At 32.7% G+C, this 72,089-nt stretch overlaps 2 pseudogenes; both read right to left on the bottom strand.

The window, feature by feature from the left end:
• Positions 1–45,907: 45,907 nt before the first annotated feature.
• Positions 45,908–47,107, bottom strand: LOC114102100 (N-acetyllactosaminide beta-1,3-N-acetylglucosaminyltransferase 2-like; annotated as a pseudogene).
• Positions 47,108–53,166: 6,059 nt separating this feature from the next.
• Positions 53,167–54,808, bottom strand: LOC114102083 (sterol O-acyltransferase 1-like; annotated as a pseudogene).
• Between the last annotated feature and the right edge of the window lie 17,281 nt (positions 54,809–72,089).

Raw genomic sequence — 72,089 nt, 5'->3', positions numbered from 1 at the left:
ATTCTTATTCAAGTAGAAGTGTGCAGGTACATTTCAATTGGGAACTGTAGCTGTTATTCACTCCTAGTCTGTCTACATTCAAAGTCAGTGATGATTGAAACATGAAAATAAGTATGCTTTGAAGGGCTGACACACCTTCATGATCAAACAAACTAAACTAGGCCTAATAGAATGCATGTTGTGCTAGCTCATGGCAAGTTCCCAATTCTCCATATGCTAAGCTGAGGTTTCTTGGAAACAAACTCAGAGAGAGAAAGATTTGCATACAGGAAGTTTATGGAAGGGTGCACTTAACAATAAAACCAGTGTAAGTTTGAAGGAAATAGAATGGAACTGAGAGACCTGTTGAATTTTGATGTATTTATAAATACACTTTAGACAATTCCCCAGGGAAATTAGCAGCTAGATCTTTCAGATTTATCCCAATTAAGTCTAGAAAATGAAGCTTCTATAAGTTCTCATCAGCAATCACTGGACTATAATTTTCCCAAAGTGTCATGCTTGTGAGAGGCTGTCTGATTAAGATTCCGGAATGAAAAGTAACTTTTTTGTCCTTAGCAACCAATACTACAGTGACAAATGCCTTAGTCCTTGGAAGGGGATCTGGGAGACCCATAGACAAATCAAATTATGTTTGACAAAATAAAGTTTGAAACAGGTTTCTCAGAAAATATCCCAAATTTCAGTGTGTATGAAAACATCTAATAACAAGTCTCCAATGGTATATCAACAAAGCATAATTATGGTATTAAGAATGTCAAAAATTATGCTATTAAATGTATCCATCACTTTTTCTAGATACAGTTTGACACTATATGACATGGTATCTTGTGTTCACCTTGAACATATTATGTTTTTTCATATAATTTAAATGTTTATTTTTCCTGAATATATTCATCTTTCAGAATAAGAAGAGGCTAAATAAAATAAGTATTTCCTTTTATCTTCACCTCAGATTTAATCAAATATTTATTTTTCTACTCAATTCACTAAGGTGGTCTTAGCTAAAAAATTTTCAGCCATTCATTGAAACCACTTAAATGAACCATAGTATCTGAACCTGTGTGAAAAGATGACCAGTTTCATGAAATTAAACTCCAAAAAGTTTCTCATTCATTAAACATTTTCATTAACTTTTTATGTTGATGTTAAAAGATGTTGATACTTCCTGTTCCTGGAAAGATAATTTTCCACCACAAAATACAATTACCGAGAGGTGTGGTTACAAATCAATTATAAAAATTGGTATCTAAAGGTAAAGCCTTTGAGTGAAAAGGTCCAGACTCTTCTAGACAATACTTGCTCCAGAATTCCCCACTGGTATTATTTACGTTTTACAAGGTTGGGCTTACATAATTTAAAGCATTCATCACTGTGAAATCTTAAGTTCTCAACATTTACAGATATTCACCTCTAAAAAACATCTCCCACTTCAAATTGTCAGAATTTGTCAGAATCAATATCTGGAGGATTCAACATACAACACTATTTATGTTCATATACATTTGTATGTGTCTGTCTCTGTATATTTTCTTGTACCTATAATATACAGGTATACAATAAGATGGGTAGATAAATAAAATGATAAATGGATTCATATGTGTGAGTGCATGTGTGTGTGTGTGTGTGTGTGTGTGTGTGTGTGCCTAGAAAGAGAAACAGAGAAATAAAAAAGAGAGAAATACTGCTGTAAAAAAGAGTACTAATATTTATGCAGAATTAGTGATGCAGGTAGCAAAGTTCTAATTCCATTTTCTCTTCTTCCATATTCCTGATGCAGATGCCCTATATAATTTTTATTCCCTTTGAGAGTGATGAAACCTATGCATATGAGATATGACCCCCAGTGTTAGGTCCTAAATAAGTTGATTTATAATCAAAAGTGTGAGCTATATCTAATCAGGTAATTTCTGAAAGTGGACAAGGATTTTCCTGCAGGAAGACTTTAAACATAAGAAAAATTCTGTTGCTAGCCCTGAAGACATAAGTTGCCATGTTGTGAGAAGGGCTATGGAGGAGGCTGCATGGTAAAAATTTGAGAATAGACTCTAGCAACAGGACACAGTTGACAGCTAACAAGACCAAGGAGACATTTGTTCTACAGCTTCAAGGAGGTAAATTCTGCCAACAACCTGAGGAAGCATAACATGAATATTTCCACAGTTAAGTTTCCAGACTGGGATTCAATCAAGTGATACCTTGATTTTGGCCTGTGAGACTGTTTTGTAATTCTTCATGAGATAGTCAGTCATATGTGGCCACAAGAGGGCAGAGATGATTGGCTTAGAAAAAATAAAAAGGGCTAAAATGAACTATATTCATATGTCTTGAAGATGGTCACAGAGAACCTCGACAAAGAAGCAAAGGGTTGGGGCTAAAAAAACCATGGACTGAAATGCTTGAAATCATGATCCAACATAAATCCTTTCTTTTTAAATGGATGTTCCCAAGTATTTTGTCACAGCAATTGAGAGCTGACTAATTCAATTTGTTACATAGGATAGAAAATTAATACAAAAGAAATTGGGCGGTTCCTAGTTTTTTAATCCATATTCTTATGATTTTAATTTTTCAAATAAATCTTATATTTTGGATTTAAGTATATAACTAATCATAAATATATTTCAAACTAAATTAATTATGTTGAATTGTAGCCAGCCCTCTAGGAAAAAAATATTTTATTAATGCCCATGATGGAAGTTTTTTTATTATCAACTAACTGTCCTAAGATTTTATAAATATCTCATGATGAATAAATTCCCATGTAAAATTAATACAAAAATATTAGAGAAAGTAATAACATACAGTAGACTAATATTTACAGCCTGAACCTTATAAAATCACTTTCAGGTTCCTCCCTTATAATTTCTAAATGTAAATGAGGCATTATAATTTAGAAAGTTTCATTATTGTATAACCATCCTCTGGGTAAAATTTTGCAATGTAAATATGTTATAAATATGATTGAGGAAATAGATGAAAGACTTTTTGTTTGGAACCCTGTTTATATTTTAACCTTTACCTGTTGTGTTTGCTTTATCTCCATCACAAACTTTGATGAAGCTCACATGACCATCTTATGTGCTCTCCACATATCAAGCTTTTGATTATAACATGAAAAAGTAAGTTAGTGAAGACTGAATCTTCTTCCTCTAGTGAACTTAGAAAAATTTTATTTAATCCTTTAAAGACTTTTTATGAATCAATTGAATTATTAGCTCTGTTACTTAATTTTGTTATTGACTTGTGTCTTAACAATATACTTTTATACAGAATAAACAATCCTTCAAAGTAAGGAATGTAGATTTGTAAATTTCTTTATAGAAGGTAGGCCTCATAACTGTTTTCTGAATAAAAGGGCCCAATTATTTGTGTGCTAAATTTTTATTTACAAAGAGCACTCTTGTTTTATGAAGTATATTAACTTCTATTAAATATATATTAATTATTCCTAAGATAGCATTCTATATCATTTGGGCTTTTGAAATATTTCATTGTTATTATTTTTATTATGTTGTAGTTATTTTATTAATATTGTTGTTTTATTTTTGATATTTCAACATCTTCAATATTCTATATTAACCCATCTAGGTTACTGTTGGAGCATTTATGTTTTATGTTGAATATTTTTCATTAAATTCTGCCTTAAAGACTCTAAGAAGAATCTTAAAAAAAAAAACAAAAACAGAATTCATTATTCTTACAATGTCAGTTTTGTTAACTCTTTGGTAAATATTTTGACAACAAATTTAAGAAGTTCAGAATTGTGATACACAGATTTATAGAATAGTCTATATTATCCAGTATCAAGATTTTTGAAATAACTTGGTTCTAGACAAATTCAGTCCAAAATAAAACCTGCTTCCATGTCTATCAATGATGAAGTAGAATGCCTTATCCTAGAAATGCATTTTTACTATGTAAATTAGTCATGATAAAGGGAACATTCCATTATCTTCCCAGCAACCAAAGAATATCTGTGTGGGCTCTCTCTCTCATTCAGCAAGGAGGTCCACGGAACAGGGTAGAGGAGATTTGCTATTCAAGACCTCCGGAGACCAAGCAGGAAGCAGGTCTGATTTTATTGCACAGTTACCATGTGTATATACTCAGGCAGTAGATAAGAAGATTACAAGCAGCCACCAATACAATGTCTGTCCAACTGTCCCTGCTGCAACCAATTGAAGAGTGGACCATGGAGGAAACACTGGGACCACCACACACAGCCTCACTCCCAAGGCTGAGCCTATAGGATAAGGGGTTTGCCACTCACTTGCCTAGCATGGGGGGGAGTGGTTTGCCACTCAGACATCCTTAATGTATGCCATGTATGCAGTACTCCATGCTCTTGTCCCCCAAAATATCTATTAAGTAAATTAGAGAAGACATATGTAGAAACTATACCAAAATAAGAAGCTATACCATGAAAATGGGGGAGAAGGAATCCCATGAAAACAGAAGAGAGATCTGTGGATTAGGAATTGGACAAGGTGAAGGGATGACAGAAAAAGGGAAGAACAGTGGAATGAATCTGGCCAAACTTTCCTCTGTGCATATATAAATATACCACCTTTGTGAATATATAAATATACACCTTTATGTGTATCCATAATGTACTACTTTAGAAAACTATCAATAAATAGAATGATCAGTAGAGTAGAAGGAAAGTAAAAAGGGAATGGAGGTTATAAGGAAAAGGGGAAGTACTGGGAACAGAATTGAAGCAAATTATATTTCATGCTTGTATTATGTCAAAATTAAATTAAATTAAATCCTACTGTTATGTAAAAGTATAATAAAATTTTAAAATAGAGAAGACTAGGAGTGATTCAAGAAGAGTAAAAGAAGAAAACTGTGGTTTTCTATAAAAGCCAATGTTAGAGAAAATATTTAATAATACCTATTAAAACATGGCAAGTAAGAATTTAATCAGGGTCTTTGCAGGACCATTGCAATTAGATTTTGCAGTAAAGAATTGAAACTGGGCTCAACTCCAGATATAATATGGACAAATGAGAAATTATAGCCAAATAGTAGGGTAGAAGTCAAAGAATTAAGTTATTAAGAAGAAACCTCATTATCAAGAAGAATTTGGGCTTACCTGATTCTTGAAAAACTACTATATAGCTCTGATTACTGATATCACTGATCACCAGAGGATTTGTGGAGGATGAGGAACCTGGGATGGGGAGCCTGTTATGAAGGTGAGATTTTTCCAAAATTGACTCAGCAGTGTTCTTTGTTAAAACTGGATTTTACATGGAAGTGCACTGATGAACCTAGGGGAAATTTCAGAAATCTTACTAAAGTTTAGCTAAGCAAAGATTCTTTATCCTGGAGCTGGGGTTTTGGTCAGCGGTAGAGCATTTGTCTAGTATGTGCGAGGCACTGGGTTCAATCCTCAGAACCACATAAAAATAAATAAATAAATAAATAAATAAATAAATAAATAAATAAATGTATATATATATATACACACACACACAAATATATGTATATATACAACTTATATGTGTATATATAATATATATACATACACACACATATATATAATATATACATACACACACACATGTATAATATAATATATATAATTCTTCATCCTACTAGCAATATTTAGAAAATAACCAAAATATTTTTAATTCAAAATTCTGACTTTGAACTATATTGCAAGGTTATTTTTTGTTCAATTAAAAAAGTGATTAAATTGAGATAGTGTTTTCTGTGGCATTTAACTTGTTCTAATCTCTTTTCCACTGTCAGTAGTAACCCCGAAAGGCAACAGCTTCAAAACTAAAATAGTTGTTTAAAGTAACAACTTAGCGATCACTAGAATGAACAAAATGAGTTTTTAGCACCCAAAGAATCCATCCCTAGCGAATTCCCATATTTGCCTGAAATTTCGCTGAAGAACTCCCTTCCCAGAAGTTATGGTTATTTGACCTGATTCAGAGTCAATAGGTGTCAATAACCCTATCCCTAGGGCATTTGTTGAAAAATGTTTGTGGCATTTGTTTAACATCAAGATTTTAAAGTTAGGACTAAGAAGATAACTAATAAAGTTGAAAGATAATATTCAAGAATGGGATATACTTAAGGGGCTTTAAAAGCTACAACATATTGTAGGAGATCTAGAAGATGCCATATTTGGGCTTGCAGACCTATCTTTTATCTCTAAGTGATCTTGAAGTTCTTTACAAGGATAAAGTGAAAAGTAAGGCATAGTTGAAAATAACTTGCTGTAGAACATTGTGTCCTAATACACATGCAGATCTTTGACAAAGGCTGACAGTTTTAGTGGTAAAAGAAATTTAAGCAAATATCTTTCCAAACCAGGGGGTAGTGTTGTTGGTAAGGGATCCAATTTCAAGGGTTGTCACAATATGTTATTTAAATTAAAAATGTTCAGCAAAAATGTACCAGATGTGAAAAGAAAATACAGCAAATAAACAAGTAAAACTGAAAAATAATTAATAGAATCTGTCTTTAAGAAGATCATGTTATAATTGTTAGATAGTCTCTCAATAAGTTATCATAAATATGTTTTAAAAGTCAAACAAGCCATGCCTGACGAATAAACAAAAACACAAGAATAATGTCTCACTGAATAGATGATATCGACAAAGAAACAAGTTATAAAAAGAAAAGAAAAGAAAATACTGCAAGTGGAAGAATAAAATAACTGAAATGAAAAACTCAATAGAGAGTTGAATAGCAGATTTCAGCTACGAGCAGAAACAATCCGTACATTTGAAGATGGATCCAGTGAGCTTACTCAGTATATAAGACAGCATGAATAAAAAGTAAAGAAAAATGAAATCCTAAGATCTTCAGTATACCACCAGGAGTTCCAGTGTAGGTAAAATGAGAATTCAAAAAGAATCCAAACACAATGAGAGACAAAGAATATTTTTAAAAGTAAGGATGAATCTTCACAAATTTCATGAAAACTATAATCAATAAATTAAAAAAGCTTAAGAAACTCTAACTTGGTTCAATAGATTGATCCATATGTAAGTAGATCATAATCATCATTTAAAAACCAAGACAAATAGAAAGTTTACAGGAAGAAAAAAATGGTGAATGAAAGGTGTACTGAATGAGATTTAGAGTTTATTTATTCTTAGAATCCACAGAAGTCAAGATTTTAATACAGAAGTAATATATTCTTTATATTAAAAATAGACTATCAACCAACAATTCTATATCCATAAATGCATCCTTTAAAAATGAAAGAGATATTGAAAAATCCTCCCATAAACATGAAGACATGTTCTATAAGAAATGGTAAAAGACATTTAAACTAAAAAAAAAAAGAAAATCTTTCTAAAATGAAAGAGAATTGGGGAATAACTCAAACCGAATATAAGAATGTAAAAAAAAAAAAAATTGATAGGTACAACTACAAATATTTATTAAAGACCACAAAAATGTATTTTTGTTTTTGACTTATGAAAGGACACTTGCAAAATCCAAGGACCACACCACACACCAGAATCTCACACAAGAGTGTTATTGTCAGTAGCAAACTAACAAGGCTGTCACTCCAAGGAGAGCAGCAGCAGGTTGGCACTCACAGAGCAACTTTATAGCCCACAAGAGAAATTTCACAAGCATGCTTAGGGTTAAGCCATGGGCTGGGGTGGGAGTGTCCCTTTAGCAGGTAAGTGTTCTTACAAGAGGCTAAGCAGCATTGCCTCAGAATCTCTAAATAAAATGGCTCCTAAATCAAAACTTAGGAGTCTCTAGATAAAATGTCATCTGACCTAAGATCTAATGCCAATATTGATCTGATGCCAATATCTTATTTTTCTTCCTATTTGCATTGAAGAATAACTTGTAAAATCAGGTTTAAGGCCTCATAAAGCATTAATGTATAATCTAAATAGTAAAAAAGTGAGGGGATTGAACTATATAATAGCAAAGTTTTTTATTTTTTTTTAAAGAGAGAGTGAGAGATGGAGAGAGAGAGAGAGAATTTTTTTAATATTTATTTTTTTAGTTTTCGGCGGACACAACATCTTTGTTTGTATGTGGTGCTGAGGATCGAACCCGGGCCACAAGCATGCCAGGCGAGCGCACTACTGCTTGAGTCACATCCCCAGCCCATAGCAAAGTTTTTTTAAGCTTCTGAAGTTAGCTTGGTTTTTATCAAAATATTTAAGTTGTTAATTATAATTATTGGGAAAACCACTAATAAAACAACAGCATGATAAAAAGAAAATAAGGAAATTAATATGATATATTAGAAAACATCTAACTTACACACACACACACACACACACACAAAATAAAAACAAAATAGAAGAATAAAAAACAACATTAAAAAACCATATAACATATGAAAATGAAGAGCAAGATGACAGGTATAATCCTTCCTTAATAATCACATATAAATGGTCTAAACATTCCAATCAAAAATCAGGGATTGAAAGAATTGGGAAAAAAATTAAAACATTAATCAAGTATGTTTTGTATTAGAGAGACAACTTACATTCAAAGGCACAAAGAGATTCAAAGTAAAAGGATTAGAAATAAATATTCCATGCAACCAAACAAAAATTACTGAAATAGTGAAGATAATATAACAGAAATAAACAAATATTTAAGAAAAATATTTACTAGCGAATAAGAAGAAAATTTAAAATTAAAAAAGTGTAAATCAACCAGTAACATAGAACAATTATGAGCTTTTAAGCAATGAATAATAGAAATCCCAAATAAATGAAATAACAATTGAAAGAATTGATTTGATAAATAATTCCAGAGTAATAATTGGAGACTTCAGTTATCCAGTTTTATAGTAGATAAAACTACTGAGAAGGTTTTTTTAAAACGAAATATTTTAAAGACAATAAACACATGTGAAGGGAAAGTGAGAAATGAGAGACAGGTAAGTGAGAAATGAAAGACGGAGACCAGGTAGAGATACACAGGAGAGTTTATTTGTAACAGCTGACAAATAAATGCACATCTCTCCAAAGACAGAGAAAGGCAGCACAGGATTGAGTACTGGGATTTTTCTAGGGCAGGCTCAGGGATTAGAGCCCCACTAGTCCTAATGAGGGCGGTTAAGGATGGAGTTGGTATGAGGGAGTGGTGAGCCTTTCTTGAAATGCCCCTGGGTGAGAAAGTGAAACTTATAACATGTTATTAGATTTAGTATGAAATTTCAGACAATAAAAGAAGAATACAAATTCTCTTGAGGGCACAAGAAATTTTCTCCATAAACCATATGTAGACCATATGAAAGGGTCTCAAAGCACTTAAAATTTTAAAGGATTAAAATTATACAAAATGTATTTTTGCACTACAGCAAAATGAAATTATACATAAAAGAAATTTAGTAAATTTACAAAGATGTGCAAATTACCATCCTATCAAGTAACAACAAATTGGTCGGAGAATAATTTAAAAGTGAAATTAAAAAATTTTTGAAATGACTAATAGCAAAATCACAATACTAAATCATATAGGATATGTCTAAGGAAGAAATTTATAGTTGTAAACACTTATAATTCAAAGGAAGAAATGATTTACGATCTATAACCTCATCTTTCAGTGTGAGAAACTAGAACAACCAGAATAAGCATATCCCAAAACACGAAGGAAAAAATAGTAAATTATTAGAATAATCATGGAAATAAATAAGAAGGATTAAAAATACAATAAAGAAGATCATTCAAACGAAGTGATTGGTCTTTGGAGAGTTCAAGGAAGTTTATAAAGGGTTAGCTAGCCTGACCAAGAAAAAGAGAAGACCCAAACTTTTAAGATCAAGATTAAAACAAGGGACATCACAACTAACCTTATAGATATGAAGACGGTAGTAAGATTATTTTATGAACAATTTCATGCTAACAAATGAGGCGGCAAAAATAAAATGAACAAAAATTCTACAAAGGTACCCAATACTAAAACTAAAAACTCAATAAGTTGAATTTTAATTTTATTCCATTCTTCTATGTATATGTTTTCTAATGTAAGAATATACTTTCTTGATTAGTGCAGTTATGGTGTAAATTTTGAAATTGGTGAAGCCAGAATTAGGCAGACTGTCAGTTTAGATAGGTAAATCGAGTCCTGTCAGATCAACAAGGCCAATTGAGTGAGTCTGGGAAGTAAGAGACTGCACCCTGAGGGATTGAAATGTCCTTAGAGCCCTTATTCCACCTTATCAAGATAATCTTCCCTAGCTCTAACCTGTTGCTAAGGTTACCTGTCCCAGGAATTGCCCCTCCCTACACTGAGTTGTAAAACTTGTTAATTAATTTGTTTTGGGATGCTCCATCCTGTCCTTCCCCCTTTAGCCCACCAGTTTCCCACCTTTTGGGCATCCCACCTAGGATTTCCTGGGCTTAGTCACCTACTCAGGCAGGAGAAAGATAAGGGGAAGAGAACAGGAGAACAAAGGAAGCCTAAGACATACATACAGAAAGGTGGAACACATCACTTCTGGGGATACCAGGATACCTTCTATGGAACCCTTCTCCCTCCTGGGAGAAGTCTATGTTACCCCTTTTTAAATAATCCCTGCTTTATAGGCTTGCCTCAGCATGTTTCTCTTATGTTATACTTCAGCAGTGAGGGAGCAGAATTCATCACCAATAACCGGTGATGTCATGGAGAAATGTGAGTCCTTCCCATTTCTTTTATTTTTTTTAATGATTATTTACATGATTCTTGATAGTTATTGTTTCTTGCATTCCCTAACTTTCTGATAAACTTGTTAATTTTTGCCCCAAACAAATCATATGCCAGGCATGATGGTGCACACCTGTAATCCCAGAGGCTCAGGAGGCTGAGGCAGCAGTCTGAGGCAGGAAGATGGTGAGTTCAAAGCCAGTTCCTTGGCAAAAGCAAGGTGCTAAGTAACTTAATGAGACCCTATCTCTAAATAAAATACAAAATAGGGCTAGATGTGGCTCTGTGGTTGAGTGCCTCCAAATTCAATCCTTGGTATCCACCCACCAAAATTAAAAGGCATCTAAGATTTTGATCATCATATTTTTGACTTTCTAATGTCATCTTAGCATTAATTTTATTTTCAAACCACAGACATGAAATGCATTTCCATTTAAATAATGTCATTGATTTATTTCTATGATAAATTTTATAGTTGTCAGAGTACAAGTATTGTTATACAAAGGATACTCAGGCAATTTGTTATCTGCAAAGAATAATCTGAAATCTATATTACACACACACACACACACAAACACAAAAATTAAATTACCTTAAAGTATATAAAGAAATGAATGAATTTATCACAATAAAACCTATTAGAGTCTCCAGACTGAGACTTCAAAATAAAAAATAAATATTTTTACCTTTTATTTCCTCCACCAGCTTGAAAGGAATACTACATATAAATGTGTATATATGTGTCATATATATATATATATTTCCACCTATACCTCCTTCTACCTACCCTTTCTTTTTTTTATTCATGCTGGGGATTGAACCCTGGGCCTTGTGCATGCAAGGAAAGCAATCTACAACTGAGCTATACCCTCAGGCCCATCTGACTCTCCTTTAATTATCTCCTCTTAATCGAATTCAAGAAATTTTGTGGAATAAAAACAATGCCATACACAGGAATGTCCAACTCTGTATAGATGCATAAATACAACATAAACATAGACATGTCAAACAAAATTAATAATAATTTTCAAGTTTAATAAATTTAAAAAACCAATAGCTGTAAAATAACATTTCACTAATTACATGAATTGCATAAATACAGTATTGCACATATTCTAATCTTGACTTGAATTATAATCTTGACTTCATGAATTTTTTAAGAACATTTGCTTCCTTGGTAAATTATAGTGCTTTGAATTACATCTTCTCTATAATTTTTTTAAAGATATTAGGCCTTTTTCTCTCTTTTTTTTATTTTTGGTGCTGGGATTGAATCCAGGGCCTCATACATGCTAGACAACTGCTCTACAATTGAGCCACATTTCCTAGGCCTTGTTCTTAAAATGAAAGGAATAATATTTAGGGTCTAATACTTTCCTCTTCCCTTAGCATTACAACAAGCAACCTTTCTTCCATCCTTCTTTTTGTTTTTCCTGTTTTATTTAATGAAATTGGTGATTGAACCAAGGTCATTCTAACACTGATTTACATCCCCTGCCTTTTTCATTCTTTATTTTTTAAAATTTTGAGACAGGGTCTTGTTAAGTTGCCAAGTCTGGTATCATCTTGTTATTCCTGATTCAGCCTCTAGAGTCACTGGTATTACAGGTGCACACCCTCATAACTAGCAAAAAAAGCTTATATATATATATATATATATATATATATATATATATATATATATATGCACACATATGTGAATATATATAAATAATATATATACACACAAAAATTATATGTTTGTATAATTAATTATACATAATTAATTATATTAACATAATTATCATGTAGTTAATATACAGATATATTTATAATGTTTTTTTCCAAAATAATTAAAAAAATTAGGATGTAAAAAAGTCATGAATCTTATTGAGTGAATCCCAAGGTTTAAGGCATTTTCCTTTTTCAAAAATTTAAATGTGACCAAAATCAAACATATTTGAAATATAAATTTAGTGTAGGTTATATTAGGCATCATATTTTAATACTCAGCACAATTTATAATATTCCACCTAGGAAATTTTTTTCCATTTTTTTTCTTTTTTTAAGCACCAGAGATTAAACTCAGGAGCACTCAACCACTGAGGCACATCCCCACTCTTTTTTTGTATTTTATTTGGAGACAGGGTCTCACTGAATTGCTTAGCACCTTGCGTTTGCTGAGGATGGCTTTTGAACTCATGATCCTCCTGCCTTAGCCTCTTGAGCTGCTGGGATTACAGGTATACAATTTTTAAATTTATTTATTTATTTAACTTTATGTATTTTTATAAGAAAAATCAAATACCCTAAATCCAAAATGTTATCTATTCAGTCCATTTCCTATTTCTTATTGGTACTTTTTAGTTATATGTGATAGTAGAATCCATTTTGTTAAAATTATACAAGCATAAAATATTGAATATATCTAATTGGGACTCCGTTCTTGTGGGTGTACACAATGGTGGGATTCACTTAGGTATTTTCATATATGTACATAGGAAAATTATGCTAGATTAATTCTGTCTTTTCTAATCCTATTCCCCCTTCCTTTACTTCATTCCCCTTTGTCTAATCTATTAAACTTCTCTTCTCCCTGACCCCTTTATTGTGGTTTGGTTTCTACATATGAGCAAAAATATTTGCTATTTGGATTTTTGGGATTAGCTTATTTCACATAATTCACCAAATACATAAAACCTTTAGAATTGTATGAGAATGTGGTATAATTGGAAGGTAATAAAACAATTCAAACTATAAATGAGGAAGTGTAGTTATATTTTTAGTAAAATAAGTACATTTGATAAAGTTGAAAGTCAACTGCTTATTCTTTATTCTCTTAGCAGCTGTGAATGAGGCAGAACACATTAAGAAAAGAATAAACCTTAGTGTTATTATGCAGACATGAAAGAGAACAAGTAGTCAAAACAGAAAGAATTAAAGTGCTATTGGCAAAGATTATATTGATATGAATTTATGATTGAGTTTCTCAGATTATTTCATGTTAATACAAAAGGAGGAAGGAAAAAACAACCCAAGTCCTTGTGCTCTGCAAGGTGTACATGGGCCAACAAAAAGAGAAGTGAAGATTGGCATAAGTAGTAAAAAGACTTGCCCAAGTTTTGATGACCTCAGTGGTGATAATTCCTTCATTTTTCTTTAAGAGGTTTGTTTGTTTGTTTTAGCTGATGATTTAGCATTTTTCTCGGAGTGGTGCTCTGGATTTAAAACAGCACTTTGAACATGACTAGTGAAGGCTTCATGGCCAAGATAAACCCCCAACCCAGGGCACATCATAAAGATAATTAGCTTACTAAAAGCCCCTCATATAACAAATTATAGAAACAGACATCCCAATATGAGGGAAAAAAGCATAAAAACACAGAGAACATGAGAAAATGAAATAATAAAACACCAAAAAATTTTTTTAAAACCTCCCAACAACAGAATTCATAGATATTGAAGTGAAAAAAATACCAAAGAATTTTAAAAATTGATGGTCAAATTAATCAATGAATTAAAAATGACCTAAGAATGAACTAAGGAAGATAATATAGGTTGTAAAAGAGCATTTCAATTAAGAGATAAAGATTCTGAAAAGAACCAGTTATAAGTCTTGGCAAGGAAAGGCACAATAAATCAAATTAAAAAAGTCTTTTCAATAAACTAGGTCAAACAGAAGAAAGTATATCAGAGCTCAAAGACAGGAGGGATGTGCTAGAATATTCTGACAGTAATAAATAAAACATAAGAAACTATAACAGAATATATAAGAAAGTTCTGTGACAACACTAAAAGATCAAATTTAAGTCTCACAGTCCTTAAAGAAGAAATAGCTTACAGACTTAGCAGAAAATATCTCTTAATCTTGAAAATGAGTTAGACTTGCTATTAAGGGAGTTATTTAGAACTCTTATTGACATGAGCAAAAAGAGCCTCTTCATGGCACATTATGGTGCAAATGCTAAAAAATCAGAATTTAGGAAATATTGAAAATTCTATAATGGTGAAGTAACAAGTCATTTACAAAGATAAACCTATCATCATATTTCTCAGAAGAAACTCAAAAGGCCAGGAGGGCATGGAATAATGCAATTCAAGAACTGAATTAAAGTAACTATGAACCTAGATTATTATAGCCAGCAAATCTATCTTTAGAATCAAAGAGAAAATAGAAACATTTCAATATAATCATAAACTAAAGGATCTCATAACTACAAAACCAGCATTTCAAAAGGAATTACTAAAACCAATCCTTTACACTGAAGAACATAAAAAATGATCAAAGAGCATGAAAAAGAATAAATCTCAGAGGAAAAAATAAGCAAATTAAAAATAAGAAATGAATGAAACTTTAGAAATAAAATGACAGAGAAATACATACCTCCCTACAATAACACTGACTTAATATTAAATAGTCTTAATTTTTTAAATAAGAGACATAAACTGAATTAAAAAGCAAGAGCGATTTTATGTTGTCTGCAAGAAACACACCTTATCAGCATGAAAATTCACATACTGAAAGTGAAAGGATGAAAAAGAGATTCCATTCTAATGTAATCCAAAAGCAAGCAAATAATAGCTATTCTTATATCTGAAAAAAGCAGACTGCTAGCCAAAATTAGTCATTGGGAACACAAAGAGATTCACTACTTGTTGGTAAAAGAAATAATCCAACAAAAATATAGTGTGATTAGAAATATTTGTGCCCAAACATCAGTGTTCCCAATTTTATATAGCAAACACTACACAACATAAAGGGAACAAATAGATCTAAATAATAATAGTATGTCACTTCAATACATGATTTTCACTAATTGATGGGTCATCCAGACATAAAATTAAACAATATAATATAGAGTTAAATTCTTTAAATCTAGATCAAATGGACACAATAGACATCTATAGAACATTTCATCCAACAACAGCTAAATGGAGTTTATTTTCAGTTGTTCATGGAACTTTCTCCACAACTGATAATATGAGGCCTCAAAAAAGTCTTAGTAAATGCTAAAAAATTGAGATGATTCCTTGTGTCTTATCAGATCATAATGAAATAAAATAAGAAATAAACACTAAGGAAAAGACTATAAATTGTACAAATCCACAGAGACTAAATGATACACTGTTGTATGAGTGGATCATCAAAAAGATCAAGGCGGGGAGAATTTAAAAATTCTTAAAAAAAATTAAGAGCATAAATACAAAATAATAGACTATGTGACATACAGTGAAGGCAGTTCTAGGAGAGAATTTTATAACTATGAGTGCATATATAAAAAATCAAAAAAGTTATCAAATAAATAAACTAATGATATATTCAAAGTCTTAGGAAAACAAGAACAAATGAATTTCCAACAGTAAAGGGAAAGAAATGATAAAGATAAACTGACATTAAGAAAGTAAATAATACGGCGGGGCGCCGCCGAGAAGCGACCAGCAAGCAGGGAGAAACGTTGCTGCGGATTCTGTGGAATCCTGCTGGCTGAGCCCTCACTGAGCCCCGGGCTGAGTTCGGGATTTCAGACGGGGAAGGAAGCGGTACAGTTCTATCCCCCACAACGGAAACTCCACCAAGGAAACCAGCAGCCACCATCTTGGAGAGCTGAAGTAACCACCGCCACTCTCCGACAGATTGCAACAATAAAACAGGTGCGTGTTACTCAGCTCATCTCCCATACAGAGGGGAATTCACAAAAAATCTCTCCTAGGCTTTCCGGGGAGAGATTATCAGAACGAGCCTACATAAAGACGCGGGGAAAACTAGAGACACCTGACCTTCAACTCCCCCTCCCATCAGTGGCGAAAATGAAACCTGTCTTGCCAGCGCTGGGGGAGGGACAAGCAGAAAAAATCAAAACAATAGAGTGCCATGGTTCCCCATAGCCACCCTCGACACCCAACAAACAGCAGGCCCAGAGTACAGTTTGAACTGCAGAGAGGCATCACTCAGGGGAAATCTGGTCTAGCAGGAGAAACCAGGACTAGCAGGAGAAACCAGGGGACTAGAGGCCAGGCCCTCGCGACTGGGCGGCTGGAGACTGCACACCTACCAGCGACAGTCCACCCGCTGCCCGCGTGACTTGGCGGGTGGAGAAAGCCCGCCCGCCGGCGACCGGGAGCTGAAACCAACCAGAGAGAGTCCAGTCCCACCCCCCCATTATGACACCCCGGCAAGGAGCCTGGGGCCCGCCATTGCAGAGAGGTGACGTCACTGCAGCTCGGCCGTCGGAATTCCTTCCCTGCTGAATCAACTTTAGCAGGCATAGTCTACCAACACAAAGGAGAGACAACAGAGATATACAAAGCCAAAACAAATCTATAGAAGAGAGCAGGAACACAGCAATCAAATAGAGCTGGAAAGTAGCGTGAACATCATGAAAAAACAAGAGAAAAAAGGAGTACAAACAATGCAGGACAACTTAAATCTACAGGAGGACCTGGAAGCATCAGAAACATGGATAGGGAAAGAACTCAAGGCACACCTAACTCAGATGGAAAGGAATATTAGAGAAGACATGAGACAGCAAGTCCAAGCAATAAAAGTATATTTTGAAAATGAATTAAACAAACAAATTCAAATGGCAAAGAACGAACTTTACCAGGAGATAGAAATCTTAAAAAAAAATCAAACAGTAATCCTAGAAATGCAGGAAACTATAAACCAAATTAAAAACTCAAACGAGAATATTACAAATAGACTACATCAAGTAGAAGTCAGAACATCAGATAATAAAGACAAAGTTTATCAACTTGAAAAGAATATAGTCAACACAGAAAAGATGCTTAAATCCCACGAGCAATCTATTCAAGAGATATGGGATGTCATAAAAAAAACAAATTTGAGAGTCATCGGGATAGAAGAAGGCATAAAGATTCAAAGAAAGGAATGGACAACATATTAAATGAAATAATTCTAGAAAACTTCCCAGAGATGAAAGATGGAATGGATTGCCAAATCCTGGAAGCCTACAGGACCACACACATTCAAAACCGTAATAGACCAACTCCAAGACATATAATTATGAAGATAGCCAACTTACAGAACAAGGAGAGAATATTAAAAGTTACGAGAGAAAGGAGGCAGATTACATTCAGGGGAAAACCAATTAGGTTAACGACTGATTTTTCATCACACACTTTGAAAGCGAGAAGATCCTGGAACAATGTATTTCAAACGCTGAAAAATAATGGATTCCAACCAAGAATACTGTATCCAGCTTCAGATTAAGCTTCAGATTTGACAATGAAATTAAAATTCTTCACGATAAACAAAAGCTAAAAGAATTTGCAGCCAGAAAACCAGCACTGCAAAGCATTTTGAGCAAAATACTACAAGAAGAGGAATTGAAAAATAGTGCCCAAAACTAACAGTGGGAGGTATCTAAGTAAAGAGGGAGGAAAATAACCAAAAAGTAAAAACTAGCCAAACTAAAATAAATAAATAAATAAATATGACTGGAAGTACAAATCATATTTCAATTGTAACCTTAAATGTTAATGGCCTAAACTCACCAATCAAGAGACATAGGCTAGTAGCCTGGATCAAAAAAACAAATCCAACAATATGCTGCCTTCAGGAGACTCATATGATAGGAAAAGACATACACAGGCTGAAGGTAAAAGGTTGGGAAAAATCATACCACTCACATGGCCCTCGGAAGCAAGCAGGAGTGGCCATACTCATATCGAATAAAATCAACTTCAAACCTAAGTTAATCAAAAGGGATAAAGAAGGACACTATATACTGTTAAAAGGAACCATCCACCAACAAGACATAACAATTATCAATTTGTATGCACCAAACAATGGAGCTGCAACGTTCATAAAACAAACTCTCCTCAAGTTCAAGAGTCAAATAGACTACAACACAATAATTATGGGTGACTTCAACACACCATTCTCGCCATTAGACAGATCCTCTAGACAAAAGCTGAATAAAGAAACTATAGAACTCAATAGCACAATCAATAACCTAGACTTAACTGACATATATAGAATATATCAACCATCATCAAGTGGATACACATTCTTCTCAGCAGCACATGGATCCTACTCAAAGATAGACCATATATTATGCCATAGGGCAACTCTTAGTAAATATAAAGGTGTGGAGACAATACCATGCACCATATCTGATCATAATGGAATGAAACTGGAAATCAATGATAAAAGAAGGAAGGAAAAATCCTACATCACATGGAAAATGAACAATATGTTACTGAATGATCAATGGGTTACAGAAGACATAAAGGAGGAGATAAAAAAATTCTTAGAGACAAATGACAATACAGACACAACATACCGGAATCTATGGGACATAATGAAAGCAGTTTTAAGAGGGAAATTCATTTCTTGGAGTTCTTTCCTCAAAAAAAGAAAAAAAAAACAACAAATAAATGAACTCACACTACACCTCAAAAATCTAGAAAAGGAAGAGCAAAACAACAGCAAATGTAGTAGAAGACAAGAAATAATTAAAATTAGAGCAGAAATCAACGAAATTGAAACAAAAAAAAAAACATTGAAAAAATTTATAAAAGTTGGTTCTTTGAAAAAATAAATAAGATCAACAGGCCCTTAGCCATGCTAACGAAAAGCAGAAGAGAGATTACTAACATATGGGATGAAAAAGGCAATATCACAACAGACACTACAGAAATACAGAAGATAATTAGAAAGTATTTTGAAACCCTATATTCCAATAAAATAGAAGATAGTGAAGATATCGATATATTTCTTAAGTCATACGATCTGCCCAGATTGAGTCAGGAAGACACACACAATTTAAACAGACCAATAACAAAGGAAGAAATAGAAGAAGCCATCAAAAGACTACCAACCAAAAAAAGCCCTGGACCGGATGGGTATACAGCAGAGTTTTACAAAACCTTCAAAGAAGAATTAATACCAATACTTTTCAAGCTATTGCAATAAATAGAAAAAGAAGGAGCTCTTCCAAATTCATTCTATGAGGCCAACATCACCCTGATCCCGAAACCAGACAAAGACACTTCAAAGAAAGAAAACTACAGACCAACATCTCTAATGAACTTGGATGCAAAAATTCTCAATAAAATCCTGGTGAATCGAATACAAAAGCATATCAAAAAAATTGTGCACCATGATCAAGTAGGATTAACCCCTGGGATGCAAGGCTGGTTCAATATACGGAAATCAATAAATGCTATTCACCACATCAATAGACTTAAAGACAAGAACCATATGATCATCTCGATAGACGCAGAAAAAGCATTCGACAAAGTACAGCATCCCTTTATGTTCAAAACACTAAAAAATCTAGGGATAACAGGAACTTACCTCAACATTGTAAAAGCTATATATGCTAAACCTCAGGCTAGCATCATCCTAAATGGAGAAAAACTGAAGGAATTCCCTCTAAAATCTGGAACAAGACAGGGATGGCCTCTATCACCACTTCTATTCAATTTAGTTCTTGAAATACTAGCCAGAGCAATTAGACAGACAAAAGAAATTAAAGGCATAAAATAGAAAAAGAAGAACTTAAATTATCGCTATTTGCAGATGACATGATAATATATTTAACACATTCAAAAGGGTCTACAAAGAAACTGCTAGAGATAAATGAATTCAGCAAAGTGGCAGGATATAAAATCAACATGCATAAATCAAAGGCATTCCTGTATATCAGCAACAAAACTTCTGAAATGGAAATGAGGAAAATCACTCCATTCACAATATCCTCAAAGAAAATAAGATACTTGGGAAATCAACCTAACAAAAGAGGTGAAAGATTTATCCAATGAAAACTACAGAACCCTAAAGAGAGAGATAGAAGAAGATCTTAGAAGATGGAAAAATGTACCCTGTTCATGGATAGGCAGAACTAATATCATCAAAATGGCAATATTAACCAAAGTTCTCTACAGGTTTAATGTGATGCCAATCAAAATCCCAACGGCATTTCTTGTAGAAATAGATAAAGCAATCATGAAATTCATATGGAAAAACAAAAGACCCACAATAGCAAAAGCAATTCTAAGCAGGAAGTGTGAATCTGGAGGTATAGTGATACCAGAGTTCAAACTGTACTACAAAGCAATAGTAACAAAAACAGCATGGTACTGGTACCAAAACAGGCAGGTGGACCAATGGTACAGAATAGAGGACACAGAAACCAATCCACAAAATTACAACTATCTTATATTTGATAAAGGGGCTAAAAGCATGCAATGGAGGAAGGATAGTATCTTCAACAAATGGTGCTGGGAAAATTGGAAATCCATATACAACAAAATGAAACTGAATCCCTTTCTCTCACCATGCACAAAAGTTAACTCAAAATGGATCAAGGAGCTAGATATCAAATCAGAGACACTGTGTCTGATAGAAGAAAAAGTTGGCTACGATCTACATACTGTGGGGTCAGGCTCCAAATTCCTTAATAGGACGCCCATAGCCCAAGAGTTAATAACAAGAATAAACAAATGGGACTTACTTAAACTACAAAGTTTTTTCTCAGCAAGAGAAACAATAAGAGAGGTAAATAGGGAACCTACATCCTGGGAACAAATTTTTACCCCTCACACTTCAGATAGAGCCCTAATATCCAGAATATACAAAGAACTCAAAAAATTAAACAATAAGATAACAAATAACCTAATCAACAAATGGGCCAAGGACCTGAACAGACACTTCTCAGAGGAGGACATACAATCAATCAACAAGTACATGGAAAAATGCTCACCATCTCTAGCAGTCAGAGAAATGCAAATCAAAACCACCCTAAGATACCATCTCACTCCAGTAAGATTGGCAGCCATTATGAATTCAAATAACAATAAGTGTTTGCGAGGATGTGGGGAAAAGGGTACACTTGTACACTGCTGGTGGGACTGCAAATTGGTGAGGCCAATTTGGAAAGCAGTATGGAGATTCCTGGGAAAGCTGGGAATGGAACCACCATTTGACCCAGCTATCGCCCATCTCGGACTATTCCCTGAGGATCTTAAAAGAGCATACTATAGGGATACTGCCACATCAATGATCATAGCAGCACAATTCACAATAGCTAGACTGTAGAACCAACCTAGATGCCCTTCAATAGATGAATGGATAAAAAAATTATGGCATCTATACACAATGGAGTATTACGCAGCACTAAAAAATGACAAAATCATAGAATTTGCAGGGAAATGGATGGCATTAGAGCAGATTATGCTAAGTGAAGCTAGCCAATCCTTAAAAAACAAATGCCAAATGTCTTCTTTGATATAAAGAGAGAAACTAAGAACAGAACAGGGAGGAAGAGCATGAGGAAAAGATTAACATTAAACAAAGACGAGTCGGGGGAGAGAAAGGGAGAGAGAAGGGAAAGCATATGGATATGGTAGGAGACCCTCAATGTTACACAAAATTACATATAAGAGGTTGTGAGGGGAAAGAGGGGAGAAACAAGGGAGAGAATTGAACAACAGCAGATGAGGTAGAGAGGGAAGATGGAAGGGGAGGGGAGGGGGGATAGTAGGGGATAGGAAAGGTAGCAGAATACAACAGTCACTAATATGTCATTAGGTAAAAAAGTGAATGTGTAACCGATGTGATTCTGCAATTTGTATTTGGGGTAAAAATGGGAGTTCATAACGCAATTGAGTCAAATGTATGAAAGATGATATATCATGAGCTTTGCAATGTTTTGAACAACCAATTAAAAAAAAAAAAGAAGAATGGACCATTGGAGCTGGGGATGTGGCTCAAGTGGTACCGTGCTGGCCTGGCATATGTGCGTCCGGGGTTCGATCCTCAGCACCACATACAAACAAAGATGTTGTGTCTGCCAAAAACTAAAAAATAAATATTAAAATTTAAAAAAAAGAAAGTAAATAATAAAAGGATAATACAAATTTAATGAGGCAAAGAGTTGGTTCTTTGAAAAGATAAAAAAGAATAATAAATATTAACCAAACTAAACAATAGAAAGAGAAAGACATAGATTAATAAAATTTAAGATAGAGTATAATAACAGACACTAGTGAAAATCCAAGAATATTAGGAACTATTTTGAAAATATATTTCAGTATATTAGAAAGTCTAAAAGAAATAAATGAATGTCTAGACACATAAGACTTACAATATTTGAACAGATAGGATATAAAGACCTAAATAGACCAATATCAAGTAATGAGATTGAAGGGATAACAAAAACCCTCCCATAAAAGACATATTTAGCACCAAATGGATTTGTAGCTTAATTTAAGTTTTTTTTTTTTTTTTCAAAAAAATAATGAAATCTTATGCTGCTCAAATTATTCTATGAAATAAAAAGAAAGGGAAGGGTTCCAAATTCTTACAGCACTATCAAGTTATTTTCATTCCAGAGGATAAAAGGTGGTTCAACATATATAAATCAATAAATTAAAAACACCACCTAAATAAAATCAAGAAAAAAATTTACTCTTCTCAATAGACACAGAAAAATTATTTGAATACTAACACACAGTAAGGAGGGGGTGGGTAAAATAGAAGTTCATTGAATTAAACAAAGAGGAATGAAGGAAAAAGAGGGGACATGGGAATAGGAAAGATAGTAGAATTAATTGGATATAACTTTTCTGTATTCATATATGAATACATGACCAGTGTAGTACAGCCACAAGAATGGGATCCTAATTAGAATAAGTTGTGTATGTTAGTCATTTAAGTTTTCTCTCTCCTTCTCTTCATTAGCATGGCTAAGGGTCTGTCAATTTTATTTATTTTTTCAAAGTACCAACATTTTGTTTTGTCAATTTTTTCAATTGTTTCTTTTGTTTTAAGTTCATTGATTTCAGCTGTGATTTTAATTGTCTCTTGTCTTCTACTGTTTTTGGTGTTGATTTGTTCTTGTTTTTCTAGGGATTTGATATGTAATATTAAGTCGTTTATTTGTTGACTTTTTTTTCTTTTAAGGTATGAATTCCATGCAATAAAATTTTCTCTTCGAACTGCTTTTATAGTGTCCCAGATATTTTGATATGTGGTATCTGTATTCTCATTCACCTCTAAATTTTTTTAATCTTCTCTTTGATGTCTTCTGCAACCCATTGTTCATTCACTATAATATTATTTAGTCTCCAGGTGTTGGAGTAGCTTTAATTTCTTATTTTATCGTTGATTTCTAATTTCTTTCCATTATTATCTGATAGAATGCAGGGTAGTATCTCTACCTTTTTATACTTACTAGAGTTGATTTGTGGTATAATATATGGTCTAATTTGGAGAAGGAACTATGTACTGATGAGAAAAAAAAAGTGTATCCTCTAATTGAAGTATTAAATAGTCTATATATGTCAGTTAAGTCTAAGTTATTGATTATATTATTGAGTTCTATAGTTTCTTTGTTCAGCTTTTTTTTTGGAAGATCTATCTAGTGATGAAAGAGGTGTGTTAAATCACCCAAAATTATTGCATTGTGGTCTATTTGACTCTTGAACTTGAGAAGAGTTTGTTTGATGAATGTATATACTCCATTGTTTGAGGCATATGTATTTATAATTGTCAAGTCTTGTTCATGTATGGTTCCCTTGAGCATTATGTAGTGTTCTTCTTTTTTATTTTTTGATTGACTCTAACTTGATGTCTACTTTATTTAATATGAGGATGGAAACCCTTGCTTGTTTTACCTTTCCATGTGACTGGTATGATTATTCCCAACACTTCACCTTCAGTCTGTAGATGTCTTTTCCTAAGAGATGATTCTCTTGAAGGCAGCATATTGTTGGGTCTTTTTTTCATTAATCCAATCTGTTAATTTTTGTCTTTTGATTGGTGAGTTTAGGCCACTAACATTCAGGGTTATTATTGAGACATAATGTGTATTCTCAGCCATTTTTATTTTTGATATTTAATGTGACTTGGTTTTTAATCTGATTAGGTTTTCCTTTTGTGTAATACCTCCCTCTGCTGATTTTCATCATTGTTTTTTATTTCCTCTTCATGTAATATTTTGCTGAGAATGTTCTGCAGTGAAGGCTTTCTAGTTGTAACTTTTTTTTTTAACTTTTGTTTATCATGGGAGGTTTTATTTCATCATAAAATCTAAAGCTTAGTTTTGCTGGATATAAGATTCTTGGTTAGCATCCATTTTCTTTTTTTTCTTTTTTTAAAGAGAGAGAGACAGAGAGAGAGAGAGAGAGAGAGAAAGAGAGAGAGAGAGAGAGAGAGAGAGAGAGAGAGAGAGAGAGAATTTTTTTTTAATATTTATTTTTTAGTTTTCAGCATACACAACATCTTTATTTGTATGTGGTGCTGAGGATCAAACCCATCACCAGGTGTATGCCAGGTGAGTGTGCTACCGCTTGAGCCATATCCCCAGCCCTCCATTTTCTTTTAGAGCTTGGTATGTGTTATTCCATGATCTCCTGGCTTTGAGGGTCTGAGTTGAAAAACCCGCTGAGATACAAACTGATTGACGCCTATATGTGATCTGATACCTCTCTCTTGTGGCTTTTAAGATTCTGTTCTTATACTGTATGCTAGGCATTTTCATTATAGTGTGTCATGGTGTAGATGTGTTGTAATTTTGTACATTTGGTGTCCTGTAAGCCTCTTATATTTCGTTTTCCAATTCATTTTTTATGCTTGGGAAATTTTCTGATATCATCTTATTGAAGAGATTGTGCATTCCTTTGGTTTGAAACTCTGTGCCTTCCTCTACCCCAATAACTCTAAGATTTGGTGTTTTGATGCTGTTACATAATTCTTGGATGTTGTGTTCATGGATTCTTACTATCTTTACTGTGTGATCAAATTTATTTTCTAGATTATATACTTTGTCTTCATTATCTGACATTCTTTCTTCCAAGTGACCTTGTCTACTGGTTATGTTTTCTATTGAGTTTTTTATTTGGTTTATTGTATCCTTCATTTTAAGGATTTTTGACAGTTTTTTTTCCCAGTGTATCTGTCTCTCTTTTGAAGTAATCTTTTGTTACCTCTATTTACTCTTTATCTCTTTTATGGAATGATCAATTTTTGCTTGTATTTGTTCATTTAGGCCATTCTTTAATTCACAGATCATTTTAGTTATGAATCTTCTAAACTCCTTCTCTGACATTTTCTCAAACTAACTGTCCGTGGTTTCTGTTACTATAGTATCCTGGTTTGTTTGGGGCACTTTCCTCCCTTGTTTTTTCGTGTTATCTATGTGTCTTCCTTTCTTTATATTCCACATTTATAAAATATAAACTTTTTTATGTTCTACCTATGTTCAATGAAAGTTAGTACCAAGGTGAAGTAGTTCACTGTCATATCTTTAAGTCTAATAATTGCCTTATAGTGGAAAACTTTCCATATTTATTGAGTGAATATATGCATTGATGAGTTATAGTCTTTTAAAGAAAATTCACTAATATGATTTACCATAGATTTTAGAATTGTAAGTTTTATATATTTCACATTATCTCTTCATTTGAAATTATATGTAAGTATAAAATTCCTATCTACTCTCCTTGATGAATAATAATAATGAAATAATAAAATCAAATTGAGTTCAAATACAAACATTTTTATCAATAAATGATTGTAAGCAGACAAGACAACTAAAAATGTTTATAAATATGTTAGATTTATTTTCTAAACCCAGAGGAGAGTTTAAATTATTCTTTGATGTTTTAAATTCTTAAAAATCTGTGTTATTATGTGGTTTAGGTTTTCTCTAGAGCTTGTGTTATGATAAGACTTTGGAAGCACTAAAAAATAATAGAAAGTAGCTTTAAAATATGAATTTTGTTATGGATGTACATTTATTCTGTAGGAGTATCTCATTTTTTCCCCATTGTATCTTATGTTACTTTCATGAAGAGGTTAAGGGGAATTTTATGAATAATAATGCTGTTAACACAGTAGAGATGTCAATATTTTATTATCTGTGAATCTTGGAAAATGAGCGTGTACATGTGAAAGCTACGCCAAAAACCTAAAAGTAACTAGACTTATCTGATATTAGGAAATAACTGATGCTCATGCTTTGATGCCATATAGCAGATATAGCATTGAAAAAATGTCCTCAGGGTTTCAGGAATTATTTTTTGTCCAATTAGTATTAAAAAAATAATTAGTATTAAAAAAATAATTCTCTGACACAAAATTAAAATACTTATGAGAAGCTTAAAAATAAAATTAATAAATGTAGTCCAAAAATATCTGAGGAAACAAAGTGTTTAATATCTGCAGAAACAAATGCAAGGCATGCATAACAAAGTATAAAAACTAGAAATGCAAATCAAAACTACTCTAAGATACCATCTCACTCTAGTCAGAATGGCAGCTATTATGAAGACAAACAAAAAGTGTTAGCGAGGAAGCGGGGGAAAAGGTACAATTATACATTGCTGGTGGGACTGCAAATTAGTGCAGTCAATTTGGAAAGCAGTATGGAGATTCCTTGGAAAACTGGGAATGGAACCACCATTTGACTCAGCTGTTCCTCTTCTCGGACTATACCCAAAGAACCTAAAAACAGCATACTACAGGGACACAACCACATCAATGTTTATAGCAGTGCAATTCACAATAGCTAAACTGTGGAGCCAACCTAGATATCCTTCAATGGATAAATGGATAAAAAATGTGGCATTTATACACAATGGAATATTACTCAGCACTAAAAAGAATAAGATCATGGCATTTGCAGCGAAATGGATGGAATTAGAGAAGATTATGCTAAATGAAGTTAGCCAATCCCAAAAAAATAAATGCCAGAATGTTTTCTCTGATATAAGGGGGGGGGGGTGACTCAAAGTGGGGTAGGGAGAGAGAGCAGGGGAGGAAGATTACCTCTAGATAGGGAATAGGGGTGGGAGGGAAAGGGAGGGAGAAGGGGAAGAGCAAGGATGGTGGAAGGAGATGGTCATCATTACACATAATACATGTATGAAGATGTGAATTTGGTGTCAACATACCTTATATACAAACAGAGATATGATAAATTGTGGTATAAAGAATTGTAATGCAAAAAAAATCAATAAGAGAGCTCATGTATAATGACATAATTTGGCGTGAACATACTTTATATACAGAGTTACGAAAAATTGTGCTGTGAATGGATAATTATGAATTAATGCATTACACTATTGTCATGTATGAAATAAATAAATACATAAAAGAAAACATTGAGATGCATTTCTGTAGCCATTGTACAGAATTCTGAAACATGAAGTAACAATGTTTTAAAACTAGTAACCCTTTGTAAAATTGTACAGCATGCAGACTCATGCTGTATAATCTCCTCAGGATTTTCTACTTAGCCTTCGTCATTCTATTGCACATTCACCAACTGCTTTTTAATATTTGATGCTTTAGGGAACTGATGATGACTATTTCTGTATCCACTGCTCAAATTCAGACAGAGAGAGAAGTGATTATCCATAGGCCTCCCACATAGGCACATCTTTGGGCTGGAATTCAAGATGGATGATGGCCTCTTTGTTGGTAAATCTAAAAAGAAATACCTGGAAGAGACAGGTGAAGCATGAAAATTAATTATGCAAGACTCATGCACTTGGCAAATTGGTCAACTGTTACAGTAAGGAATGAGTACCAGGAGCTAAGAGAAAAGAGGATTTTCTGAGTTCATTTTGCCTGTTTTAAACCTTTCAATACTAACTGTGAAAAAGCATGGGATAACAAATGACTATCTTATAAAATGCTTCTTGAAACTTTATTATTGCCGTTTACAGCTTTTTGTGTTTGTATTGTAAGCAATCTCCTAATCATTGTAGACTTCCAGATAGCATTACAGAAATTAAATCTATTGATTTTTGTTTCTTTCCTTCTGCTTTTGTCCCTCCCTTCATCCTTCCTCTCTTCATTCCTTCATTATTTACTTTCTTTCTCAGTAAAACTTTACCTAGAGTTATGCCTATGAAAATGATTGAGTCAGCTGGGGTTGTAGCACTTGCCTAGCACGTGTAAGGCACTGATTTCTATTCTCAGCATCACATATGAATAAATAAAATAAATGTTCATGGACAACTAAAAAATATAAAAAATGTTTGAGCACTATCATTCCATTTGAACTCTCTGGTTTGTTTTTAACATTAATGCACTATGAAGTTTTTGTGACCAGTATTGTAGAAATAATAAAGTCAAATATATATAAAAAGCTGGATCAATATATGATAGATACAATTTAAATGGACATCTAGTAACCCACACATTTATCATTCTTTCTTATATAGAACACACCCTTGTATAAAAGTAAGACATATAAACATGATTGTCTATCCCTCCTGAGTGGTTATTATTAATCAGTTGTAGTCAATGAATCTAAAAGGAGTAGGTGGGTCTGACCTAATCAAGTGTACTTTAAAAGAAAATTAAGCACCAGAGAGATTCTCTGATCTTTCTGTACTTGAGAAAATAACCTCCAAATTTTCAGAGGGATTGTGGAGGAGTCACCCTAGTAAATATCTGATAATAGCTGATTGAGAGCTAATGTTGACTGATAATTATCAAGAAAAGGAAGCTTCCCTTTTACAACCACAAAGAACTGAGCTTGACCTACACCAGAAAGCTTGAAAGATGACAATAAGCCTCAGATTTAATCTATAATTAAATTTGGTTTTATTTATCATTTTAACTCAAATATTCTGAGCCTCGATTGCATGATAGAGTTTTCCAAACACCAAAATTTGACATAAGGTTTGCATTCCAAAAATAAATAAATAAATAAGTAATTCTGGGAAATTGTTATTGAAAAATACACAGATGGGGTAGTAAGAACTTCAAAAAGAGATTGGAATATAATGCAATCAGTTAGTACCTTGGGATTTTCTAAAACTGGGAGGCACTTCAAAGTTGCCCAAACTAGAGGAAGGAAAATAGACCATCATACCCACATAATCACAAGCCGTTAGGTTTGAATGATCTCAGGAAAGGTGATGTTTCCAAACTCCATTTTGCTTTAGACAGATCCTGAGAAGAAATAAATTGCAGGAAGTGGAGGATTGTTTTTGTCCTGAAGTTTGTTTGGGTAGTCACCATATCATTAATAAACATGCCCCCTTTTACTTCATGTAAGTTTACCTCAACTGATTATAGGTTATCCTCTTTCCTGGAAAACTGAAAATTAGTAATGGTTTATAAAACATCATGTGATATTCAACACTCACTTCCTTTAGTATGCTATGATCCATTCATATTGGGATTTCACCTCTGCTTGTCCACGTGGCTCATCTGGTCGAATGAACCAGAATTAATGAAGTGGTGTCTAAGTTCTTGCATTGTCGCTTTGTTCATTTGACTACCAAAATTAGACAATACAGTACTAAGAGTTGCTCTGTTAAATAATAAGTTTGCCTTATTTTTTGGTCTGACTTTATTACATATGAGCAGTCCTATAACATCCTGATAATCATGGCTAATTATCTTTTTCAGGATGACTCTCTCTTTCCTTGCCTCCTATTCTCTTCATTAAACATAGACAGTAGTAAATGGGAAGCAACTTTAAGTTCATTAGAATTCTAAATACTTTTGTGTAGAAGCATTACCTCATTGAAAACTGGGTAGTCTAGATCTATACAGTCTATGCATATGAGTGTGAAGGACAAAATTTTCTCAATTAAATTAATTGGGAATGGTTGTGGTGGAAAGTGAAATTAATCCTACTTCTATATTTTGTTTCTCATATATAAAGATTCTATCAATCTACAACTCAATAGCTTTGATTTAGACTGCAAACTCTATATTTTAGATAATATCTCCACACTATAGCATAAAACTTCAACCCTGCTGTTAAGCTGTACCTAAAAGTAATTGTTCTATTGCTTTATCATGTAGGCACCTTCTAGGTGGTATAATAGGACCAGTACATAGGCCCATTCCAAATTTTCTTTGCTATAAAGTAGATTTTTTTGTTATGGAAATAAGATCCATCAGTATTTTATAAAAGTCTGCAACATGCATTGTAAGCCCTTGGATAATGGGACTAGGTAAAGCCTGGTCAGTATAATAATTACAATAATAATACACAATTCTTATAGTCCAATTTCATGTTTATTTCAATTGATCTTAATATCTCTTTTCAGAGAAACTTCAAAATAATTAATTTTCCAAAGAAGAACTAGTTACTTCAAGGGTTGGTGCTGCATTGGGGACCACTTGTGTTGCTGTTGGCCAATTGGACATTAGGCAGTAACCAAATAAAAGATCAGTGTTATTAAGGGAGAACTCATGTTGTTGGACTCCTGATCATTCTATACCCTTCTTCCCTCTATAATTATTGCATTTATGTCTTTGGTGACCCAGCATTAGGCTCTGGGCAGACAGAGCGTGGTTAAAATCAATTAAATGAGGTTAGTCTGTCTAGGTATTTTGTGTTCTTTCTTTTTCAATGCCCCTTCTGTGGTGGACTCTCTTTTGAAAATTGACATGCAATAGAAAGATCTTCACTCTTGGGCTTCCTGCCATGTATCCACACACATGCTGCTTTGGTCTGTGATACTTCAATGTTTGTTCTTTAGGACTCAAATAATTCTCTGAAACACACACACACACACACACACACTTATATTCATAAGGACCATTGTTTTTGCAACCAAATGGATAACTAGATTTATAGTACATAGACCTTATGATGTGAAGGTCAGCCATCTTGGTCACCTCATACCTCATAAATTAAGTGTTTAGCACCAACAAGGACTATTAATGAAGCTATATCAAAATGATAATAATTATCTGCAGAATAAGTCTTAGATGTACTCCAAAGTTCTGTAGTTATTTGCAGAAATTACCTATTAGTGCTTTCTACAGGGTCCATGCAGCAATCTATTTGCAATGAACAGTTGAGGCATTATTGGGTTTCTTGACCCATAAGGTAGAGTGATATGCACTGCAGCAGAAACTTAATGGAAAGCATCACTTGCTCAGGTATGCATTCAAAACTGACAAATGTATTTTGCACATGCCAATAATCCCAGGTATGTGAGAGGCCAAGACAAGAAAAGAAAGAAACTGTGGGGTTAGGGAATCAGCTTAGTGGTAGAATGCCCTTGGGTTTAATAACCAGCAGCTAAACAAATGAATAAATGAATGAATGAATGAATGAATGAATAAGTAAATATCTGACACATGTGCCGGAATTATTTAAATAAATTGAATTTTTAAGTTCAAATGTGATATAGTTGCCCTCAGAACCAAAAAAGATTTTCCAACTTCTGTGATTCTTATTTTGGATTTTTTTTTAAATCTTAGTGACGTATCTCAACATTGTCAATACCACTAAATCCTTAGAAACTTCTCTTTGGTAGCAGGCCACAAATTTTTATGTAGTTTCATTATCAAGTTTGCACAGCTAAGATACTTAAAGTGTTTGCTACTTCCTGCTAATAACCAGAAATATCATGAATGGAGTGCATCAATAGGATGTTTTGTGGAGTGTCAAGACACTCTTAATTTTTGAATGATATATTCATCATGACAGAGAGCATGAAAATTAACAACTCCGAATTTGTTAGATGGCAAGTTGAAGCTGGCAAGGTACAATGTTATCCAAAGGTAAACTGCTTCTGATAGTTCTTGCAAATTAGTAATTTAAAATACTGTCTTGTCAGGTCAGTTGTTAAACACAACATACAAGGCACGATAATGACTTCCTACAGTAAAGATACTTCTACAGAAACAAAAGCCAAATTAGTTATGAGCTGCTTAAGTTAGATAGTCAAGGATAAGTTACTATTCTTAGGCCAACCCAGTGAATTAAATTTGTATTATGTAGATTTCTTTTCTTTTGGTTCTTTGAACTGTTTGATGGTGACCTTATTTTCTGAAATTCACAGAGTTTTGCTATCTTTATTGGGAGAGGTTCCAGGGAATTCCACTCAGCATAATATAGTAGTCCATTCCTAATGATCAGGGAGCCAGTTCTATCTGTTGAACAGAATTAATTATTTCAGTTCTATGTATGTGAAATAAACTAGAACATTCAGTACATTCAGGATATAGGATAATTATCACTGAGCAAGCAAATGGACTGACTAAGTTCATTGTAAAATATTCTTTTATAAGAATATTTTCAACCACAAGAAATTTAAAAAAAATGTATACTCCATGTATTTCTGATCTCTATTTAGCCCCTATTTCAACTGGTAGATTTTAAGAATCAGCATCATTCAGAAACAATATCTAGCAATTTCCCAAAACTCTGGATATTCTCCTCAATGAATAGTAAGTTTAATAAATAGCTTCAATCTCTTTGGTAGATGCTTGGTGAAAAATGTCTGTTGTGTGTGTTTTCACTTATGTACTGTAATAATGGCACAAAGCTCTTTCTTAAGAACTTTAGGTCTTCCCTTGAATTAATTTATCTGAGAATTGACTTTGGTCTGGAAATTTTGGGGAAGGTTTCATTCTCCTGTCTAGAATCTCAAGTCAAGAATTTGGTTTCCAGATTTAGAGTTTTTCTTCTACATAGATTAAAAATTAGTCATTTAATAGAACATCATATAATTCATTACTAAATATACCATGATCAGTAAGTCTTCACCAAAAGTTTCTGTGAACCAGATTTTTTGTTTCCATTACACACACACACACACACACACACACACTTTTCTCTTTACTATTTATACTGTATAGATCTGTTAGTATAATGCCAAATAACACTGAAGAGAGTATACATACTTGTCTCTATCTTGATATTATGGAAAGATATTCATCATTAAATATATTAGCTTTTTTTATGTAGACCTGGATTATATTATAAAATTTCTTTCTATTCCATTTGCTGAGATTATTTTTTAGTTACACATTGAGTTTAGATTTTATTAAATGGTTTTTTACTTTGACTTAGATTATATATATATATATATTTCCTTTTTTACTTTTATTTTTTCTTTTTAGAGGTACATGACTGTGGAATGTATTTTAACATATTACATATACGTGGAGTATAATTTTTTTTAATTTCTTGTGGTTGAAAATAATGTGAAGTTACATTGGTCATTTATTCATATATGAACATTGGAAAGTGATATCTGATTCATTCTACTTCCATTCCTATTCTCACCCCTTCTTCCTTTGAGTTTTTATATATATATATACATATATATATATATATATACATATATATATTAAATAAGATTATATATATATATATATATATATATATATATATATATTATCTTATTTAATAATACATATATATATAAATTTATTTCACTTAGCATGACAGTCTCCAGTTCCATCCATTTACTAGCAAATGGCATAATTTCATTCTTTTTTTATTCCATTGTGCAGATATACCACATTTTCTTTATCCATTCATCTGTTGAAGATAGGTATCTAGGTTGGCTCCATAGCTTAATATTGTGAATTGAGCTGCTATAAATATTGATGTGGCTATGAGAGTATAATATGCTGATTTTAAGTCTTTGGTTATATGCTGAGGGGTGGGAAAACTGCATAAAATGGAGGTTCCATTCCAAGTTTTCTGAGGAATATCCATACTGCTTTCCAGAGTGGTTGCACCAATTTATAGTCCCACCAGCAAAATATGAATGTAGCTTTTCCCCCACACCCTCACCAACATTTTTTGTTACTTGTATTCTTGATAATTGCCATTCTGACTAGAGTGAGACAGAATCTTAGTGTGGTTTTAACTTGCATTTCTTTAACTAGCAGAGATGTTGAATATTTATTCATATATTTGTTGACCAATTATATTTTTCTGTGAAGTTTCTATTCAGTTTTTTTTCCTTAAGTTGGGTAGTATAGTAGTGACTTACATCATAACATTGAAAGTAGGTGTATAAAGCTAGAATAAATATATGATATCTACTGATTATCATATTTCAGGTATTGCTCTATAATTTTTTTGTATTTAACTCTCCTTACAATTATGAAGTATTATATTTATGTCACTCATATCCAAATTATAGCAATATAAACTAAATTAGTAAGTATATAAACTAAATTAGTAAGGTGTGAAACTAAGACTCATGCTGAAGTTGCCTAAGGACATGATATTAGCTGTTAGGCCTGTAAGAGGTCATATTTGCCTGCAGAAGCCAAGGTTTCATATCAGGTAGGGTACTATTTTTCACATTATGAATGTGTTTCAGTATATCCAGAAAAAAATTTACAAGTTGCATTCAACAAATTAGAATTCAAATCCATGGACTATAAATACAAATTGCAAATGTACAAGTTATAACTTTTAGTAACTATAAATAATTTGGTACAAAATGAAAAGATCAAATTTCTTAGTTTTTTTTTGGAAGATATATTGAATTTAGACTCCTAAATTTAGCTGAAAAATGTATTTTATATTTGAGAAAGCTGAGAGTTGTGGAGATTTGAGAGTTCATCTACTATTTTACATGAATGAATTTTATTCATTTTTTTCAAAGTCTTACTTCTGTCAACCCAGAATTCTTTGTAGTTTGTCGTTCATCTATTTCACACACACATACCCTTATGCATATACACACAATATTTGTTTCCTTAAAGACATAGTTTATAAATTTTAATGTGCATAAAATTCACCCAAAAGATTTGCTAAAATATGGGTTGCTGGACCTTTCCCAGATATTCTGATACAGTATGTCTGGAATGGATCCTGAAAGCAAAGGTGTTCAACAACATCCCAATGAAACTTTCACTGCTGCTGTAGAGACCTCACTTTAGGAATTGTCACTTTTGAGGCAGGAGAATCACAATTTTAAGGCTTGCCTTTGCAAATTTGTGAAAGCCTTCCTCAAAATAAAATAAAAAACCAACAAAGAAAACAGACTGGCTACATAGCTCACTGGTAGAAAACTTGCCTAACATGCACAAAGCAATATTAAACATTGGTTCAATATTCAATATGGAAAAACATACACTACTATGAATTGCTATAATTTGGATATGAGGTGTCTCCCAAAAGCCCCTCTTAATTCACGGAAGTTCAGAGATAAAGTTATTAGAATATGAGAACTATAGTATAAATATCTTATCCTAGTTTGAATGGACTGGCTGTTAACTATAGGCAAGTGGGACAAGACTGGAGGAGGTGGGTTACTGGGTGCCCTGGAAGAGTGCATCTTCCGTGTAGCTTCATCCATTCCCTTTGCTTCCTAACCCCATCATGAGATAAGGAGCTTTCTTTCCCTGGGTTCTTCTACTGTGATGTGTCACCTCATTTAGGGCTCAAATTAATGGTGTTGGCTGTCTATGAACTGAGACCTCTGAAAATGTGAGCCCCACATTAACTTTTCCTCCTTTAAGTTTTTATGGTAAGATATTTTGGTCACAGTGATGATGTAGTCAGTAATGAAAAGTTGACACCAAAACCCATAGTACTTGCTGGTCAACTAGATTTCCAGAAAAAGGGAACCTAATTCATAGTTAATGCTAATTTTTGTTGCCAGTTCCAAGCTACTCATGTGATGTCATTCCACATGAATTGGGGAAGAAATGCACATGATGTGAGCTGGTAGGAGCCAGGTCCAAAACTTAGCTAATGGGAATTTTATGTTACAAAATATCTGACTGTGTTATGGTTCAGTACTAGCAATCTTTTGTGTGTAAGGGGGCAGTGGGTACTGGGTGTTGAACTCAGGGACATTGGACCACTGAGCCACATCCCCAGGCCTATTCTGTATTTTATTTAGAGACAGGGTCTCACTGAGTTGCGTAGTGCCTTGTCATTGCTAAAGCTGGCTTTGGACTCATGATACTCCTGCCTCAGGCTCCCTAGCCACTGGCATTATAGGCCTGCGCCACTGCACCTGGCTAGCACTGGCAATCTTATAGCCAACTAGATGAGATGCGTACAAAATCTCTCTTTTATCTGGCTATTGACACCGACTTTCATAGTCAACATTTGTTAAAATTAAATGCAGAGTCCTTTAAATTTTTCTCTTATACATGATTTTCCTGACTCTTCTATGCCCTGGTTGTTGGTCTTCGTTGAAAACACTTTTCTTATTTACCAAGTTCAATTACAGAACAGTAAGGGAGAAAATCTCCTGATCCTGGGCAAAGGAAGAAAGAAAATTTTAGCAAGGAGTAGTAAACTTGTTTAAAAACAAAACACATAGCTGGGCAGGGTGGCGCCTCCCTATAATCCCAATTGGTCAGGAAGCTGAGATAGGAGGATTGCAGGTTCAAAGCCAGCTTTAGAAACTTACTGAGGCTGTAAGTAAATAGTAAGACCCTGTCTTGGAATAAAACAAAAATGTCTGGGAATATGGCTCAGTGGTTAGGAGCCCTTGGGTTCAGTCCCTAGTACAACACAACAAAACAAAAACACAACGTAATGTACATTAAGTGTTAAGTCAGGTGACTTTTACTTTATCCCTCATGTGATGTTGGTTTACAGGGAAAGGGGAACATCACTAAAATAAAGACACACATGCCTTTGTCATGAGTTTTTACAATAACTCTTTCCCTTCTCTTTAAACATGAAATCATAGCGATTGCTGTAAAATCCCATTTTCCTCCCTGATAACCAAGAAATGTAGTATCTCATTTACCAGGCATACTAATAGCCTATCTTTGAGAATAAACAAGGCTTTGGTCACCAGCAATATAAAACAATATGGCAAACATACATTTTCTTTACTGCAGGATTTATCATATTTTTAATGCACTACTTTGAACTGTATAAAAACAAAAAAGCAGAAACACCATTCAAGAAATAGAATTTTGTCAAGCAATAGAATCATTTTTGAATGAGAATTTTTAACAGTTTAAAAAGCACTGTAATGACCATGAACAGGTTAGGAAAATTATTTCACTGGAAATTTAATGATTTTACAGGCCTTAAAAATAGGTGTGATAAGGAAATTGTCACATGTTAAAATCAATAGCAATTCTATTACTGCTGAGAGAAACAAGTATGTCTGGGTCAAGTTATCATTTTGGTTGATTAGCAGATTAAAGCCCTAATCTTATGTGCAAAATCAACTGCTAAGGAACATAGCAAAAAATTCAAGTTTTTTTTTTTTTAATTTAAACAATTATTTAGAAATTGCTTTATCTACAGTATCAAATCAGCAATTGATTCTACTTGTATAATTCAAATTGTTTATTCCTTTTAAGATTACGTTTTCCTTTTTTCTCATTTGTTTCTCATATGATTGATTTACATGCATACATATATTAATATGTATATATGAGGTATATATGCACATGCATATACATATAAGAATTTTAAATATTTCTATCCATAGAGGGATTTTTCTGCATGTCAGCAAACAATGTATAACAAAGCATAGCTATGAATATAAAGTTACTGATAATTGGATTTGCAGTGGATGGTGTTGCCTATAAAACAATTGATAAATTATAGAAGAGTTATTTTTGCTTTTGGAAAATAATGGAAACAATTTAGAAATATTCTACCAATTAAGTTATTAGTGTCCATACAATACAGAGTAACTCAATGAATATATAATATTTATGTCTTCAGTCATATCATATGATTATCATATCTCCTGGGCAGCTGGAATACTTTGGGTATACATTTAAATAACATTTTGCCAGAACAGTGGTTTCTACTTAAAAACAAACAGGTATTTTTCCATCTGACCTCCAAATATTTAATTCTTCCTGTACTAGATACCATATTTTAAAATTTTATTTCCTATAGTGTTAATTTGTAATCTATTTGTAAAATATATTTTTCTTTGGATTTTATATTTCTCTTTATAAGAGTCATTACAGCAATTACTGATTTTCTCTTTTACATACCAGTTTCTAACTCTGAATTATTCATAATAGCATACAAATTGACTCTAAAATTACCAGCTAAAATGAAAACATATATATTTATATATGTTACATTCCAAATTTGAACTGTTATCACTCTTCAGCTATAAACTACCTATTGACATTATTTCCATAGCAATTTTTTTTCAAAAAACATATCTATACAAACTAATCTTCCTTCTACCTCCCTACATGTCCCTAAACAACTTCAGGTAGGTTTGGACTTCAATACAATACTGAAGTACATTTATAGAATTATCTACTACATATGATGAATTAAGTCTGTACGAATTCATTTGCTTCATACTTAGGCAGTTCATAAGTATTTTTTTTTTCTTTTATAAATGTATGGTTTTATTAGCAACATTTAAAAATCAATATATTGCATTCTTATTACTAAAATCCCAAGATATCCAGAATCAACAGACTAGATGTGAAGAGTTCCTGTAATGTGAGCAAGCACACTGGAGTTCACCTGAGTTAAGTCCATTTCCTTTGATGCTCTAAGACCAGAAATGTTCATAGTTGCCATTTATCATTGTGAATGTATCTTTGATTTTTTTATTTTAAATAATCATTGTAAGAAGAAAAAAATTATATATTTCACTGGCACTAATTTATTATATTACTTGCATGACCCTAAAAGACCAGCTTTCCTCAAACTTCAATAATGAGATTTTTCTCATTATTTCTCAGTAATGACATTATTGATATTGGAGGTTGCAACAGTCTTTGTTATGATAGGTTAGTTTTTGTGTTGCATGATGTCTAGCTTCTCCTGATTCTTGTAGCAGACCACTCCCACTCGTGAGATTTAAAAAAAAATTAGAAATATGTTTTTATAGTACTCAAAATGCACTAAATACATAAACATAATAAAAAGAAAGATTCAAATAAAGTACACAAAGGCCTGTTTTTCTATGTAGTTCAGTATGTAGTGTATCAAGGAAACAACGTGCTTGAATATTAGAACATTATTAACTTTGATGTTGCCACTTTAAAGAAGTATATTTATATACAGAAAGCGTCACACTATGTTTTAAGAAGTTCCAATGTTTGTTTTTTAGGGGTAGAATGCATAAGGAAAAGTTAGTGGAATTCTAAATTCTAATTTATTCTTCATTAATAGCCAGGTTATCTCTTTAAGATGTTAGTCTTAAGTAACATTGGCCAGGATACACTCATTACCCAACCCCAAGCAACTGATTTATTTTCTAGGGCTTTTCCATTCAGAATAAAAAAACATGCATAGTCATTAATTAGTTCTTCAAATATACCAAACTCTTTGCACAACTAAGACCACTTGTCAATCTGTGTAGTCATCTGGTGTTCACTTTTCTGATTATAAATCCTCCTGGAATTTTAACTTTGAACATGTTTTCCTGAATTAAGCCTTCTATGAAAAGTTTTAATCTCACTATGTCCTTAACTACTCCCAATAAGTTTCCTTATCCTGAGCCTTATACCTTTTGGTTATTTGTACATTCATTAATTTTTCCAGGCCCTGTCTGACTTTCCAATCCCATGTTAGGAGAGAAGAAATTATATCTAGTTCTTTCAGTACCAGGTACATGGAACATAGAACAATTGTTAGACATGTAATAATTTTTAATAAATATTTATCAAATGACTAATAGAATGGGTAAAATCTTTGTTAACAAAAAATGTTCTACGTTTCATTTATAATTTTTTTATTATTTGTTATCTGTCTTGATTACAAGCTGAGGGTTATGATTTGACTGTGTCTGCCAAAATGCATGTGTTGGAAACTTAATCCTCAAGTCCATCAGTGCTGAAAGGCAAGGATAATAAGGAGCAGTTGGGCCATGAAGGTGGAGTGAATGTATGGCTGCCATTATCCCACAAGTGGATTAATTACTTTATTGATTTCTTTATAAAAGGGAGATTTGGACCCTTCTTAATATTTTGTCTGTTTCTCTCTCTCTCTCTCTCTCTCTCTCTCTCTCTGTGTGTGTGTGTGTGTGTGTGTGTGTGTCCCCCTCTTTCCTGTTGCCATGAGGTAAATAAAATAACAGTAATCAAATAACAGTCCCTCATTCTTAAACTTCCTGGCCTACAAAATTTTGAGAAATAAAATTTTATTATAAATTACCCAGCATGTAGTATTCTGGTACAGAAGTAAACAGACCACAAATTGAGAAATCAAAAGTTTTATTTATTTATTTTTGCTATTGTTGCAATGTTTTGATTTGTTATTTGGTACCAGGAGTTGAACCTTGGGATACACTACATTCTCAGCCTTTTTTATTTTCTACCATTTTATTTTCTATTTTGAGGCAAAGTTTCACTAAGTTACTGATGCTGGACTTGAACGTGCCATCCTTCTTCCTCAACCTCCTCAATCTGTGTGATTACAGGCATGTGCCACCATGGCCTGCTAAAAAGTTTTTAAAAGAATGTTGTGATATTTCATTTAAAAAAATAAATAGCTACATAAGGAGAAATATTAGTTTTTTTGCAAATTATCAGAGAGCTCTGTAGGTCATTTAGAGAGCTTCAAATATTAATGTCAAGTTTTTACCTTTTTTTCTGATATATCATATTAAATATCAAATGAAGTTTCTATGTGTAAGAAACCATTAAAATGAAATTGTTAGAAAAATAGTCTTTAAAATCTTTATATGGTAACTGAATAACTTTGAAGAAAATGCTAAAAACCATGTTACCTTATGTTTGATTGAAATAGGTGGGAAATGCAGAAAATTGAATGAAATTAAGCTTTGTTTATCTATACAAACAGAAATGAGAATTTTTGTGAATATAAAGATTCATAAAGTACATTTTCATTTGACATAGAAAGGCACTTTTATTGACAAATTCATATTTAAAACACTCTCTTTTTAGGATCTTTTTTTTTCTGAACAAATATAAAAAATATTGAAATAAAAAAAATGTTCACAGGAAATATGAGGTAATTTATAGTTTGATGTGCTAATTCACTTTCTCAAGCAAATAGTTTGTTATTTTATATTGTAATTGTTATTTTCCATTATAACTGTTATTTTCTATTATAACTAACATAATATGAAATATAAAATATATGATATTTTATACCATAATCAATAGAAATTAACTTTACTAAGGCATGATATCCCAATGTGTGATATCTGCATGGGTTTACTCATTACTACCAAAATTCTGAGTGCTTAATAATAAAGTAAAGGTCTCAAAATCCATTTTGAATTATACATTTTTATGTATGAAATTAACTACTTTTGTTTAATTTTTCTTTGTTTTATTATAAACAGAACATTAAAAATAATATGGGAAAAATGGTGACTATGCCCATATGCAATAAATATATATAAATCTTTTTCATGGTCAACTTGAATTTGCCCTGAAACTATAAAGGAATTAAAATATATATAAAATTCTGTTTCTGACATTGAACTCTCAGCTGCTTCTCACCTCACAATTAGGGAGAAGGTTTTTGCAATTCTAACTAAGAATTTTACTAAGTTCTGTTTGGGAGTTTCTTTCTAGTTTTTACTTATCAATATTCTGATTTTTATGCCTTATACCTTGTATGCCTTGTATACATTATACTTTTTTGAAGCCAATTTCATACATAAATGTTGGTCAGTAAGATATGTTTTGACTCGATATTTTTATATGACTGATAAATGGTTATTATCATATTCTTTGTATTATTGTTTGACAAACTACTCTGGCACTCTTTTTGCCTTTTTTTTTTTTTTTGGTAATCAGAGTTGGTATTCATTTATTTCTCCAAGGAAATCTGGAATTTCTTTTGTGATTTATATACTTTGCTAAACTACCATTTTGATTCATACCATTTGTATTGTTTGTACCTTTTAACTATGCAAGTTTAGTACATCATTCCTACCTATTGAATTTTTTATTTTCATCTCTATTTAACATATAAATGATTTTTAAAGTAATTCATTCATTTGTTCATTCAATGAGTATTTTTCAAATACTAATCATATGCCAAATGGGGGTCTAATGTGCTGGCAATATGATTGTAAAATATTATTGGTGTAATGGAGCTGACATCTAATGAAGGATTAATTTGGTTTGTACTTTGCAACTCTTCCTCATAAATGCTATCTTGAATGGAATATGTCTTCTTCTCCAAGAGCATCTATAACCTGGCTCTGTTACATTCAAGAAATATTACTATTTCTTTCATAATTTCTCAAAGTATGTGCTTACTTATTATAGTTTAGATATTAGGTATCACACAAAAGTCATGTGTGAGACAGTGCAAGAAGTTTAGAGGTGAAATGACTGAGTTATGAGAGTCTTAACTAATCACTGCATTAATTCACTGATAGGGATTAATTGGGTAGTAACAAATTGTAGGCAGATAGGGTGTGGCAGGAGGAAGTGGGTCACTGGGGAGTGTGCCTTTAGGATATATATTTTGTCCTAATTAAGCACAGATCACTCTGCTTTCTGGTGAGATTTCCTGAGTAAATAAAAATGAAATTTGGGTAAGAATTGGAATATTTAAACTTAAAAATTTTTTATCAGATTAGTTCATTTGTCAATATTAAATATACATTATTAATATATGTCATTATTAAATATAAACTCCATGTTTTACATGATTGTATATACTACATATAATTTTAAATTAATATTATGTGTTTTTATATAATTCATCTGAAGTGGAGTAAACTACCTGGAGTTCATAACTAGGTTTTGGCATCAATGTCTTTTAACATAACTTGTTATGAATATTAACTGAATGAAAATAACTATATTTTCTATTTGTCTTTTAATAATTTTATCTTAGGGACTTTAACATAGCAAGGCACTTTTGCAAATATTGTAATAAAACGTGTATTATAGATAGGAATTCAGCTTTTGAATCAGCATATAACTTACATTAGTTTTTTAGGCCAAATGTTATTTTTCTTTTTCTAAATCTTTGAGATGTAATGTTAGGTCATTTATTTGTTGACTGTCCATTCTTTAATGAATGAACTCAATGCCATGAACTTTCTTATTAGCATGGCCTTCATAGTTTCCCAGAGATTTTGATATGTGTTTCGGTGTTCTCATTTACCTCTAAGTATTTTTTTTTATTTTATCCCTGATTTCTTCTGCTACCCATTCATCATTCAATAGCATATGATTTAGTCTCCAGGGCTTAGCATAGCTTCTATTTTTTTTATTTTATTTTTGATTTCTAATTTCATTCTATTGTGATTTGATAGAATGCAGAATAGTATTGTTATTTTTTTAAATTTTCTAAGAGTTGCTTTACAGCCTAAGATATGGTCTATTTTAGAGAGGGATCCTTGTGCTGCTGAGAAGAAAATGTATTCACTCCATGATGGATGAGACATTCTATATATGACAATTAAGTCTAAATTATTGATTGTATTATTATTCAGTTCTATAGTTTCTTTGTTTAATTTTTGTTTAGAAGATCTGTCCAGTATTGAGAGAGTTGTATTAAAGTTACCTATTATTATTATGTTGTCATCTACTTGATTCTTAAAATAAAGAAGGGATTTTCCATGTACAAAGATGCTGAGTTGTTTGTGGCATAAATATTCATGATTGTTATGTCATGCTGATGTATATTTAATTCCCTTCAGCAATATGAAATGTCTTTCTTTGTCCCTTCTGACTAACTTTGCTTGAAGTCCACTTTATTAGATAAAAGGATGAAAACCCCTTCTTGTTTACATGATCCACATGAGTGATGTCAAGGTTGCTATTGAGATACGATTTGTATTCCTGGTCATTTTGGTTTATTCCTGGTTTTTAATTTGATTAATTTCTCCTTTGATTTACTATTCTTTTAGTATTATTATGCCATTTGTTTGCTTTCACTTTTTTTTTCCCATTCCATCCTCATGTAATATTTTGTTGAGAATGTTCTATTGGGCAGGGTTTCTACTTATGAGTTCTCTTAACTTTTGTTTATCATGCAAGGTTTTTATTTCATCTTCAAATAGGCAGCTTAATTTTGCTGTATATAAAATTCTTGGCTGACATCCATTTTCTTTCAGAGCTTGTTCCAGGACCATCTAACATTGAGGGTCTGGTTTGAAAAATCAGCTGAGATTGAATTGGTTTTCTCCATATGTAATCTGATATTTTTCTATTGCAGCATTTAAATTCTATCCTTGTTTAGTATTTTAGTCATTCTCATTAAAATGTGCTTTGGTGTAAATCTATTGTAATTTTGTACATTTGGTACCCTGTAAGCATCTTTTATTTGACTTTCCATTTCATTTTTTTAAAATAGGGTGACTTTATTTCCACTTTTTACAGTCCCTAGTATTGCATGTGATAAGAATTATTATCTCTAAAAACACAAAAATATTTCAAGAAAGCATGTTATAATATAGTACATATAAACAATAGTTTGGCAGAATTTTATCAACTCTGGTAGTTCATACTCCCCCCCAAAATCCAAAATTTTAAAATTCAAAAATAACCATTAGCTTTATTTAACATATGTTACACCTTAACATTTAAAATATCATGCTGTAGTTAAATATATCACCAAAAACACTGTATACAAATAAAATATTACACAAAATATATTTAAGAAAATGTTTTGGTCTTTGATCTGAACAGTAAATAAAAACACAAACACTTCTACACTGAGACAGGGAAGCGATCACTACTCAGAATAATAATTTTGCATAAGCAACATGTGAAAATATGGCAAGAATAGAATCCCGGAGTTTTAAACTGACAGACCAGGTAAGAAAAAGCCTACAACTTCAAACCTTTCACTTCCAAGTTCAAAAGTCACTATGCTTTCCTGATCCACAGTGAAAATTCATAAACCCATATGGTTGTCAGGGGCAATCCAATTTCCAGTTGGCCATTATGAAAGCATAATCATTATTTTCAACAATACTAAAATCAGATAATTATTATGATACCACCTAGCAAACCAAACACAAGAAAAATTAAACTCACTCTCTCCTCATTATGACCATGAGACCACAAGAAGATAAACTGGATGTGTCACACATGATTCTCATTTTGTGAAATTAACTGACTAAATTAACACAAGAGAATACTGTTGGGGTGGCAGGAAATTTTGACTGAAGTCCATTTTGTAGATAATTTAAAAAATTCACCAAAATTTCATGAAAATAAATATAATCCCATTTCACAAAACCACTGAGTCACGAATAACAAAGTCGTGGTAGCCATTAGGTTCCTAAACACCCAAATTACAGATAAATCCATCATGATAATGGAAGTAGGAATAATATATAGCAGAACAAAATAAAAATAACTTACAATGATCACATTCTAGGAACTTACAATTTCAGATGAGAAGGGAGGATAAATTAGAAAATAATGACCACTACCTAGTAGGAAAGTTCAGAACCAATCATCCCTCCATATTCTCCATTAAAATTATCATCATCTGCTTTCCCTAGTCACAAAAGTACCAAACTAAAGCATTTGGAGGGTCTCACATGGACACTATCTTTAAAGGTAATTCTGATGGTTTAACACAGAAATTACCCTAATGCGAGAAAACAACATGGGAACTAGGGAAGATATGTCTTTCTATGTAAAATTTAGCCTGAATATATTTTAGCATTTTAAATGAGCACTTTGCAACCGAGACCAAATATCAATCATCTCTTGAGGTTTTCTACTATGTACTAACATCAGATCTACATAAGAACAGATGTTATTCTTGTTTTTCTCCTCAATATCAAATGTCCTGAAACCTTTGCGTTTCTCTGGAATGAGACCAAGTTTCTGAAGGCACATTCCAGTATAAACGTCATCAATGGGGTAGAGATGGACCTGGTCAGTTATGTTGTACAGCCTCAGAGCCAGGTGGCCAGAATAGGGGAATCCCCTTCCCCCTGCATAAAGAATGTAGACCCCAGAGAAAAACACCTCTGGGATGTAGTACTTCAGTTTCTTATTTCGATGAGGACCAGTATTGTGGATCACATCACCTATAAACAGATCTTTGGCTTTGTGCTTGGGAAAGCTATTCAAGTAATTCAGAATGTGATGAGTGTTCACAAAAACATCATCATCATCACCCTTAAAAACAAACTAAGTGTCTGGGCAGGAAGTGCTCACCCACCTGAGAAATAGCACTTCCTTTAGAGACAGGTTGAAGAAAGTGTCTCTATAGTTCTGCATAAGAATGTCTTGGTGCTTCTCACTCTCAAATTTCAGCATGTCAGAAAGGTCAGGGTGGTTGTCCTCTGGGGGAGTCTGGCCCAGCAAGAAGACGCATACCACTGTCTGGTTCCCCTGGTTGGTTTATTTGCCCCAGGACTCCCGAATTGCTTGCCTTCTGGCGAAATGTGGAGTGAGGGACTTAATTGCCAGCAACAAGAAGGGCTTCTTTGCACTTTATTTGGTTGATCTGTAACCAGTGAATAATTTCGACATCTCAAATATGGGAGAAAGTCTTTAAATCTGCTGGCAAATTATTAAAATCTGTCACAACTGACATGACCCTCAGGTCAGGTTTACAATAATTCAGATGCCTTATATTTGGCGACCCATACACATCCCCTGTCTGGTTGGCCAACATGCTCAAAATGGGATTGTACCTCTTGTTCAGCTCTTCTTGTTCTCTGTTCCAGTACGCCTGGGGAGGTAAGCTAGATATCTTCCAGAACTTTTCTTTGGGTTTTATTACTTCTCCATTAACATTTTTTTTTCTTGCCTGCTGCTTTTGGAGACTTCCACAATCAAATAAATGAAGGCATTTGCCATTATCAGGATACCCAACAACTTTATTCTTCAACATGCAACACTCATTTCTCATATCTTGTCCAGGAGCAGCTCCAGCTCGGCAGGACGGGGGCGGGAGATCTTGGCCTCATCCAGGTCCCAGCTGCTCTGTGCAGCTCAGCCCAGCAATGGACACTGCTCACGCTCCATGAGCCCATGAGCGTCGCCAGGGACTATTGGCCTGTCACACCCATTTCATTCTTTAGGTTTGAGAAATAGTCTGATATTTCTTTGTACAGATTGTGCATTTATATTTATTTGTATCTCCACAATTTTATATATCCCAATAAAATTTAAATTTGGTCTTTTCATCTTATTCCATTATTTTTGGAAGTTCTGTTCATGATTTCTTATCATTTTCTCTGTGTGGTCAATTTTATTTTCAAGATTATATATTTTATTTTGTTTTCATTGCTTGAGGTTCTGTCTTCCAAGTGGTCTAGTTTGTTGGTGTTATTTTCCATTGAATTTTTTCATTTGTTTTATTGATTCCTTCATTTTGTAGATTTCTGGTTGACTTCTTTCCAGAATAACTATTTCTTTATTAAAATGATCTTTCACCTTCTAAAATTTATCGTGTGTGTGTGTGTGTGTGTGTGTGTGTGCGCGCGTGCGCGCGCGCGCGCGCGCGGTGCTAGCAATCAAACCCAGGGCCTTGTGAATGCAAGGCAAGCACTCTACAAACTGAGTTATATCCCCAGCACCATCACCTCCTAGAATTTATCTCTGATTTCATTTCTTACATCCTCCTTTATGTTGTAGATCAGTTTAACCAAGTTATTCTGAATGCCTTCTCTGACATTTCTTCTACTGTACTGTTCTATTATTGCAGCATCTTGGTTTGTTTGGAGCACTTTATTTCCTTATTTTTTAAATGTTGTTTATGTACCTTCCCTTTTAGCTATGTGGATCTGAGGCAGTACAGTTTCTGCCCTGTAGACTTACAGTATCCCTGAAGGTTTCCAGTAACTCGCCTTTAAGTAGGAGATCAATATTAACAGCATCTAATACAAATAATATACAGCTTTAAACCAAATAGATCCTATCAAGATGCCTAACAGTTTTATCACAATACACAGAAATGATGTGTTTAATAATTATCTATAATATAAACAGTAAGTTTGCAAAAGTGGCTTACAATTTCAAATGGTGGACAAAGAAAGAACAGAAGTGGTGTAGAATGTGATGTTTATGAGGAAGGAGAAGAGAGGATAAAAAATATTATAGGAGGAGTGAAAGAGGAATAAATTGGCTGTTAGCAGAAGAAAAAGAATCCAAGGAAATAGATAAGTGAAAAAAAAAAAATATGAAATAAATAAATAAATATTTTTAAAAATTAAAGATAAAAGAACCACAACAAAACTGTAATATACTATTCAGACATATCATTCCTCAGTGAACTGAGACATATAAATTACTTGGTTTCAAAAATGAAATAGATGTGAGAAAAAAGAAAAAAAAAGATCTCCATGAAAAATTGAACTATTGGAACTTCCCTTCTCAGCAGATAGGTAGAGTTGTCTGGAGTTTGATGGTAGCTCTCAGTATGGTGAGGGTTTCTAGGGTGAGAGGGTTAGACTTTGAAGCAGAACTCCTGGAGGTGTGGTAGAGCAATTGCTGGCCCATGTTGGAAGACTTCACCCCAGGAATCTCTTTTGTGTTCCACTCCTGTGGTTTAGGAGCCTGATCTTAGCTTCTTACTCTGCCTGTGAATCCCACAATTCCTGGTCTCTGATTTAGTGTTCAAACTTGATCTCTCCTGCCCCTGCCCTTTTGAATTTCTGGGCAGTCATCTCTCTCCCCAGGGGTCCTGAGGGCTGGGCACCTGAACCTGTGTGTCTGTCATGGAGAACTTTTCTGTATGGGTCAGGTTGGCCTAACAGAATGAGTGATGGGCAGGGTTTGGTGCTATAGAGGGGTTAGAAGACTGGGTGTTAGGGATCCAGAGGTTCCTGTTGGGTGCTGGGCTGATGCTGCATCTGGCCAGACCCTGATCAGTGGATGTGGAATTGGGGAAGGGGTTGGGGACCCCATCTATCCCCTCAAGCTTCATGACTCCCGGAGCTGGGGAAAGTCCAGCTTTCTCCAGCCTCTGCAACCTGTGTTTCCCCTGGTAAAAATGCTCCTAGATTCTGACTTTCCACTGGATTGCTAGGCTTAGATAGGCTCATGCAGACTTAGATGCAAATGGCCTCTTATAAGCTGCAATCCCAAATTGGCTCTTGGATTGCAAATAATATACAACTATCAAGATGTCTAACAGTTTTGTCACAATACACAGATATGATGTATTTAATAATTATCTACAATATAAACATTAAGTTTGCAAAAGTGGTTTACAATTTCAAATGGTGGAAAAAAAGAGAACAGTTTATCTCTATGGAGATAAACTCTGGTAGAGAGGCTCTTTATATATATATATATATATATATATATATATATATATATATATATATATATATATATGACTAATGAGTCAAGCTCAAGCAGTCCATGGTTTTGCGTTTGGCTAGGACAGACTGACCCTTCAGTTTCCCGATTTTTCACTCTAAGCCTCAGGAAGATGTGATATGCCCTCTGTTTGTGTTCCCAGTAGCCTAGCTAAGAGAAATGCTGTCTTGCAATATTCTGCCATTTTTCTCCTCTTGCCAAATGTTATTATAGGTAGTGTTTCTTGCAATATATACAATATACAAATAGAAGACATTTATGTTTTTTCTACATAAATGATCACTATATTAAGTCTAAATTAGGTCAAATGACCTATTAATAGTAGGTCAGATTGGCAAAAGATCAATTCTTTAGAATGGAAGAACAGGCTGGCTGATTTGTCTTAAACTCTTAGCATTAAAATTAGGTTTGGATGAATTAAGTTCAATAAAAATTGTCTTTCTGTCTTTTTACTTATTTAGATGAAAGTATACCACACATCAATTGCAGAAGTTACTTTTTTCTAGCCATTTCAATTTGAGTCTATATTTCATTCAAAAAAGAATAAATTATTCCAGTAAATATTCTTGTCAGTCAGAATCAGGAAATACTCTGTTCAGAAATGTCAGTTTTCCTGAATATATTTAGAATAGAGTTAGAAGTAGCAACAAAAGTTTTAAATGCCTGTCATCTGCTATGACAAGTTAAATCTTCAGTATTTCACATTACAAAATAAAGTCTGAAATTCACTTGCACATTCTACAGTAGGTAGAAAAACACAGAGGTAACAATAGTCTTCTGATGGATAACAAAGGATGAACTGCAATCACAAATAATTAAATAGATTATTTCTGTTTTGTTCCTCAGTGGGGGGGGGGGGGCACAAAGAATACACTTCCTAGTTAGATGTTAGCAACTCATGAATTTTCAGCACTGACTTTAATGGGATGATTTGACATGTTTATTGGTTTGACTAGGTTGACATTTTTGATATTGACTTATGTTTTCAGTAATAACAAATATACTTTAAAATCAGGAAAGAGTAGAGAGGAGGAAAAGGGGTAAGGTAACACTGGGAAATGATGCTGACCAAATTATATTTTTATATTGGGTACATGTATGAATATGTAACAATGAATCCCAAATCATTCACAACTATAAAGGGACCTATATAAATATGAAAAGAATCAGAAGTTTTGTACACTCTATTTTCTAATATTTGATATTTTAATATGTTTAAATGGGTTTTCACATTTTTAGACAAGTATAATAAATCTATAATTATACCTAATTACACAATTATTTTCTCAAATATCTAATGCTCTCAGAAGGATTTTCTCCTCCTCCTCCTCCTCCTCCTCCTCCTCCTCCTCCTCCTTCTTCTTCTTTTTCCAGGTTGATTTATACATCATTGTTTGTATATAATACGTTTGCTTTGCTTATTCTATTTATCTGCTTGCAGACACTTTGGTGGATTTCATCTCTGGCTCTTGTGCATAGTGGTGCATAACCGTGGGAATACAAATATTTCTACAAGATCCTGACTCAGTTATTTTGATGTATAAGTAGAAGTGGAATTGTTGGATCATATGATAGTTTTATGTTTAAATTTCTGAATAATTTCTATGCTGTTTTCTACAGCTGCTGCACCATTTACATTCTATCCTTCAGTGCACAAGCATTCCACATCTTTGTCAAAACTCATTGTTTTCTGTGTTTAATAATGGCCATCCTCCCAGGTATGAGGTAAAATCTCCCTAAGGTTTTGATTTTTATTTCCCTGATAATTATAATGTGCATAACTTCAAAAATTTTAGTGTTTTTGATTTATACATTTTCCCAGGGAATACTTGTAATCATACTCTGATGTGTGGAAGTATATTTTTCATTTCATAATAGAATGATTGAAACTTATAAAGGTACACAGCTTGCCAAAACTACATTTAATAAATGAAGGAAACACAGTAAAAGATTTAGGAGTCTTAATCTAAAGTTAGTATTTTTAAACAGTATGTTGTACAATTTATAAGGTATAATATAAAATCCTAGCTCCCTGTGTATAGAGTTATTTTTTCTTGTAGTTATAGGTTCAAGTAATTGGCTCATTTTATGTTCAAAAAAATTTCAAAAACTATGAGCTATATTAAGGTACTCTTGCTAGGGCTGATGTCCCCATTACATTAATTCTTAGAAATGTACAGATTAATTTTTTTAAAATAACCTGTTTTGAGGTGAATTGTGTCTATTAACCTGGGTTTTACATTTGAAAACTGCCTCAACTCATCTGGTTCAAAATTATAGTAAACATTTTTTTTTAAGTTGGAGACTTTAGTCTAAACCAAGTATGATGGTTAAGCAACTCCACCTTATCTTCTTTTGAGATTCAAATGGCTATAGAACAGTGGGGAAAAGACATCTTAGAACTATCTTTTATCAATAAAGTCTCTCAAGTGGTTGCTTCAGTTAACAATAATCATTTAAACAATATATAAGTCTCATTCTTTTAGGTAGAAAATTGAAATATATGGTCTCTGATATACCTTCCAATTTGCAATCTTTACAAACATGATCATATTTCATACATACAAACAAAACCCTTCCTACACCCACATTGCATTAAGAACGAATATCTTGTAACCAGGAAATATTACATAATAGAGTACATTTCCTTGGAAACAGTCACATATGTATCCAAAAATATGCTATAATCAAACAAATGATTCACAAGCCAGCTTCTGGATCCTTAATGATCACTTTACTATTAATGGAGGAGAATAATCCTTATGTTACAGACTCACTAGTCTGAAAAATAAGGGAAGTCAATATTTATTAGAAAACAAAAGAACCATACCAAAAGATACTTCTAAATAACTTTAAATAAATTATTACCTTACAGTTAAAAAAAACCTTCCACATAAGTTCCATTGTAGACAAAATAATTGGAACACATTATTAACTCAGAAAATCTTTTTTTAATACCCTGAAAGTAATATAAGGAAATGTTTTTATTGTGCTACTTCTTTTTCTAGTTCTGATACTCTCAATATATACTATTACTGACATAAACTCAAGAATTCAAGATTAAAGGCAGCTAATTGCTTCACAATATTGTATATAGAAAGAAAGACCAAGTAGATCTGAACTTTCAAAAAATATAAAATAGAATGTGTAACAAAATTATTTTGGGAAAATTGATATTTTTTTCTTTATACTAGAAATACCAAAAAAATCGTTCCACATTATTTTACTTTCTTCTCCAATTGCATGTTTAATTAAAATGCCTTCCAACAATATGTATGGGAAAAACTCTAAGACATAGGTACATAAACGCTCTCTTCCTAAGTTTGATGTTTAGTGACCAGACAAGTATGATGTTGGTCTCTGATCGCGTGAAGTCAATGAATAAAACAGATATAATTAACAAGGCTTAAGCCAAGATGACCCAGCAAAAATGTACCATTAACTAAGCTATAAGTCTCCCTTCTTCCAAAAAGGAAAAAAGAAAAGAAAGAAGAAAGTCCTCTTAAGCATACAAAATTCCAAGGAACTTCCAATATTCAGCTCCGGGGCACATAGGGATGAAGTGAGCCATCTGAAAAGGCTGGAGTGGTCCAAATGATAACAGCTGTCCAAATATCAGGAGAAATAACCTATCTTCAGTGACAAGGATGGAAACAGAATCCAGGCTTCTTAAACATGTAATGGCAAGTCCAGGAAGGTGCCTGGGTATAATCCAGAAATGTTAGTTATTTCAGAGGACCATTCTTAAAAATAAAAAATAAAAATACAAAATGACTCCATGCTACACAAAGGGAAGTCTACACCATAATGTTCCAAAGTGCCTTTTCCAACTATCAATAACAATGAAGTTGATTCCAAAGAACTGAAAGAACATGAGGAAGACTTCATAGAAATAGCTCAAGCAAACAGTGAGTGTACCTTCATGCACTATAGCAGATATGGCAAAGACAACCAACATGGCAGCAGACTTGAACCTCTTCAATAAAAATGTTCTTGTAGGCATAGTAGTATAGTCAGTCATGGACCACCACATTCCAGGTCCATAATAGCATATGATGTAAAGTTTCAACAACCCTTATAAAACATCCCACCACCAATAGCAGAAAATCACAGCAAAAGCATTGATCCAGCAGTGCAGAAACACAAAAGAGCAAGGAAAAGTTATCAGCACATCTGGCAAGATGGAGTTAAATACACACAGGACCAGAACATGGGCAATGAAGGCTCCTGTTTGATTTTCTGAAACAAGGTGGTGCAGAGTCTTTCTAAGATGTAGTACACATAAAACAACACAAAACCTGGGCAAATACAATGGAAGTTCTGGGATTGCTGTTATGGTAGATAAGGATAGTACAAGTACTGTCTTACTTCTTGTACAAGAAGCACAAGTATTGGTTGAATGTGGATATTGGACCATGCTCTACTTCTTAGATGAAAGCAGTACCCAAGGAACATTCTTTCTGACAAATGAGTGAGTCTTCATTATCAAATGAATCTGTTCAAGTATAACAAAGAACTGAGAAGCTGGTGGTAGTGTATATGCTAATACAACATAAGTTGGTCCAAAACCTATAATTCCAAACTGGAAGACCATAAAAAGCAAGCCATGGACAAGGCAATCGATCCCTCATTGGATGAGAACTCTTGCTGTAGCCATTGGCCCAACATTGAAACAGAAAATAGTGGATTGAAATTATATGCAGGAACATGATACACCATGTCCAAACAACAGTAGGAAATTTACCAAAAGCATAATGCAGGAGATTAAACTCAAGTTCCAGCTTTCCTTCATCAATGAAATCTACCATGAGTGTGCTGAGGATAGAGAAAGAGGAGGGAAATAAACATGTGGTATATTGCTCTGACGCGGTCAATTTCAAAGAGCTCATTTTAAAAGAGATCTCCTTGCAATGAAAATTTTTACTTGTTCTGGAGATGCTCTGAGATTTTTAGCTCTCTGATTGTTTTTTATTTCTTCAAGAATTGAAAGAGTTGTGAGGACACACCCACCATTGTCTAATGATGGAGAATTTTCAATGAGATTGTTCACAAAATCATCAAAGTGACTCTCAACATCCTTCATAAAAAGTGGCTATAATTTCTCTGCTTCTGCTGCCAACTGCCTCTTTTTAGCTATCAATTGTTTTATTCATTTCAATCATTTCTATGTATCTCTAGGGAATACTTTGTAGAGTTTCTCTGGTATTCATCTTTCTCATATTTTTCACTGGACTTGGACAGCCAGTTTCTAGGAAACACCTTATCTTTATTCACCATTGATTTGTGTTGGGAGTGGTGATTGAATTATGAGTCTTGAACTCTCCTGTGACAGATGCTTCTGAGGGAGGGTTAGGGTGAGGGCTAGGGTTAGGATTAGTTAGTACTGGATAATCTATTTTATATAGATAATGTTTATTATACTCCCCTATGGCTTAAAATCAGCTGACAAGTTAGTATTTTAAAATATCTTGGGACTGGGGTTGTGGCTCAGTGGTAGAGCACTTGCCTAGCATGTGTGAGGCCCTGGGTTTGAGTCTCAGTACCACATATAAATAAAATAAAGGCACATTTAAAACTAAAATAAATATATACTTTAGAAAAATAAAATATCTTAAATGGTGGGATGGATGAAAAATAGAGATAAATATAAATATTTTAAAAAGAGGATTAAGAAATTACTTTTGTATTATTCTGTTTAAAATATATATATATATATATATATATATATATATATATATAGAGAGAGAGAGAGAGAGAGAGAGAGAGAGAGAGAGAGAGAGAGAGATTGATTCAAGTTGACCTAGAGTTTGATGATGATGTCAAAGAGCATAATATGAAGCTGAAATGGCTAAAAGGGACTCAGTCTTCTATCTCACTTATTGTGTCCTAGACAGACCCTGCCCTTATTTTATGTTTAATCTAGCAGGGGACAGAGTCTTTTAAAGTTCTTTATTTGTAGACAGTGAACAAGTGTGAAGTATATCAAGAAGTCTAATTGGAAAAAAAATGGGTGATCAAGATAATTATAATTGTTGAAATCACATATTTTCAAAGTTTATTAATATAAAGAGATTGTGGATTAAGCAGTAGGGTTCTGCATATCATGAAGAAAGCATCATAATTTTTCAAAGGACCTAGTGTGAGAGGAAAGAGCACACCTAGAAACAATGAGACAATAACCAACTAAAATTCAACTGGTTGAATAATCATTAGCTTAAATACTCTATCATATAGATAGTTATTATTGCTTAGTGTTTGAAACATTAGGTGACTCTATAATTTACTGGTTAAGTTTATTTTCTGGCTATGTGTATGTAAGTATATACATACACACACATACACACACACACACACACACATATATATATATATAACACCTATGTATACACATACTATGTACACACATGTACACACACATTATATTCTCAACAAATAGATAATGTGTGATGAATTTAATATGTGACTTTTGGTTGCTTTACCTTTCCTCTCTTTTGTTAATATGTGAACAATATTAAAATTAACTGCTGAAATTTTATAATTGTAAAGCTATTTTGAAGTTACCAAATCTAAGTCTTTTAATTTCTTAGCAAGTTACTTTTAAGGGAAATAAATACGATTCTTACATTTAGATGAATTGGCATATTTGAATTTTTCAATTCAGGAAAGTGAAAATGACACCATGAATAACTTATATTCTACATATCTAAATACTTATGAAACTTTGTGATGACAATGGAAAAGAAAATGTAGCACTAAAAATTCATTTCATTTAGTTGAAGTAATTTTTTTTGAAATTGCAAAAATGTAATATCATATCCTAAGAAGGAGAACAAATTAAATGGCTTTAGTGTTGTATAAATGCCTTTTATTTGTTTCTAAAGAGAAGCGTAAAGAAGATATAATATTAGTGTTGTGACTATTACAAACTAGAGATTTTTATTTTCAAAATAGAAAAAGTTATTCTGCCCTTTTAAAGAGAGTAGTGCTTTTCTTTTTCTATACAAATTCTGATTAGCACTGGAAATATTTAATACATTATGTAGCATGAACTAAATGAGTGGAACATCTCCCCTAAAGTGCAAGTGCAGTAGGAGGTAATTAGAGCTCAACATGATATTCATTGCTAATGATCCTCCACTGAGATTTGAGGTTGATAGGCATTATTTCAAGTTTTCCAATCATGGCTTAGTTATGCAGCTTTATGAATTATTCTTTAAACAAAACAGCTTTATCTGAAAACAGCAAATATATATTTCTTTCTGGCTTCAGTAGGACATGAAGTCATCAAACCAAATTCCTAGATGGGAAGAAGGTGAAGTATAGGAAAGCTGCATTCCAATTCACACTGTAGCTCAGGACCAAAGCAGTGGGTGTACTGCTTCTCAGTAAGATGGGTGAAAGAGGGAATTCACTAAAGTTTAATATTGGACATTCAAAGTGGCTTAAGAACTCAGAAATTTGGGTACAGTAAAAGAAGTAGAAAGAATATATTGGAGCCTATCCAGCTGCTATTCTGGAACTGATTCACCACAAATGGAGGGAAAACACATTTGGTATGGAAATATCTTAGAGCAAATAAGCTGCCTGAACTTAGCTGATCCAAGGCTGCACTGGGCACTGAAACTTCAAAATCTACTCTGTATACAGAGAGCTGAAGCAGAGCCATCATTGGGTGAAGGTGCTGCAGCTATGAAAGCCAGAAGATTAGAGCAAACACAGATACAATATCCTGGCAGGTGCCTACTGGGCGACTTAGAGAGCGCCTGGTAGAATGAGTGAAACAGGTGCAGAGTAGACTTCACTGAGGGGTATTCAAGTCAAGGACCAAGGGGAGGCCGACTCCTTTGTCCTTTGAGACTGGAAGCTCATGTGACCAGCCAAAGTGGGTCAGTAGTCTGCACAGATGGAGAATATACTTGGGGATGAAGCCCAGGAAATTTTTGCTAATGAAAAGCAGTTATTGGACAACTGACCCCCTGCTCCATGACTGGAATTCTTTGGAGGCTCATGAAAATGAGACTGGCATCAGAGATCAGTTACTGTAAAACCTTAGAACCATCTAATCTCTCCCAAGCAGACACCACTCAACAAAGTTCCAAGTCCTTGTTAGACCTAAGTCCAACCTGCTGGAACTCGCTTCAGAGAACTCTGCAGAAGCTTTATCTTGGGAGTGCATTGACCTGGTTTTAGAGAACAAAACTCCAACTCCAATACTTTCTAATCCATTCTGCTTCATACTAGTAAGAAGAAAAGCTGAGTTTTATGTCAAATAGCTTCAGTGTTGGACCAGTCCAACTGGAAGCTCATTCAGTAACACAAAACAGGAAGGGGTTAACAACTCCCAACTCTTGCTCTAACAGTAGATAACTCAAGAAGAATTGGACAGACACACATCAAAAGTGACCACCCAGTAGTATGCTGTTTTTAAGTTTTTTGGGTGTAGACCAAGGAGAGGGATAGGTGGGTCAAATGGTGGTTCCGTTCCTAATTTTCCAAGAAATCTCCATGCTGCTTTCCATATTGGCTGCAGCAATTTGCAGTTCCACCAGCAGTGTATGAGCATGCCTTTTCCCCCACATCCTCTACAACACTTATTGTTGTTTGCATAATAGCTGCCATTCTGACCGGAGTGAGATGAAATCTTACAGTGGTATTGATTTGCATTTCTCTAATTTTTAGTGATGATTAACATTTTTTACATATCTGTTTGATTGATTGTATATCATCTTTTGATAAGTGTCTGTTCAGGTCCTTGGCCCATTTATTAATAGGGCCATATCAATGTTTTTATAGCCACACAATTCACAATAGCTAAGCAGTGGAACCAACTTAAATGCACTTAAATAGATGGATGGATTAAAAAAAAATATGGCATATATACACAATGGAATATTACTCAGCAATAAAAAAAGAATAAAATCATGGCATTTGTAGGTAAATTGATAGAGTTAGAGAAGATAATGTTAAGTGAAACCAAATGCTGATTGTTTTCTTTGATATAAGGAGGCTGATTCATAGTGGGATAGGAAGAGGGAGCATGGTAGGAATAGACAAACTCTAGATAGGGCAGAGGGGTTGGAGAGAAAGGAGGGGGATATGGGGTTATAAATGATGGTGAAATGTGATGATCATTATTATCCAAAGTACAGGTATGAAGACATAAATTGGTGTGAACATACTTTGTATACAGCCAGAGATATGAAAAATTGTGCTCTATATGTGTAATAAGAATTGTAACGTATTCTGCTGTCATATATAAATTTTAAAAAGCAAAGAAAAGAAAGTGACCACCCAATCTGGTCAACTATTTTGACCACATCATTGAATACAGTTCCTTTACTTTTCATAAGGAATTCTATTCTTTTCACTTAACTAACTATATTTTTACTATTTTTTCAGAACTAATTGACTTATATTACTCCTGCTCTCACCATTAATGCCGATGCAAATATTAATGTTGTGGATGAAATAGTTGACACCTGCTCTTCACTTCAAAGGTAGATGTATTTCATGGTTATTGTTTTTACTTTTGATAATCAATAAACCCATTCCTGATTTTTAGTGGTAATTAATTTTGAAGAAACTGAGTATTTACTTTAATGCTGTATGTTGTTTGCAATGGTTTTTACTATTATTTATTTCACCCTCTTCTAAGAAGTGATGGGAAACTCTGGGGACACTAAGTTTATAGGTTAGAGACAGCTGCTGAACTGAACCCAAACAACAGACAGCATGCCTTGGCCCTCATACAAATTAATGACACTTCATCTTCAGTTACACTTTAATACAAAGAATAGAAGAGACAAAAACAAAACTATCAGACCATGTAATTCCCAGCCCATTCAACTTGGGGTAATGATTAATATACTAGACAATATATAGACACCTATTTCAAATTCCTGATCTAGTTCACAGGTACTGCTGTTAAATGCTGACCCCACCATTTCTAAATAGGTGCCAAATAGTATTATAAATGTCAAAGTAGACAATGACATTTAAGAGGGGCCACAAAGAAATTGGAACACTTCAATATCAAGAGTAGAGATCCTGCTGCCAAGAAATATGTATCAACCAAGCAACAGTAAATGCCACTCCATACACAATCTATTCCATTTGAGCCCTGACATTATTCCAATTCAAAGAAGTGAGGAAAGAAAAGCCCCAACCCAAAACCAAAGACCCAATGAGGAACAGTCAGAGAGGATCTCATGTCCCAACTCATGGCATCTATTCACATATCAAAAACAGAGAGAAGTTCCAGAAAAAATAAGATAGTTACACACAAAAGGACATGTGTAAAAAAGAAGTAGGGGAATCCACCTCAATTGATGCACAAGTTCAAGACCTCTGAAAACACAAGGAACAGACAAACAAATCTCCTCCCTAAATCCACAATCCCCCAACAAAAAATTCCACTGATAGTGAGGTGGACAAAATCCCAGAGAAGAATTACAAAATCTGATTATTAAAATGTTCAATGAACCAAAAGAAGATCTAAGGAAGAAATTAAGAGGTAAATTACAGGAGATGAAAGACCACTTTCTATGTCTAACATAGAAAATAAATAAAAAAGAATATTAAAAGTTTCAGGAGAAAAACAGGAGGCCACATGTAGAGGCAAACCAATAAGTCTCACTTTTGATTTCTCAGTTCACACCCTAAAATTAAGGAGGGCCTGGAATGAGATATTTCAAGTCCTAAAAGAAAACAACTGCCAGCCAAAGGGTACTAAGCTCAGTTTCATATTCAAGGGGGAAGAAATTAAAGCTTACCTTGAAAAGAATACACTAAAATGAAAGAAGGAAAGAAGGAAAAAAGTAAGAAGGAAGGAAGGAAGGAAGGAAGGAAGGAAGGGAAGGAAGGAAGGAAGGAAGGAAGGAAGGAAGGAAGGAAGGAAGGAAGGAAGGAAGGAAGGAAGGAATTCATGAGCACAAAATAGAACTACAATGAATACTCAAAGATAAAATGCATGCACACAAAGGAACTAAAAAACAATTCCTAAAACTCCCAAACAGAGGAAATTCAACATAAGAAAACCCCACTCAATTAGAATTGAGACAGGATAACATACAGCAAAAGACCAAAATGGCAAGAAACCATAAATAACTATCCATTCTAAAGCTGAATACTAATGGTCTCAACTCTCTAAGTAAAAGACACTGAATAACAGAATGGAACAAAAATCAACAGCCAACTATTTGCTGTTTAGAAGAGACTCATAGGAAAAGATATCCACAGGCTGAAGGTAAAAGGATGAAAAAAAAATCCATGCATACAGACTCCTAAAAGAAAGAGGAATAGCTATTCTCATGTCTGACTAAGCAGATTTTAAGCAAAAATTAATCAGAATTAATCCTAATAAAGGGAATGATTCAACAAGAAATATAACAATAATAAACATTTATTCCTCAAATTTCAACATACATGATTACATAAAAATATTCTTTATGACTTTAAATCCCAGATAGATCCTAACACAATAATACTGACTGGTTTTAACACACCCTTATTACCTGTAGATAGTTCATCAAAACATAAAATCAATAAAAAAAATATCTCCAACCCAAATAGCACTGTAAGTCAATTGCACCTAACAGATGCATGTAGACAAATATTCTACCCCATAACAGCTGAATGTACCTTCCTGTCAGTTCCACATGAAACTTTTCTCAAATCATATTCTAGGCCACAATGCAAATCTTAGCAAATACAAGCCAATTGATCTAATCCCATCTATCCAATCAGATCATGATGAAATAAAGTTATAAATCAGAAAAAAAATAAGAGAATCCACATAAACACTTAGCGATAGGACAATATTCTCTTAAATGAAGAATATGTCAAAGAAGAAATGAAAATGGTAATCAAGAAATCCTTAGAAATGAACAAGAACAGAGATGCAACATCAAAATCTCTGTGACATGGGGCTGGGGATGTGGCTCAAGCAGTAATGTGCTCGCCTGGCATGCGCAGGGCACTGGGTTTGATCCTCAGCACCACATAAAAATAAAGATGTTGTGTCCACCGAAAACTAAAAAATAAATATTAAAAAATTTCTCTCTCTCTCTCTCTCTCTCTCTCTCTCTCTCTCTCTTAAAAAAATCTCTATGACAGTTTTAAAATCAGTTCTAAGAGAAAAAAAATATAGCACTGAGTGCTTACCTTAAAAAGTTAGAGAGATCTCAAATAAATAAGCTTATGCTCTATCTCAAGGTCTTAGAAAAAGAAGAACAAATTAAACCAAAACCAGTAGAAGATAGATAATCACTGGACACAATGGCACATGCATGTAATACCCGCAGCTTGGAAGCTGAGACAGGAGAACTGAAAGTTCAAAGCCAGCCTCGGGAATAGCCAGGTGCTAAGCAACTCAGTGAGACCCTGTTTCTTTCTTTCTTTTCTTTATTGGTTGTTCAAAACATTACAAAGCTCTTGACATATCATATTTCATACATTAGATTCAAGTGGGTTATGAACTCCCATTTGTACCCCAAATACAGATTGCAGAATCACATCGGTTACACATCCACAGACCCTGTTTCTATACAAGATCAATGTAATGAAAAATTGTTTTTTTTGAAATTTTGATAAATAAAATTGACAATCTTTAGCCAAACTATGCAAAAGAGAGAAAAGACCCAACCAATAAGATCAGAGATGAAAAGGGAGATATCATCACAGACCCTTCTGAAATTCAGAGAATTATCAGAACTTATTTTGAAAGTTTATACTCCAATGTACTGGAAACCCTGGAAGACAAATTGATATATTTCTAGACACATATGACCTGCCCCAAATTGAATCAGAAAGATATAGAAAACCAAAACAAATCAATATCAAATAATGAATTGGAACAGAAATTAAGATGTTCTAAAACAAAAAAGAAAAGAAAAAAAAGAGAAAGAAAGCCATCTAGATTCTCAGATGAATTCTACCAGACTTTTACAGAAGAATTTAAACCTGTCTTTCCCAAAATATTACATAAAGTTGAAAGGAATGGAATACTCCCAAATAAAGTCCATGAAGCCATTACAATCCTAATTCACAACCAGACAAATATGCATCAAGGAAAGAAAACTTTAGACAGTATATTTGATAAGCAAAAGGTTCTTAATCTAAAGCATTTAAATATTTAGTGTTTTAACATTATGCTATCTCCAATAAAATTATGCAAAAACAGCACACAAAAACAAAGCAAACAGAGACATTATTTTGTTAATTAATATCAATGAAAATAGTTTTGAAGGGTTAACACAGGTAGGAATTCTGTGTTTGGGATTAGGGTCTCTGATGACTTCATGCCTGTGGCATGCTTAGTGGCTCCTAGGAAAGTTTCTATGCAAAAACAGAATGCCTGGATGCTAGGAAATCTTCTGTGCAAAGATACAGAATGTCTAGCTGCTGTAGCAATGCCCTGCATGAGGAGGGGCTGTATTAGATTCTTATCAACCTCAACCTTGATCTCAGACACTCAGCTCCTGGGAATAAAGAAACTCTCTTGTTAGGCAACCACAATGTTTCACTGAGCCTAAACCTGTCCACATAACAGTAACTTTACACAATGGACTTTCCTGAGAATTACACAAAGCTCCTAACATTGCACATTGCAACTTAGTATGTAACTGAGGAATAAGCTGCATAATGTTCCTAAGTCTGTAACCTGCCTAGTAATACAATGAACAATATGTACAAATGATGACAAAGACCTAAAGTAACCTATTGATATAAATAACACTAGCAGCTCAGGAGAGCAGATATTTTTTTGCTTTGCCTTTGCACCTTGCTTCTGTCTACTTTTGCTTTCCTTAACACAATTTAAACTTGTGCAGTCATTGATTTTCCAGACACATATTCTTTTTAAAATCTTTGTTTCATTTGTGGGACAATTTAAAATGAAATACTGCTCTGATTATTTTCCTTGTTTTTAACATATGTAACATGTTTGTTTTTAGAGGATAAATATATTTTTCTACAAATTATTCTATATTTATTATCTTTTTCAACCATTATAAAGTTTTTTGAATTTTTTTAGAAAATGAAATTAAGTACGTAACTCAAAAATAATTTCTATTGTTATTATCTATTTTTTTAATTTTTCTGGTATTTTTCTACATGATGTGAATATTTAATATAATAACATTATATCTCTTCCAATTCTTTTAAATTAGAAAGCATTCCAATGAAATATATAATTTTAAACAAGCTTTAATTCTACCAGCAGGAAATCCTCAAGGGTAACCTACTTTCAACTTAAGATTATTTGTGTTCTTTTCTCTTTTCTTTCTTTCTTTCTTTCTTTCTTTCTTTCTTTCTTTCTTTCTTTCTTTCTTTCTTTTTTGTTTTGTTTAGTTTAGTTTTGTTTTCTTCCTCACTTGCTCCCAATTTCCTTGCTCCATCTTGCTCTATGACTATTCCTTCTGATTCAATCACCAATAACCACTTCCTGATTTTGAACTGTTTGGCTGACTCACATTTCATTTGGAATTCATCATATCACACTGAACAAGAGTTCAAATCTAGTTTTGCATGAAAGGAGCAGCTATACATTCAATAATATTTATTGTCAGAAACAAATTGATAGTTTTAAACCAATGTACATTCTTCATTGCACATAAGATTCCTGAATCCATGTTCAAAAAAAAAGAAAAAGAAGAAAAATCATTTTTCAAAGTCATGAAGACTCTAGATTTGACAGAGGCTGAATTCTTATTTTCTGATCATTCTTCTCTGCTCTACTATGTACTATATGCTTTGGTTAGTTGCTCTTTCCAAACCACAGCCACAGAAGAGTAATTCCTAATCATCGTGAGGATACCAAGGTGACAGACTTAAAAAAAATTAGTAGTAGCAGTGTTATCAATCTTAGATGCCAAATAATGATTGCATTGAGGCATAGTAGCTCTCACTGCTTATGACACATGAATAATTGTACCATGTTAAGTGAAGCTACTAACATTAATGAGAAAAGTAACAAAGAAAGCCGCAAAAGTTTCACATATGATTTGTGGAAGATTTAAATGAACTGAATGTATTTCAAAAGCAATAGCAACCACAAGAGGCTATTGTAAAACTAGTACAGAGTGCACTCATATTTGTGTGTTTACCGAATGTGATGTTTATATCCACTAAAATTAAAATTAAAAACTAAAATTAAATTATGAAATAATGATTTTTGAAGTATAATTTATGATCCCCAAACATACAGATTATTCTTTAACAAAATAATGTGACTTCCAATGTTCCCAGAAGGAACAATTTCCATTTAACAAACATTTTTGGCTATCATCGATTTTGGAAAATTTAATTTGCACAACTTAATGACTATTTAACCAATTTACATCACTGTAATCATCTCTAACTTCTTCCAACTATTGCTTGGTTTCAACATTAGGAAAGAAAGAATACTTAAGAATCTTTAATGAAAATACACTACATTATTCATAAATCACTTCTCCTTTAATGTCAGGCAAGAGATTAAGAATTTCAAAGAAAACTTGAATAGATATAAAAGTAAATAAAACATAATCTGGGTATCTGAATTCCTTGGAAATAAATTGGATTATATTAATCACTAATACACCTTATTTATGTGGATTCTTGAATCCTTATAAAATCAAGGAAGAATATTCCTTACTTCAAAATAAAGCTGATTTTTTTTTAATTATATAGAATTTGGGGCTGGGGTTGTGGCTCAGTAGTACAGCGCTTGCTTAGCATATGTGAGGCACTGGGTTCGATTCTCAGCACCACATATAAATAAAATAAAGGTACAATGACAGCTAAAAAAATTAAAAATTATGTAGAATTTTATTTTCAAGTTTAAAAAAATTATTTAGAAATTGCCAATTCTCTGTATTAGCAGTAAGTATATACCTAAAAATTATAGAAAATAATTTGCCTAATACCCATTGCAACATTTTTTTTTCCATTCTGCACAATAACTATGAAGGTACTTTGTAAGTATGATCTCCATCATGAAGGACAAAAATGGATCTCACAGATCAATTCAGCTTGCCCCAATTCTAATAGTTAGTGATGGTTGAGGGAATCAAATCCAAACCACTTACCTTAAGGTTCAATGTGATTTTCACAATTTATATATTGTAGTATAATATATAAAAGGAAATGTATGTGTTATTTAACTCATTTGAAACTCTTCATGCAAATATATATACATAACAAAATGTCATGTTGTACACACAATAAATATATACATTATTTCTTAATTAAAAATAAATAACCCAGCATGGTAATCCCAATGGCTTGAGAGGCTGAGGGAGGGGGATTATGAGTTCAAATCCAACCTCAGCAACTTAGACCCTAGGCAAATTAGTGAGACTCTGTCTCTAAATAAAATATAAAAACGTCTGGGAATGTGGCTCAGTAGATAAGTGTCCCTGGGTTTAATCCCTGGTCCAAATAAATAAATAAATGCAGTAAAATAAAACAGAATTAGTTAAAATTACTGAAAGAGGAAAATGCTGAAAAGTCACACACACACACACACACACAAAAGGTAAATATCTTTAAAGAAAATTCTATGCTTTTTAATGTTTAAGTTAATTATCTTTCATTCCAGAATTCATAAGTGAAATCTGAGATTTCCAAGTTATAGAAATTTTGTTAGACTTTTAAAGGATTTTGAATAAATCAAGTCCTTTGACTGTATCTCCAGACACTCATGAGGTTCAAATATTTCTATAAATGACGTTAAATTATTTAATTTTGATATCTATATTCGCATGGCTGAATAGTAAGTATTAATTTAAAGTCTTTAAAACCAGTGTTTAATTACAAATTTACAGTTTATTATAAAATCTTATTTTCCCATTTTTAGCATAACAATAAGTTAATTGAAATTTGTAGGACATTTTAAGGTTATGATTCTCTCATGAATTGCATTCAAATATTTTTAAATTCAAACTCTCCTTATAAAGTAAAAACTATATATATAATTTTGATATTTCCTATTCCCCAATATTCTTTGTATATTTGATTGTGGAGTTTTTAGAAAAATCTTTTAAAATTTATTTTTATCTTTAAAAAGTGATATGTGGGCCACACATAAAGTAGTAATTGTTTCAATAAAATATGTATTTCATGAAATTGGCTATGCTTTTGATAGAACGTAAAACCATAGGTAAAGTGTCAATTATGGCAGAAAAGTTTTTGCTAAAATGATAAAGTATATTTTTAATATTAACTTTAAAAATTAAAAAAGAAAATCAAATAATTTTTATAGGAAAATCCATATTTTCCCTCATGTAATTTGCCCTGCTACTTGGCAAAAGTAAAATAGTTTCTTAGTTGTAGGTGGACACAATACCTTTATTTTACTTATCTTTACTTGGTGCTGAGGATTGAACCCAAGGCCTCACACATGTGAGATGAGCACTCTACCACTAAGTCACAGCCTCAGCCCCAAGCTCATTTTTATATCATTTTAAAAGATATTGATTAAGCAAAACCATTATTTCATTTATCAAATAGTGAAGAACTCACTGGATTATTTGTACCTCAAGATCTTAATTGAATTTTTGAGATGAAACTTGTACTTAATTTAGATTATGTTAGGATAATTAATTTCCTCACAAAGCATCATATTCTTTAATTGTTTCCCAAATGTTAGATGATTGATATATTTAGTGATGAACTAACAAGGTTTTTATAATTCATTCTATTAAATCTGTTTCTAACAGTGCAATGCCTATAATAAAATAAGTCTCATAAACACTCAAATTAATGAAAAGTAAAAGTGAATATCTACAATAATTTTATAAAACATAATATACATTAGTAGCCATTTCATTAATTATTTATATAAATCAATTGATTTTTTTTATTAAAATTGAAAACATTATGCATATCACCAGAAGAACTGATATCTCTTTATCATAATTCCTGATACTTGGTAATTGTTCATTTACCAATTCATAGGTCCTCAAAATTATCCACATTTTGAGAATGAGCCAAAAATTAACAGCAACAAAAGTTATATGGAAAGAAAAGATGTTCAAATATTGCCCAAAGGATTCCCCTTCACCCTTGTCATTGTTTACTGTTGCTTAAGTTCCAGGACTAATCAAGTTAGTTGTTAATTAGTAGAGTGTTCCAACAGAGATGGAAAGAATTTCTTCCTGAGAGATACAATAATTTCAAACACTTGGGCCTTGTTGGACATAATCAGTTTTATATTTTACCTAAAATCTTACCTTATTATCTGTACTAACTTGAATAAATATCATAACTTTGCAATTTTTATTTGAATTAGTCACATTGGTTCCCTAATTATTCATTTAATAAATCTTTGGTCTACAGGGATTTTATTTACCAGAAAATATACTTTAAAATTGTTTCCATCTGGGCTTACTGGTACAAGCTTGTAATCTCAGTGGCTGGGGAGGTTGAGGCAGGAGGATCATGAGTTCAATGCCAGTCTCAGCAAATGTGAGGCGGGAAGCAACTCAGGGAGACCTTGTCTCTAACTGAAATACAAACTAGGGCTGGGGATGTGGCTCAGTGGCAAATGCCCTTGAAAGTTCAATCCCCAGAACCAATATATATATATATATATATATATATATATATATATATATATATATATATATATATATTAGGATACACTGAAATATATATATTTCAGTGTATCCTAATATTTATTTAAAGCAATGCCACCCAATATATCAGTCATGCTTGTCTGTATTTATTCTGATGTGTTCACCAGAAAGTGGTTTGTCACTTGTAGGGGTTTTGGGTTTGGAATTCAGGTCTCTGATAAACTTCATGATTGTGGCATGCCAGGAAATTTCTGTGAAAAGGCACAGAATGCCTGACTGCTGGGAAACTTCTGTGGAAACACAGAGGATGCCTGGCTGCTGTAGCAACGTCCTTCACAAGGAAGCTCTGTATTAGAGTCTTATAAGCTTCGACTTTCATCTCAGGCACACAGCTCCTGGGAATATAGAAACTCTCTTGTTAGAAAACCACAATGTTTCACTGAACCTAAATCTGACCACATAATGTTAACTTTATACAAGGGAATTTCTGGAGAGCTTTACAAAGCTCCTAACATCCTTTATTGTAACTTTAGAATGTAACTGCAGAATAAGCAACCTTACTGATACTCTAAACAATAATGTAGTTATGGTACTAATGACCTAATGTAACCTATTGGTATAAATAAACACACACGGCTGCTTGCACAACCAACCACTTTCATTCCTGCCTCTGCATCTTGTCTCTGTCTCCTTTTAGTTTCCTAACAGTGAATATCACAAATTTTAGTTCTATACATATAGATGTTAGATATATAATATGTAGTATATTAGATATATATAATATTATATATTATATTTGTATTGTATAAATATAAAAATAAATATTGTGTTATATAAAAATTAGTACTTCATTTTAAATAATTGTTCCTTGTTTTTTTTATTTGAGTTGAAGTTTTATTTTCTTGTAATCAAACTGCAGAAAAAAAATTCCTGAATATCCCAATTTAATTAATGTTCTCCTCGAATATGTAACATTTTTTTCTCATGTATTTTATCTTTAAGTATGTGTATTTAAAATGTAAATTCTTGTAATCCCATATATATAAACAAAACAATTAACCTTTTTTGTTCTTGAAAGCTAAAGGGGAACTAGATGTAACTTCATTCTGATACTTTAAGACATATGATATATTTCTGAATGTATTACTCTTTTCTATCTAAATGAACATGTTGTAAAAAAATTAATATTTTTCAAATAGTCCACACCTCTTATATATTTGTGTGTGTGTGTGGGGGGTGTGTGTGCATGTGAATGTAAAACTATTTCTTCTGAAATAGAATGCAGCATTATGTTGGCAAGAGTAACAAAGATTTACTGGACATTATCCTTATAATCACTGATTTAGTTTCTTTCAGGTAAATGTCTATGCCTATAAATTTCATTGATAAGATACAAACACTTCAAAACATATAGGTAATAATGTGCCATTATTTTCATAAATAAATATTTATGTCCTTGGTTTAAGTTCTCTCCAGTAGATGGAAATTAAATTGAATAAAAGCCAAAAATAATTATTAATTTTCTAAATTAAATACAGCATCTTCCATCAGACTGACTAGCCCATCAACCAAAAAGATTGACAGCTAAAACACCCAATATAATTTTAATTTCTTTAATCTTTTTAAAACTAGAACACAAAACAGATTAATCATATTATTTTTTCAAATTAACCCCCAAAAGTAAAAGTGGGTAAAATTAGCCCATAATACTTGACTTATATAAGTCAATATTTGATTTGGGCCATTGACATTTAAAAATTTTAGGATTTATTCTAGATATAATAAAGTGAATAATTTGCATTAGAAAAGATCAAATTCCAGACCAGATCAATGAAAGCATAAAATGAAGCTTAAAGATAAATTAAAGGGTAAACATGTCAAACAAATAGGATTTAGTAGAATAAAAATTTTATTTCAATTAAGGAAAATAATTTTTTGAACAATACAGATTACTAGCAACTTCCTAATCAGTTGGAAGACAGAAATATTTTAGGAACAGTATCTGCATTACTCATAATTCTATTGATATTTAAGTAAAAATTTAGCTGAGGATTTTTTTAAGATTCTTTATTTCTTAAGTCAGAAAATAATTTGAATATAAATATACAAATAAAGACTAAATTTGATTGAATAGTACTCTATTGAATTTTCAAATATACAGCAACACTGAATCAAGTCAAAATTCTTTCATGATTTCAATCATAAAAATCAGTGTTTAGAAAAATTCATATAAAAAATTACCTACAAAATTTCTGAATATCATATTAAAATTTAATATTCTAACAGTCACATTATATTAAATATTTATTAATATTTAATTTTCTATACTCCATTTTAAGTAAATTTCACTTTATAAACATATCGCCTTTAAAAATAATTAGGAAGAAATTATTTTCCAAATTACTATAAATGACAATTATAATAATAAAAAGAAAAAATTACATCATATTTAATAAGCACATTATTGTATTATGACATGGGCAAAACTAACCAGACATGGGAAAATAATTGACACTAAACAGAATTAAAAATTAATGTATGGCAGGTGCTGTGGTGTACACCTGTAATCCCAGTGACTCCAGATACTAAGACAAGAGAATCAGGAGTTCAAACTCAGCTTCAGCTAAAGTGAAGCTCTAAGCAACTCAGTGAGACCTTGTCTCTAAAAAAATACAAAATAGGGCTAGGGATGTGGCTCAGTGGTAGAGTGCCCCTAAATTCAATCCCCGGTATCAAAAAAATAAAAATTAAAAAATAAAATAATAATAATAATGTATTTATTGTACAAAGAAATAATTCATGTAAAATAAAACAAATCTTATTTAATATTCTTTCATTTGGATTAATATCCTTCAGTAAATAAGTTTATTGTTGGTAATATATGTGAGTTTATATATGTTTGGAAACACTCAGTATATGTTATAATTATCTGGTGTGCATAGAGGTTTACTTTCTACCAACTTTCCTTTTAATTACATCTTTATTTTTTATCAATATTTTATCAGGTTCATCACAAATAAATATTTTTAAAATAGATTTATAACAACAGAAATAATTTTATTTTCCTTTTGAATGCTAATTCATATGGAATTATTTTGTCAATTTCCATTTCAGATTGTTCATTGTCAATATACAAAAGTGCACTTGATTTTCACAGGTTGACCTTGTACCCTATAATTTGATGAATTTGCTTGTTTGCTCTACTATATGTGGGGTGTGTGTATATATGTGTATGTACATTCTTTGTAATTACATTATGTCATGTGTAAAGATAGTTTTACTTCTTCTTTTCCATTTTTTTATAAAGCATCAGAATTTTATTGCTTGAAGATTGCAGAATATGAAATCATAAGAATGTCAAAATGAAAATTATTGGGCTTCAAACATAATACATTATCAGATGCAGTGAACTATTAATTAATCTGAACTCTGCATCAAAAAGAAAATAGTATATAAAAATATCTATGTTGTTTACTTCAGAAATATATACACTTAAAATAAATGTATAAGTTACAGTACAAATTGGAAAAGCCAACACTAATTAACTTATTATTTCTCCAAACTAAAGTACCTTCTATACTCAACTTTTTAATAAGTAATTCCATCTCATCCAAAATTACTTCATGGATATGAACATCCAGAAAGTTACTTGAAGTAACTTCAGCTTTAAAAATTAATAACTTTTCCTTACATGGGGGAAGTGTATTTGAAAAGTATATAACAATATTTCCCTTTTTCTTAAACTACAGAATATGATTAAGAAACTTAATACTTATAAACTTTATTTATTTAACTCTCCAATTAAAATTGTAATCCTGGAAGCTAGAATCTATTTTTTGGCTTGGGGAATATAAAAATTTAAATGATTTGGCAACTGACATAGGAATTTAATTACTTCATATTATTTTAAGTAGCTTTTCCTTTCTGTTTGAAAAATGTGCAGTTTTTTTAATATGCTGGATTCCTATAATAGAACTACCATACATTATTTATTGGAGCCA

This window comes from Marmota flaviventris, chromosome 7 (assembly GCF_047511675.1).
Source record: "Marmota flaviventris isolate mMarFla1 chromosome 7, mMarFla1.hap1, whole genome shotgun sequence".
NCBI lineage: Eukaryota > Metazoa > Chordata > Mammalia > Rodentia > Sciuridae > Marmota > Marmota flaviventris.
The sequence above is the reverse complement of the archived record's forward strand: the minus strand, read 5'-3'. Positions and strand labels throughout refer to the sequence as shown.